Source organism: Peromyscus eremicus, unplaced genomic scaffold (genome assembly GCF_949786415.1).
Source record: "Peromyscus eremicus unplaced genomic scaffold, PerEre_H2_v1 PerEre#2#unplaced_999, whole genome shotgun sequence".
Classification (NCBI taxonomy): Eukaryota; Metazoa; Chordata; class Mammalia; order Rodentia; family Cricetidae; genus Peromyscus; species Peromyscus eremicus.
In genome coordinates this window covers 76,620-148,708 of record NW_026735234.1, presented here as the reverse complement: position 1 = coordinate 148,708, position 72,089 = coordinate 76,620, and the positions used below count along the sequence as shown (strand labels likewise).

General features: G+C 39.0%; 1 protein-coding gene and 1 long non-coding RNA gene across 2 annotated transcripts; both read left to right on the top strand.

The window, feature by feature from the left end:
• Nucleotides 1–43,317: 43,317 nt before the first annotated feature.
• LOC131901983 (zinc finger protein 844-like) lies at nucleotides 43,318–46,035 on the top strand (the record flags this gene model as incomplete). Its single annotated transcript, XM_059253020.1, has 3 exons — nucleotides 43,318–43,444; nucleotides 44,933–45,066; nucleotides 45,319–46,035. Coding segments are annotated over 3 exons (978 nt in total), but the record flags the coding sequence as incomplete, so codon positions are not given.
• A 17,949-nt stretch (nucleotides 46,036–63,984) lies between these two features.
• Nucleotides 63,985–70,455, top strand: LOC131901984 (uncharacterized). The gene is made up of 2 exons (XR_009376960.1): nucleotides 63,985–64,103; nucleotides 70,074–70,455. It is a non-coding gene; the product is annotated as an uncharacterized LOC131901984 (long non-coding RNA).
• Nucleotides 70,456–72,089: the final 1,634 nt, after the last annotated feature.

The following is a 72,089-nucleotide window of genomic DNA, read 5'->3' as shown; positions in this document are numbered from 1 at the left end:
AAAGTGGACTGCACTAAAATCATATAAATAGAAAAAATACCAAATGGACTCAGCAGCTCATATTTATTTATGAATATAGACATACAAATATATATGCAATAGTAATATCTGAAGAGAAACCCTCTATGAGAAAGAGTGAGTGGGGATCTGTAGCAGGCTTTCATTTAGACCACCAACCAGCTCTCAAATCATGACACAAAGACTTCTTATTAGTTATGAATGATTCCTGTCACATGGATTATGGCACAAGATGTGGATTCTGCCCTATCCACCCACACAACACAATGCACAACTGCGAAATTTCTGCAGCCTTCCTTGCTGACCTTGACCTTGATGTCCTCCCTATGCTAATTCCCTGCCAGTTTCCACCCTCCTCAATGCTTAAGGGAAGTTCCTTGTTTGTGTATCCTGCATATTGGGTGTTAATAGCTTAGATGCAAGATTGTAAACATCAGTAGGGAACTTCTGCCTTCTGGGGTTCTCCCATTGTGCTGTAAGACTGTATTTAAGGTTTCCTTCCTCCTTCAATAAATGACATTTGGCATTCTGCTGAGGCGAATGACCTGCTGTCTCTTGTCTCTGTTTTTTGATCCACAGCCTCTGGCTAGAACATAGAGAAAGGGTGGTGGCAGTGCAGGCATTATTGCTATACACCACACACTAAAAACTGGGCCATGGGCACATACTGGACAGTGATATACAAGCATCCTATCTTCCCATGCAGGGCTGCAGAGTCTCTACATACTTACATACTCAAGAAATCCATACACAGGAAGGCTCAGAGGACAAGCACTAGTGCCGAGGTTAACACATGGACCAACAAAACCACAGTCTGGATCATGGCTCATCCTAGTCCCAGCAGAAAAGAAAGCTCAACAGACCTGCACTGAACGTGCAACACTCACCACAGCATGGGCTTGTGGACTTCCTTACAGATCCCTAAAGCAGAACAAGAGGAGAATCCTGGAAAGAAACTGGAAGCTACCTCCTACTGGTGTTCCTAATTGCTAACACTCCCCAGAGTCCCTCATCAGAGACTTCACCTGGGCTTCAGGATATTAGCAGTTTCCCTACTGGGTGAGCAGATTTCAAAGGCCTCAGAGAGAAAATAAACCCTCCCAGGTGGGTCCTTCCACACTTGATTGGATAGGACACTAACCAGAAGATTTGGTATTTTAGTAAAATTCTCTAATCTCTAGAGCACTTCCTGTTTTTCTTCCAAGGCACATGCTTCTATGGGTGCACTGTTTATTACATAATCAAAGTCCAGTGCAACCAAACTGTTGCTTCACAACTGGGAAATCCTGCAACCAAATACAGGTCACATTCAAACAGTAACTGTTCTTAAACAAAAAGAAGCCATGGATTAGAACACAATGAAGGGTCTATGGGATGGTATGAAAGCAGGGAATGTGAGACCAAATCGATCCATCTTAGAAATAAGACCAAAATGCTTTCACCCAAAAACTAAGGCCTAAGATTTCTCCTTCTAGGAATAGGCCAATAGTTACTGAAACAAGTCAGTCCAGATTCCAGAAACCAGGAAGTGTAATAGTACAGAGTCACAACGTAGTCATGAGGTAATGACTGCTGGACTATGGATTGTCCTCTCCCTGGTTTCCAGGGTAACTGACCACAGAAATGTCCCTACCTGAGGGCAGCCAATGAGGAATGGTGGTGGGTAACCACTCCCTTAGAAGTAAGATTAAGCCATCACTTCTAGAAAGCTCCTAGAAGCGAAACAATCAGAATTGTACCCATACTAGCACCTCTAAATGATGTAACCTTGTGGCTTTTGCCTTTAAAAACTGAGCTTGCAGACAGGCAGGCACTTCCTCCAGCCTCCACTGCGTTGACTATATTGGACAAAGTCCCTGCTTAGGCTTGTATATCCAGAATTAAACCTTCCTTTTGCATTCTGACATGCTCATCTTTGGTGGTCTCTCTGGGGGTCAGGATCTGGGCACAACAGGAAGACATTGTGATAATATTGTAAATATAATCCCAAATAATTTTGTTAAAAAGTTGAAACAGGCTTTATGGCCATGTGCTCCAGAGACCAGGGATTTGTATTAGAGGACACCAAGTACTACTCACACCATTTCTCTTGGGGTATACATCTTAAACCTGGAAAACACAGTCATGTTAGGCAGGGCCACACCATTCTATCCAGTTCTACTTCTTAGGTTCAAATGGTGTAACTACTCTAATTTGGTTTTACAAAATTTCAGTTCTTTGGTATCCAGATTCTTGATTGCCTGGTCTGTGGACCCATGAAATGGCCAGTCAGAACATTCATTGATCTTGTAACATTGATAACCTCACTACTCATTGCTAATGTCAACTACTATCACAGCAGGAAAGTTTTCACCCACTTTCTTCCTCATCTCTCTCTCTGCTGTGACTACACGTGCTTTATAGTTGACCAGTGAACTCAATTCTTATACAAGTTCTACCTCATTTGTATATGCAAAATAAAATCTAGAGAAGTTGGAGGATACTTATTCACTGGTCTATTTTTCTTTCCCACAGATCAGTCAAGGCTCATATTGGAAGGAGTTGCAGGACTTTCTTTCCAGCACTGGGAGACAGAGGCAGGATTAGGTGTTCAAAGCAAATTCTCAATTACATAATGTGAGGCAAGCCTGAGCTACAAGAGATTTTGACCTGAACCAAGGGTTCACAACCCTCCTAATGCTGTGACTCTTTAATACAGTTTCTCATGATGTGGTGACACCTAAACTATAAAATTTTTTCACTGCTACTTCATAACTATATTTTTTCCTCTTAGAATTATAATATAAATATATGCACTTTCTGACTGTCTTAGACCTGTCCTGTGATAGGGTTATTTGATCCCCCAAAGGGAGCCATGACCTCTAAGAATGAGAAGCACTGCTATAAACTGACATAAATAAATACATAAACAAACCAGTTAAGGAAAAAAATGGAATAAAATTCTTAAACTGGGAAACATAGAAAAAATTATCAGTAATGCATTAAAAGAAAATGAATATTAAAAGTGATACCAATAATAGATATTTTAAAGTAACAAAAGTGATTGAAAGCATATGTAGCTATACTGATTTTGAATCAGAGTAGGCACCCCCATAGTAGAGTGAATACCATTTATAAGAGACTGAATGACTTTGTCACATGTAAAATGGTAGCAACTGAGTGTTGTAAGCTAACACATGGAATTACGGCCTAAGGCCTGTATCTCAAATATCTCAGCTGACTTCACTGTATCAGTAAGGATTGCACATATCTCCATAGGAGAGTTCGCTATTTGGAAACTGAATACTTAACAGTCCAAGCTATCCTCCATAAACTGTACACCACACAATAGTGTCCATCTTCATTCACATGGGAGAAATTAATACATGCAGGAAAATTATAGAGAAAGTCACTCACCATGCTCCATCATCCCTTCTTTGTAATGGAGACCCATTCAGCTCATTAGACTCAACTTCATTCTGTGATCAAGCTATTGCCTAGTCTAGTGCCCACTGCTGTGTACACAGTGGCCTGTTCTCCTGTCTACAGGCATCACTACCTCTCTGCAGGCCATTTCCACTCTTCTTCCTCTTCTGGTCTGAAGAAGCCATTTTCACACACATTTCCTTTCCTTGTTGTGCAGTGGACAATTCACTATGTGACTCAAACTGGTAATTTTAGAACCTTGTGGTGGTGCAGACATGTAATATAGAATTTAGGGTGATTAGTCATGGGATAACAAAGGCAATGCTATATGGGGCTACAGACAGGGTTCAAGTCCACCTCAACCAATGTAGGAGAACTTGACTCAAAACTGCTTTTCAAAAAGACTGGAGACTCCCTGTTCAAGAATTAATAAACCTCCATGGCATACCAGGACTTAATATTTGTTGTGACCTTGTAATGGTCTCTTGAACAGCATGTTAGAGACCCGGTTTTTAGTGGAAGGATGGGCCTTTCTACTGGTTATAAACAAGGGTTGTCTCCCATGTTAAGGAATGTAGCAGGTTAATCCTGAGGAACAAACTTTTACATCTTTTCCTAGTAATTTCTCATCAGCATGGTTACCATACTACTTATCTTTGGGATATTTGTGATGCAGCCCTATCTTACCTAAATTCTATTTTGTGAATTAATGTCTCCTAAGTGTTGTGCCCAGATTGTGACCCCCAGAGAGACCACCAAGGACGAGCAAGCCAGAATGCAAAAGCAAGGTTTAATTTTGGGATATCCAAATGCAATACAAGCCTAGGCAGGGACTTCGTCCAACAGATCCAATTCAGTGGAGGCTGGAGGAAGTGCCCACTTATCTGCAAGCTCAGCTTTTAAAGGGAAAAATCACAAGGTTACATCATTTAGGGGTGCTAGTATGGGTACAATTCTGATTGGGTCGCTTCTAGGGACTTCTAGATATTACTTCTAAGGGAGTGGTTGCCTGCCACCATTTCTCATTGGCTGCCCCCAGATGGGGGCATCTGGTGATTACACAGTCACTATGGAAACTAGGGTTGGGACATTCTATGGTCTAGCAGTTGCCTAGGGGGCCAGGGAGAGGACATTCCATACTCCGGCAGCCTTTACCTCCTGACTACCTTGTGGCTCTGTACTTATACACTTCCTGATTTCTGGAATCTGAACTGACTGGTTTCAGTAACTTCTGGCCTGTTCCAGTAACTTATGCCCTGTAGCTAAAAAGGAGCAGTCTTAGGCCTTTAGTTTTGGGTTGAAAGTATTTTGGTCTTATTTTGGTTCCACACTAAGAACTGTGAAGACCATGTACCATCAGTTCTATTACCATCATTTTTACTCTTCTACATCACCGTTGAGCATTGGAATGCAACTTTAATCAGGAAATACTGTTTACAAGCTCCTAAAATTAATTCCACTTGGATTTTAAATCTTAATGTTAAATGTTGAAAGTGTAAAACTTCTGGAAGATAAGGGATGGACCAGTTCTCTTTGAGTTTGGAAATCTATGTTCCATAGAAACAACACACACATGGTGCTGGTATTTCACAGTGATATCAACAAGGACATTTCAAAGCACAGTCCTGCTCTCAGTGTTCTGCACAGATGCAGCCAACAGAGTGAAGTTATTCAGAGGCTGCCAGCCAATCCCAACAATTGCAAAGACTTTGCAGGACCACGAAGATCCACACTGGAACAGGCAGGAAGAGCGGCACCATGCTAGACAATGCAGGACAAGAACAAGCAGAACTCTGCATCTGACCACTTCCTCCCACCCAGCAAGGGAAGGACCTGACACACTGACTCCCATTTCTCAACTGAGCACTCCTCCCAGTCTGGGGACAGCAACCCCACACTCATCATATTGTGGTTCTCCAGCTGGGCCATGCCCTTTGCTCAGCTTGCAACAGCAACACTCATAGCACAGCACGTACAACTACTAGGGACATGTAGCTCGAGTTTTCCTGCCTGGCCCACAGTCAGAACAAATCTCTCTCACCTGCCAGTCCCACAGCTGCTCAAACCTGACCAAGTAAACACAGAGACTTATATTGGTTACAAACTGTATGGCCGTGGCAGACTTCTTGCTAACTGTTCTTACAGCTTAAATTAATCCATTTCCATTAATCTATACCTTGCCACGTGGCTCGTGGCTTACTGGCATCTTCACATGCTGTTTGTCATCATGGCGGCTGGCAGTGTCTCTCTGACTCAGCCTTCCACTTCCCAGCTTTATTCTCCTCCTTGTCCCGCCTACACTTCCTGCCTAGCCAATGGCCAATCAGTGTTTTATTTATTGACTAATTAGCAACACATTTGCCATACAGAACATCCCACAGCACTTCCCCCTTTTTTTTTCAAAAAGGAAGGTTTTAACCTTAACAAAGTAAAATTACATATAATTTGGGAATTTGGGCATAGCTTCTCTTACTAGTTCCTGCTGGAGGGGGCACTGTATCTTATGGGGATACAAAGAAAATTTTAGGATCATGAAGTAGTCCGTGAGGCTGTATCGTCTGAGCCAGTTGCCTTGAAACCATTCTGGATGTTGGATCATCTGGGCCATGGTGTAATCGGAGACCTTTCAGGAGGTCTTGGCTGGTCAAACCTGATGTATCTTAATCTTGAACAAATCCATAACCTCTGGCTTTCTGTGGGAACAAAAGAAACTCTTTTCCAAAGTAACATATCCTTATATCCAAATTTTGAAGTCAAGGTACCTTTAAAATATACATTTTGGCATAACTCAACAGCTTTCACAATCAAATGTTTTTCTGCAGTTAAAAATTCCAAAGACAACACAATCCAGATTCTCTTTGTAATATTCATTTTTATGTGGTTTATTTTTTTATATTAATTTTATTGTCTCTTTAAAGACTTTATTTTTTAAAACTATGTATTTGTTTATATAAGTGTATATATCACCTTTTTGTCTCTTTCAAGCCTACGTATATTTTACACAGATTTTAAACTATTACGTCTGAATCTGTCTTATTGTGAATATACTGCTTTAAACTGCAGCAGCTGTGGCTGCTGGCTCCGCCCACCTCAGCTTCCCAACATGGCTACGTTTACCACCAGCTCTGGGAGCTATCGTGGATCTACGCTTTTATCCAAGCAGCGTGTAGCCCATAAACCTCTTTGCTTTGTACCAGCAAAGGCTAAATCCACCATGCAGTTTAATGTGCCACTTGCAGAGGACTCATTCCCGCCATACTGCAGGTCGAGCACGCTTGATAGGAACCCACAAGTAGCTCAAACCAGCAGCTGCCACTTATTTGAGAGAGACAATTAGAAAGCTGTTTTTTGCTCCATTTTAGAATCTTTTTTCTCAGTTTTTAGGTGGAAACTCTTGCCACCACGTTGGACACAATTTGTTGTTTAAGTTTTCCTGCCTGGCCCACACTCAGGACAAATCTCTCTCACCTGCCAGTCCCACAGCCGCTCAAACCCGACCAAGTAAACACAAAGACTTATATTGGTTACAAACTGTACGGCCGTGGCAGGCTTCTTGCTAACTGTACTTACAGCTTAAATTAATTCATTTCCATTAATCTATACCTTGCCACGTGGCTCGTGGCTTACTGGCATCTTCACATGCTGTTTGTCATCATGGCGACTGGCAGTGTCTCTCTGACTCAGCCTTCCACTTCCCAGCTTTATTCTCCTCCTTGTCCCGCCTACACTTCCTGCCTAGCCAATGGCCAATCAGTGTTTTATTTATTGACTAATTAGCAACACATTTGCCATACAGAACATCCCACAGCACAATATAATAAGAGTTTTAAATAAAACATAACAAATGCCTCAAAACAACAGTTATGAATTTATTTACCTTATAACATTTCCAGTTTTACCAAGGAGCTCACCTATGAGGATCACCCATGCTGTCTCAGGAACCTTCCAAGAGTCTAGAAATTTATGAATTCTCATAAGTCTCAGAAGGCAATGGAGGACCCCTTGGAAAGCTCTGCAAAGCAGCAGGGAACCAGGAAGGCATTTGGACTCAAAGAAGGGTCTAAAGAGTGGCTTAGAGGGTCTAGCATCAGAAGAAAACCTGGTGGCAGGAAAGTCCTTAAAACGGGTATGTGGACACTTGCCTCACTTTTCCTGTATCAGGTTCTCATCTATATGACCATGGCAAGCTATTCCTGGGTTATTCCCTGCATCCTATGAGTCCTAACAACTCTAGCAGCAGCACTATGACTTCCACCTCTCTGGGTTTCAGCAGCAGCTTTAATTGACTCCTTGCCAGGCTCAATTCAGGTCCTGGAGATCTCCAGGGACTAGTTCCAAGGCTGCAAATGATCAAAGCTGCAAATGATGACACTCCATGAAGACCTCCTTCAGGTCCACAGATGTTTAAGATAGGCAACACAAGAGCTGGGTTGGTGCACAGGGCCTGTGAGCTTGTGCAGCCCTGCCTTCTGGCCTCCTTGAGCCAAGCCCGCAAATCAACTACTAAACACACCCTCTCCCTGAGGCAAACTCAACAGAAATTCCTCCAGTCCTCTCCTCACAAGCACAGCAATCTCCAGATGCACTCTCAGGTAAGTCCCTCACAGACACACCCACACAACAAGCTCACAGAAATTACCCCCTCCCTGGAAAGGTCCTTTCAGACATTCTTTTAGTGGATCCTGAAATCCTATGGTCACCTCAGTTTTGAGGGAAGAGGAAGAATGAGGAGTGCTTGGCAGCTAAACTGGAAAGCTGCTCTAAGATCAAGGCCAGTGAAGACAGCAGATCTGCCCATCCACTGCAACCACAGGACCCTGGAGAGAGGAAACTTGGACTGCCAGAACAGGAATCATACAGGAGGTAGGAAGCCAAAACCACAGTCGGCAAGGTAGACAGACCCTGAGCCTCGCAAGAAGATCTCATGTGAAGAAGAAAACTTTGCTTGCAGGTATACTAACATAGAAGGTTTGGGAGGGGGTTCAAATAAGACTCTCCCTAGACAGAGTACTTATAGGAAACCAATGACTATTGAGAGAAGAAATTTTTTTTCCCAGAAATGAGCCTTGTAGTTGGTTATCCAAGACAAAGTTGTCTGTCCTGAAATCAAATAAATATAACAAATACCAAATGCAGCATAAACAAATGTAACATACCATCATGTAGCTAAAGTAATTTTCCACAGCACAAACAAATGTAACAAATCCTTACACCATTAAAGCAATATTCTACAACAGGGGCATGAAGTAATTGGAGAGATGAAGGGGAATGGAGTTGGTCTGTGTTTATGTGTTCAAAAAAATCAGGAGGCATAGAGATAAATAGAGATTTCTCAAAAAATAAAATGGAAATGGCTGACAAATATTTAAAAGTGTTGAACATACTTAGCTAGTGGGAAAATGCAAATTACAACTTCTCTCTGAATTTATCTCACTGAAGTAAAAAACCCTAATATTAGAAAACAAAATGACAAGTGCTGGCATTGATGTGCAGAAAAGAGAACCCCATTTCAGTGCTGGTGGAAATGCAAACTGGTGCAAACATTTTAAAAATCCATATGAAGATTCCTCAAAAGGAGACACTAGATATACTCTATGACCCAGCATTATCATATATATACACATATACATATATATATCTGTCCATATTCTATTCTAGAGACCTCTGCTAATCCATGTTCATTGTGATGTTATTTATAATATCCAAGAAACAGAAACAGCCTAGAATTGCATTAAATGATGAATGAATAATGAAAGTGTTATAGTCATACAGAGTAATGTTATTCAGATATTGAGAAAAATGAAACCCAGGGATTCACAAATAAACAGAAGGAGCTAGAAACAGATATTTAGAGTAAGGCAACTCAGACCAAAGAAGATAAACATTACCTGTTTTCTGTCACTGTGGAGGTTGATGTTAAATCTTCAGATATATATCAATTGTAATAGCCATAGAGTTTATGAAATTCACCAAATCCAATGGGAATGGCTATGGAGAGAGGGGAGACAAAATGCACAGATACATAGGGAAAAATAGACCAAGGAGTGTTAAACTGGAATGGAGGTTAAGGTAGGGTATGGAAGGGAGATGGGAAAGTGTTAAAGGAAACAAAAGACCTTTTGAAAAGACATGGAAATTTATGACACTTTAATATCAGTAACATACACTCACACAGAGAGACACAAACACACACATAGAAAGGTTAATAGACAGAGAGGTGGGAGAGATATAGAATTGAAATGAGATATTTTGAAACAGAAAAATAAGCTCTTAATGGACAACAGAGGGAAACAAAAATTCTATGCCATGTGTAAGTTACTTCTCTTGGAGTTTTTTCCAGTTGTGTTCCAAAAATTCCTTAAACATTGCACCACATTGTTATTTTTTTTTTGGTTATCCTCAAGAACTTGATGATATGACCCTACTGATAAAGACACCATATGCTTGCATCATAGAGCATGGTAAAATCAAAGTGGTAAAGAAGCAGAAGCTTTATCCCTACTGACTTGCTTTCACAGTGCTGGAAAGTGCTATGTAATCTACTGGGGGAGACAAGTAATCATCAGTCATAACCAACTACAAACACTTGAAGCTACAATAATGATTGGCCTGTCAAGACCTGCCCACTGGTGTAATAATAACACAAATATCATGAGAGTAACAACTATTTCCTGACTGTATCAATGTCCATTTCCAAAGGATAAAAGAAAATACATGGCACCATAATCAGACTAAGAACTTAAGGATAGACATGTCATGGGCAGGCCGTGCATGAGAAGAATGCATTATTATAATGCTGCCAAGCTGAAATAAAATTAAACTGACTTAAAATACCTTATCATTATATCCAAAGAGCAATGGACTGCCCACCCCTCAACTTAGATGCTTCTAGTTGAAGTAAATTGTGATTGACATGGTGATGTATATCTTTCCAAGGTGTAAAGAATAATTGACAGGGAATGCTGAGGCTCAAATCAACATACATAGCTCAATCCCTTCCTATGTCTGGGGAATTATTGTGGAAGAAATTGCAGGAAGAACTTAAAAGGCAGAGGTGTGATCTATTCCCCCAGATCAAATCCCCTATGGCTTGTCCTTAGTGCTGCAACAGATCCCCAGCTGAAGCCTCCCTCCTCCTGTCCACACCTTCTGTGGATCTCATAGACAATCTTCTCTATTCCTCCTTCCTCCATCTCATTGCTGCTCCTTCCCCCATACACCCAGCCACCGACATCAGGAGGCATTTCCTGTGAACACATCAGCAGAGCAGACCAATAAATCAGGCAACACAAAGTTATCCCACTATGAAAAAATCCAGAGGGGAAACAATAATCCAAGAACTTAACATCCATGCAACTTAGACAAACCCAAAAATCAAGACCTAGAACTATAATCATCACAAATCCAGATGTCTAGATGATAACATAAGAATGTAGTCAATAACAGCCAGGGCAATAAGTCTTCACCATAACCCAGCAGGCCCTGAATATTTCAACATGGCTGAAGAACAAGAAAAAGAACTTAACACCAACTATATGAAGATGGTAGACGTCCCTAAAGAGGAAATGAATAAGTACCTAAAGAAATCAAAGAAAAAACAAACAACTGGAGGAAATGAATAAATCCTTTAAATAAACCAAGAAAAAAAAACAAGCAATTGAGTTGGGTGGTGGTGGTGCACACCTTTAATCCCAGCACTCAGGAGGCAGAGGCAGGTGAACTCTGTGAGTTCGAGGCCAGTCTGGTCTCCAAAGCGAGTTCCAGGAAAAGGCGCCAAGCTACACAGAGAAACCCTATCTCAAAAAAAAAAAAAAAAAAAAAAAAACAGAAAAAAAAAGGAAACAAGCAGTTGAAGAAAATAAATGAAACTTTTCAAAACATGAAAATGGAAATAGAAGCAATGAAGAAAATACACACTAATGGAATTTTGGAAAGGAAAAGGTTAGGGATGCAAACAGGAAATACTGAGGCAAGCTCTACCAGCAGAATAGAAGGAATGGAAGAAAGAATCTCAGGCATTAAAGATAAGATAGAAGTAACGGCTAAATTGGTCAACCCCCCCCCAAGAAAAAAATTTCTGAAACAAAAATCCAGGGAATCTAAGACAGTACAAAAGAACAAATACAAGAATAATAAAGAATAGATGAAAAAGGAGAAACTCAGGTCAAATGAACAGAGAATATATTCAAGAAAACAATAGAAGAAAATGTCTCAACCTAAAGGAGGAGTTCAAAGTAAAAGAAGCACAGAGAACGCCAAATAGGTTGGACCAAAAACAGTCCCCTCACACATAATAATCTAAACACTAAACATCCAGAATATACAAAGAATATTAAAAGCTGCAAGAGAAAAACACCAAGTAATGCATAAAGGGAGACCTATTATAATTACACCTGATTTGTCAATGGAGACTCTAAAGCCAGAAGGTCTTAGACATATGCACTGCTGACTCTGAGATGACAGATGCCAACCCAGACTACTATACCCAGCAAAACTTTCAATTACAACAGAGGGAGAAAATAAGATATTCCATGATTATTCAGATTTAATCAATATCATTTACAAGTCCAGCCCCACAGAAGAAAATCTCCAACCCATGGAGCTTAACTACACTCATGGAAACACAGGAAATAATGACACACCAGCTAAGCCAAAAGAAGGGAAAGTGGGAAATGAACATTCTCTCTCAGCCTGCCTCTCTCTCTCTCTCTCTCTCTCTCTCTCTCTTACACACACACACACACACAAACACACACACACACACACACACACACACACACACACACACATGCAAAGGAACAATAAGAACAAAAGCAATATAACAGGAATCAACAACCTTTGGTTTAATATCTCTCAATATAAATGGTCTCAATTACCCAATGAGAAGATACAGACTAAAAGAATGAATATGAAATCAGGAGCCATTCTTCTGTTGCAGACAAGAGATATATCTCAACAACAAACATAAAAATTACCTCCTGGTAAAGGGTATGAATAAGATGTTCCAAACAAATGGACATACAAAGCATGCTTGTGTGGCCATTTTAATATCTATCAAAATATGCTACCATCGTTCCAAATGCCCTATACATGCTCAAAGGCAGTATAAGATCCAGAATTGCATTTCATTCTTAGTTCTGGGAGTGTGTTTACACAATGATGGCCTAGGTATATCCTCTGCTATAAGTATATAAATAAGTGGAAAGGTATATACTTTGATATAAATATCACTGCATTACCACTTTCTATATTTTGCTTTTATTTTATCATAAATATAGAGTAGTAACAAAATGTAACTCTGAAAATAGTAGTTCAAGAGCCATATAAGTTAAAAACTAGAAAATGCTATTGATATATTATATGTACTTATACTGTGATTGTTCTAAGTATGTAATGACCAAACATTAAAATGCACATTATCAAAGAGGAGAGCTTAGACTTTAGGAGCAAAGTGAGGAACAAATGTGGTACACTTAATATTACTGCATACCAGAAACAAATATTGCTGCTTTTAATTAACACATAGAAATTGATCTCATTCTCTTGAAAAAATATTCAAGTATCTACACAATTACCAATAGAAGAATGTGATTAGAGAGAACAATAATAGCAAAATTATGCTGTAAGTAATAATTTTTAAACAGCTTGATTCTCATAATATTAAGGATATTTCAATGTACATATAATCCACACCTGTACATGAATACCCAAATTATAAATTCCAGAAGCAATCTACATGGTTATATACTGTCAAACTGAATGAAATTTATGCTGAACCACATTAAGTCCTAGGATGGCAGGTAAATGTATTTATGCATAATGTTTAAGTATAGACAGGTAAGACCATCTCATTCAGATCCTTAGACACACATGCAAATTAGCCCAGACAAATGAAAGTAATAAGAAATATGAGAGCTAAGGAGTTGCCTCAGACAATAAAAGCCATTGCAACCAAGGCTAATGACTAGGTTGATCTACAAGACCCATGTGTTAGAAGGAAATAAATGCCGTGTAGCTGTCCTCTGGCCATCACAAAAGCACTGTGGAATCTGTGTGTGTGAAAACAGTACAATAATGAACAAGTGTTTACATTAACAAGACAAGTAGTGTACTTTAGATCTTTCATTCTCCTAATGATAGGACACTTTTGGGACCCTATAGACATTACTCTTAGCAAGTCCAGCATGGTCTACATGCCAGTTTCAGGATGGCCAGGGCTACATAGAAAGAGTGTGTCAAAATACAAACCAAATCCAAACAAGGTGTATTTTCATTACCAAGCCTCCCACCCTTTCCTGCATCAGGGCTGAATAAGATATCCCTCCATAGGCAATGGGTTCAAAAAAGCCTGTTTATGCACTAGGGATAAATCCTACCCTACTGTCAGGGGCCTCTCATACTACACAAGCCACACAACTTTCAGCCACATTCAGTGGACCTAATTTGTTCCCATTCAGGTTCCCCAGCCATCAGTCCAGAGTCCTTGAGTTCCCACTAGCTCAGGTCAGATGTATCTGTGGGTTGCCCCATCATGATCTTGACCTCCCTTCTCATGTAATCTCTCCTCCCTCACTAGGATGGGAATCCAGGAAGTCAGCCCATTGCTTAGCTATGAATATCTGCATCTGTTTCCATCATTTACAGTTACTGCCTTATATGGTACTGATAAAGATTCAAAATTATTCTTTTAGTATATGTGCTGGCGAAGCGAGCACTCAAAATTATTCTTTTAAACCACTAATATTAGAAACAAAAATATTTTATGCATCCTCTCCTCATAGTAGCCAAAATCTTCCATGTATCATACTTTGCAAATATTTATTTTATGGCTACCAGAAAAGACAAGTTTTATGAAGTAAGCTCTTCTCAGAACATGATGTTATGTCATACAAATTAAAAAAAAAAGAAAAAAATCTAGTCCTGTATAAGTTTATTCAACACATATCTTAAGTGTTCTTAAATACTAAAACTGTTTTTGAATGTTTCTTTGTGGATATATGTGTGTGTATGTATTTGTTTGTGTCTCTTTGTGTGATATGTATGTACTTGTGTGTGTATGTATATGTTTGTGTTGTATGTTATTTATGTGATCTGTGTCTCTGTGTGTGTGCATATTTGTATGTGTCTTCATGTTTATGCATGTGTTTGTGTGTAGTTTGTGTTTGTCTGTCTATGTTAGAGTAATATGTGTGTGTTTTGTGTGGTGTGTGTGTTTGTGTGTATATTGTGTGTATATTTGCATATGCGTGTGTGACAGAGAGGTGTGTGGAATGTGTGTGTCTCTTTGTTGGGTAAGTGCACATACATGCTAGACCTCATATACAGTGGCCAATGAACAACTCTCAGGACTTGGTTCTCTCTATCATGAGTTCCCAGGAACAATTTTATTGCACTTGTTCAGCAACATGCTTTGACTCGATGAGTCATTTCAATATCTCACTAATAAATGTAAGTAAACTATAAAATAATTGCTGGCACCTAACGTCAGTGCAAATATACTGTCTTGTGTGATTCCTTTTCAAACATACAAGAACTAACTCAGGTTTACTATTGAACCATCTTAGGTCAACTTCATGAGTGGAGAGATTTTAATGTTTAAAATTATTTTACCTGAAGCAACAGTGGCTACAATTATCCACATTCACTATATCCACTGCTCTATGAAGCTGCTAACACGTTTGAACCTTCTCTAGTCTTAAACATTAGCTGGATGTCTTTGCCACGGCACAAAGTTGGCAACTTAAGATGCATACAAATTATGATACCATCCATTACTATAGTCAGGGGATTGAGAAGTCATTATACTTTAAAATATACAGAGTATATGTACTATCAAAAGATCCCTATAGTGGACAGATTTCACATGATACCATGTTGAGAGTTCCTCCTTCTGTGATACTCGCTAGAGCTGCAAACTGCAAAATACCTACATTAAATAATTCTTACTGAAAATTCAATTTTCTGGAATCTATCTCCTAACTGCCATGATTCAGAGTAACTCAGATGATGTTGAGTAAGCTGGAGTAAGCTCTTTTTGCAATCCTGACAAGCAGCCAAATTTGGTTACCATTACTTTACACATGTTGAGTATTTGTTTTTAAATCCCCCATATTGTTCCCTCATTGTGTGAATAGCACAATGGATGTGAACAGATGCCCTCAGTCTCTGTAGACTCTGTTATATAGCTCTCATTGACTGAACCGCTTTCTTTTCTAACTCTGCAAGAAAGAGTAAAACAAGATCTTCTCTTCTAACAATAATTTTTTTAAGATTGATAGGAATACATAATATATAACCCCAGCACTCAGAAGCTGGGAGGAAAAATGCCATGAACCAATGGCCTCTCTGGGCTAGATAACAAAACAATGACAAACCAATTCCATTCAGGATGGTAAGGACAGGCCTAAGAATTTCAAGTTCTTTGCAGCTAGAACATCACATTTGTGGAACCATTATTTTATTCCAACTTTCTTTTCTATTTCTGTGATTAAATTCTCTCACCAAAAGCAACATAGGTAATAGGTATTTTTTGGTTGATACCCCTAGGCCACAGTCCATCCTTGTGGGAGCTTAGGATAGAAGCTTAACCTAATAAATGAAGGGAAAATATAAGGACGCATTGCCTCATGGCTTTCTCTCTTGCTTTGTCACTGTCTCATCCTAAGCAAGCTCTCTTATCCAGCCCAGGACCACTTTCTTAGAGATATTGCCAACTCAGTGGAAGAGTCTTTCCACATCAATCAAAATTAACACAATCTATCTCAGACACAGTGATCAGATATTTTGACCATGCAAACCCTCAATTGATGTTGCCTCAGATGAATCTAGGCTATGATAGCTGAGGCTAATAAGGAAAAAGATACAATAATATATGAGAAGGTTTTAAACATCCAAAGCCAATAGGTTAATTAAATCAATCACTTAAGCAGCAAAAACACACCATGAATATAGCAACAACTGGAAAACAAAGATATGCCTGGAAATGGGAAGAGGCAAAATTCTAAGTTCCAGAAGAGAAAACTAAAACTGTGTCTCCACAGAAAAGTTGCCAACCAACAAATGATCAAGGAACTCATAATAAGAAATTTTCTGAATACAAAATAAAGGTCCAACATTTTCCAGAGAAACAATATATTTAGATGATAATAAAACTAAAAACATAGATAGCATCACAGAAAAAAAGAGACATAAAGCGATACCTACAAATATATACCATGTTCCTTTACACAAGAATGAAAAGATTCTAATCAAAATTAAACTACAAGAAATCACTGACCAGCATGCATCCCGTACACTCCATTGTCTCCTTTGCCCATAATAGAAAATGGGTTGTGTAAGGAGGGTGTGACACCAAATTTGGAGACATTAACTTCAAGTCTTCTGATGTTTTAACTTTGTAGAAAATAGTTTTGACTACTAAAAGGATCTCATTCTTTTATGATAAAGAACAGGATGTCTTTTAGGAACACTTAGACACAGTTTTCCTTATGATTAATGATGCCTGTAAGTCTGAATAAGAGGGAGGAAATGAAAACTTTTGAAAACAAAATACAAAAAACTAGATTTTAATGTATCAGTGTGCACCTAAAGCAACTTCTATTGCTCTAATTATAAGTCACAAGCATTTTGAAAACAAGTTTATTGCAATGTTTGCATATTTTCATGCATGAGAATGGTTTTCATATGTATACAGGATGTGGAATAGTAAATAATTATAAGCCTTTCAACTTGAGTATTGGTATCAGATCTCAAATCATTTCCAAAAGGAATATGTGCTGAACCACTTGCCAACAGCAATTATATGTGTATCCAATAAACGAAAAGTTTTTCACAGATTAACAAGAACAAGAAAAACAAAACCTAAATAAATAATGAAGCAAATAAATGATTCTTGGGAACATGATGCATCAAAATTAAGATGTTGCTTATGGTAAATTTGCAGCATAAAATGAACACAATCCAACAACAATGCCCAACAACTTAGAACAAATAGCTGATTACAAAGCTACTTTTACAGTGAAAACACTCAGAATGATCACAGGGATTATGAAAAATTATACACAGATTGACATAATATCACTTCTGTACTTACTGCAAAGCTACAACAAGAATGAGTGTAATATTTGTGAAAGAATAAAGAGGATAGAGAGAAAAACCAAAAACAAAGGCAGAAAAATAGTCACCTATTATTCAGAGATCAAATGAAACTTAGCTAAGAAAAGTATGATCTTGAACATTACCCAGCCACCTATGATTCTATGTGTATAGAAATTATATAAGCACAGACTTCACAACTACCACAAAAATTAACTCAAAGTGACCCTTGAACAATTGTTTCTGACCCACAAGCTATTGATATTTCTTACAAAGGCAGAAACCCCAATCTCTAGTGCTCTTGCTGCAAAAGAAGTTGATCTCTTGCTATGGCTCTGCAAAACCTTATGCCTCCTTGTGTTTTCAGGTAAACCCAGCCCCACTGATGCCCAATCCCAAAACAACATAGTAGAATAATTTAAAATCTGTGTCCTGCCACATCGATTATGACACAAGATATGGACTCTGCCCTGTCTACCTGTCCAACACAATGCATACCTGTGAAACCTATGTGTCTCAGAAACTCCTTTTATCCCTTGGAACTGAACTTTACTAAAGCACATCATTGCAGCTGGTGGTAGCAGAAAGTTAGTAGCATTCTAATCACTTATTGATGAAAGACAATCCACATCACTATCTTTTTATCATTTTTTAAACTACTGGAAATGTTTATAAGACAAATGTGAAAGTGGAATGCAATATTCAGAACTTCTAGAAACCAGACCTTCAGTGTTCCCATTCTGTCTTCCCACTGCACACCAAAAGCAGTGCCCATGTGTGCACACTAGACAGTGATATTACAAGCATCATATCCTCCCATTCCAGGACTGCAGTCCCCCCTACCCATGAAATCCATTCACAGTGAGGCTCAAAATACAAGGACCACTGCCCAGGTCACCAACTGGACCAACAGAACCACAGTCTAGCTCATCATCCACCCAAATACCAAGAGAAATAACAGCTCAACACACCATCTCTGAATACAATACACTAACTTTGTCAAAGCTTGCAGACTTTCTTACAAATAATTACAGGAAAAGCAAAGGAAAAAATCTGCAGGCTACCTGCCACTCTTACTACTGATTGCAAATCATTCTTAGAGTTCCTCATTGGCTAGGGCCAACCAGCTGGGCCTCAGAATATTAGCATTTCACATACTGAGTGATCAGAGATCCAATGACTCAGAAAGTACAGTACATACAACTCTGCCCTTCCAGCCTAGCAGACAGGGACCTAGTGTAGAACATTTCTATTTTTTGTAGACATTCTTCTACTCTCCTAGAGCATATCCTGTTCCTCATCTAAAGCACAGGTTCCTTTGTGTGCACATTTCATTATACACTCAATGTGCAGTGAAGCCAAACCATAGCCTCATAGACAGAAAATTGTGTAGCCAAACAAAGGTCACATTCACACAGTGAATTACTGTTGTTATTGAATAAATGTTATTAAAGAAAAGCAGGCAAAAAAACCCAGGCCATGAATTAGAAAACAATGAGTGGTCATGGTATGCCTTGGAGGCAGGAAAGGGAATGTGGCCATGATGCACATTATGATCTCAAAAATTATTTTGAAAAGTTGACACAGACTTTATGGCCATGTGCTCCACAGTCTAGGGATTTGTATTAGAGCACATAAAAGATTTCTCAAACCTTTTATCTCTGGGTGTATATCTAAAACCTGAAAAATAACAGTTCTATTAGGCATGGACACAACATTTTACCCACATTTATTATGAGTGAAGTGCTGTAACTATAGCAATTTGGTTTCATGATAAGGTCAGTCCTTTATCCAGATTCTTGATTGCCCTTGTCTGTGGACCCCAAGAAATGACCAGTCAGGACATTTATGGAACATTTAAAATTGATTACCTAATTCCACATTGCTAATCTCAACTACTGTTGAAGTAGAAAATTTCTCAACCCCAATCCAGCTCCTCCCTTTCTGCACTGTGACTCTCCCAGCTTCAAAGTTGGTCAATGAACTCAAGTATTGCACAGGGCCTCTTCATTTATAAATCTCTACTAAAAGCCAAAGAGAGTGTAGGCCATTAATTAACTGGTTTATTTTTCCTTCTCACTGACCAGTCTAGGTCCAGAATGGAACAAGTTGCAGAAATTTTTCTGAGCACTGGGCGGCAAAGGGAGTCTTATCCCCAAGTGATCTAGGTTCCTTGGACAGAAAACATTATAAAGAATAGAAAATATTATCCAGAATAGTAAACTTGAGTTGGTAAATATAAGGATTTGGTCCTTACTTATGTCATCAGCCTTCAAAGGCGTCCCAGGCTAAAAAGTGGTTGGACCCTCTGTGTGCCCTTCCTCTTCCCTCTCTTTCCTCTCCACTCCTCCCTTCCGTCACCCCCTACTCTATCCCTCTCCCCCCTCCCTGCTAATAAAGCTCTAAAAAGGTAACTATGGCTTGTGACTTTTCTTCAGGATTCTCTTCTGTGCATGGCCGCTGCGGGCAACAGCCAGCCACGAGGAACAGCGCCAGTCTAACCAACAGTAAATACGTCAGCTAACAATTGCTGATGCTATGACCCTGAAGTTTTGGAGCTGCAGGGAAGACTATGGACACCCTCCTAAGCCAATTACAGTCTTCTTTCATTCTATGGTCCTCCCACCAGACCCCATTGACCATTCTCATTTTGGATGACTTTGTAAACATGAAATTCCTTCCTCCACATTCTAGGTACCATGATTACAGGCCTGAGCCACCATGTCTGGCTTAGTTTCCTTCAAATGCATTTAGTGAGGCATTGGAATGATGGGATGAGTTACATGAACATTTATACTTAACTGTATTAAAAAAATACTTATCTCTGTGAGCCTGGCTTTCATCATCTGCAGAATAAGGACAGAACTCTTACCAGGTCATTGTTCAATTATAACAGACTCAATAATAAAGAAAAATAAAATTTCTCATAGTTTAAAGACAGTGGACGTTAAGGCAGGAAGGCTACATTTGACGGGAACCCTCTTCTGTTACTGGAGATAGGATCAGAACCTGTGTCCTGGCTCCTCTATCTAAGCAGGCTCAGTCATTCATCCTCAGTAAGCCAATCAAATGAACCACATTATCCAGTGAGTGACATGCCCAGTTACATTGCAAACACTGTGGTGACAAGGTAATGAGATCTCTCTGATGTCCTGGGACAGGCTAGTCTATAGTGTGAGTTCCAGACTAGCCAAAGAGTCATAGTAATACTATTCTCTACAAAAAAAGAAAACAGAAATAGAAAATGGAATAAAGCAAATTATTAATGAAAATTTAAAACATGACATTTATTCAAATTGACTAATTTGGAACAATAAAGAAAATAAAAGATAACTAACCTATCCTTGAGTTCTTAGATAGCAAAAGATATGCAAAGCAAAGCAATCTAATGAAGCCATATAATAAATTTTCCCATCTATAAAGCTTTCCCATATTCTCAGCTGGAGGATTCAAGTCTTTTCCCTGAAAGACACACTCAGTGAAATTAAAATTTCATGTAGTTCACTGTTTCACTCGTTGACAAATGGGAGATATAAGTGTCTCTTTAGAACATCCTTATTCCTACCAGGAATGTAGGTTAAAGGGATTGAGAGGGTGGAGACTGAGGAGCTTTAAACCCCAAGTGTTAATCACAGAGTGTGGGCCTGCAGGAATTTGTCTCTTACAGCTACATGTAGTTTTCAAAAACAAGAAAGAGTGGAAGACCTGAAGTGAATTCAGTGATTCACTGAAAACTTCAGGTAGAAAATATTTTACCAGCTAAGAAAACTGATGATTCTTTCAGCACATCCAGCTTCCATTCCTAGTACATACAGAAGCTCACTACTATCTGTAACTCCAGGATCAGGAGTCTGTAGCTCCAGATCTAGGGGATCTGACACTTTCTCACAGACATCTGTCAATCTTGATCTTATCTATTCTTATGTAATAGTTGGAATGTTTGGAATGTCAGACACTTTCCCTTACATGCTGGCCCATCCTTGGGTGAATCCCTGGGTGGAGGCACTTTAAGGATCCAGATGTTGCCTACCAGTAATCCTGTTATGACAGTTGTACCGGGGTCCCTAAGCCTGTCATGGCAGCTGTGTGGTCAAGCTGTTTTGGGCTCTTACACATTTCACTAATATCTTTCAGGCTTGTGCCCAACTGGGATGGAAATGCTGCAGCTGTCTACTTTTGGGTGGTGCCTGAATGATGTACAGGACCATCAACTGACCATAGTCTTCTCTTACTTCAGCCAATCATAGGGAATACCCCCATGAGACCCTAGGTGCATACTTGGCAGCAGAAGACATGGTAACAGGAGTAGAAACCTGTAACTGGAGTTTTCTCCAGGCCCACAGCTTCTCAGAACCAAATAAACACAGAGGCTTATATTAATTAAATCTATATAGCCTAATGGCTCAGGATTCTTGCTAACTAGATCTTACATCTTAAATTAACCCATTTCTTTAAAGCTATACCTTGTCACATGGCTTGTAGCTTATCGGTATCTTTACATCTTGCTTTTCATGGCAGCAGCTGGTGGTGTCTCCTGACTCAGCCTTCCTGTTCCCAGAACTCTTGTCTCTTTTTGTCCTGTGTATACTTCCTGCCTGGTTACTGGCCAATCAGCACTTTATTTATTAACCAGTCAGAGCAACATAGTCATAACATACAGAGCAATATCCACAACAGAAACCATAGGCATTTCGGCAACTTCTTCATGGAGCTTGCTTGTTCCTTCAGGACCTGATTGGGCCCAATGACTTATATACCACTTCCATTTGATAAGAGATTGCTGCAGTGTGTCTTATTTCATGACTTGCTTGGTCTGATAACACCCAGCTCATCATGGGATGGGCAGTTCAGGTAACATGGTATGGTAGTGGCCTACCAAGAAGTATTCAGTTTCTCTCAGTGGCTGGGATTGATGGCCTGTGATTGTATGTATGGTCATAATTATTTTTTAAAATGGTTCTATGGACACCAGTGGCAGACACTTGAATTGATTTTAATAGGTATTGTATTGTTCCAATTTTCCAATTCTCATGTTCTTGTTTTTTTTTTTAGTTTTGTTCATTTACTGTGTATATGTGTGTGAGTGTGTGTGTGCCATGTGTCCATTTGTAGACTATGTAGCACAGGCTATGAACCTCAGAGTGATCTTTCTGCCTCTGTGTGCAGATGGCTGGTACTAAAATAATGCACCACCACACACGGCTTGAAAAATAGTTTTAATGGTCTAAGTATCCTCTTCTTATGGTGGCCAGCAAGACCATGAGATGGTGTCGGAACCTATGATGCTGGAGTTACAAACAGTAGTAAGCTTCTATATGTTCTGGGAATGGAAGCTGGGTGCTATGAAGGAAACTTTGGTGCTCTTTAATGATAAGGCATTTTCTACCATAGGTTTTATATTCTTTGTTATATTTCATGTACATGGCAGCCTAGTCAGGGTTAAATACCTGATGTGGATTACAAAGTAGAATTATCTTATATTTGTGAGAATAGGGCAGGGATGAGATGTCTAATTATTTGGCCAATAAAACATGGTCAGCCAAACATCCATATATGTACAACTAACAAAAATGGATGCAGCAGATTGTATTCATGTATTTCAGCATACTTGTTCACTCACACTTAAAAAGGAAGAATTTAGAAGAGATTTTGGAAGGGAGTGAATGAAAAGATAAAAGGGAAAAGGAATGTTATATTATTTAATTAACAATTTTCTTTTTTTTATTACTAAGAAAGTTTCTATTCATTTCACATACCAGCTACAGACCCTCCCTTTTCCTGCTCCCTAGCATTCCTCCCCAACATACCCTGCATTCCCACCTCCTCCAAGTCAACATCTCTCATGGGGAGTCAGTAGATCCTGGCCCACTCAGATGAGGCTGGTCCAAGGCCCTCCCCACTGCACCAAGACTGCAAAGGTGTCACACCCTAGCCACTGGGCTCCAAAAAGCCCACTCATGTACCAGGGATGGATTGCAGTTCCCCTGCCTGTGGGGCCCTTAAGTGGTTTAAGCTAAACAACTGTCTCACATATCCAGAGGTACTAAGTTCGTGTGTTTCCAATAGTGTCATTGGTCATCTCTATGTGTTTTCTCATTATGTTCTTAATGTCCCTTGTCCACAGAATCCATCCTCTCTCTCATTGATTGGATTCCCAGTGATCATCCTGGCACCCTGCCATGGATCTCTGTATTTGCTTCCATCAGTCACTTGATGAGGGCTCTATGATTACAGTTTGGGTACTGAGTCATCTGATCACTGGAATAGGCCAGTTCAGGCACCCTATTCATTATTGCTAGTAGTCTAAGGTGGGGTCATCTTTGTGAGTACCTGAGAACTTTCCTAGCACCTTGTTTTTTCCTATTCCCATGATGTCTTCATTTATCATGGTATCTCTTTCCTTGCTTTCCCACTCTGTCCTTTTCCAGCTCCAACCTCCTCTTCCCCTATATGCTCATCTCCCATTCTTTGCCCTGCACCCCCACCCCTTACTCCCAGTTTGCTCATGTAGAGCTCATCTATTTCTCCTTTGTTGGGCTATCTGTGTGTCCCTCTTAGGGTCCTCCTTGTTAGCTAGCCTCCCTGGAACTATGGGTTGCACTCTGGTTATCCTTTGCTTTATATCTAGTATCCACTTATGAGTAAGTACATACCATGTTTGTCCTTCTGAATCTGCATTACCTCACTCAGGATGATAGTTGGAAGTTCCATCCATTTGCCTGCTAATTTCATGATATCCTTGTTTTTTACTACTGAGTAGTACTCCATTGTGTATATGTGCCCTATTTTCTTCAGTTGAGGGTCATCTAAGTTGTTTCTAGGTTTTGGCTATTATACATAATACTGTTATGAGCATAGTTGACCATTTGTCCTTGTGGCAAGATTGAGCATTCTTTGGGTATATTCCCAAGAGTTATATAGCTGGGTCCTGAAGTTTTTGACTGCCAATATTCTGAGAAACTATTTATGGAAATAAATTCTAAATAAAAATAGGGGCTAGAGACATGGCTCAGTAATTAAGAGCACTAGCTATCATTACAGAGGACTCAGGTTCCATTTCAAGAACCCACATGCAGCTAACAATTTGCTGTAACTCCAGTCCCAGGCATCTGCTGCCTTCTTCTGACCTTTCTAAGTACTGTGCACTGACACATGCATGGACAACACTCATAAAATTTCATTTTGTTAAAAGTTACAAAAAGTGAACAATGGAATTTTCTACAGGGATGTCACAGCCCTGAGACAGGCAGCAGCCAGGGCTAGTTAAATGACTTCCCTAAGGTCCTGCAAGGAAGGAGCTGTGGCCTTCCACTGATCTAGCCTGCTCAGAGGCAAAAGCAGCTTCATTCTGAGGTTAATATAGTTCAACATAACCATTCATCTAAGAGAAGAGTATACAGTGCGTTTAAGTGTCTTTTTCTTGAAGTTTCCTTTATTTTTGTTCTCTATCTTTTCTATTGGTGAGAATAGCATTGGTACAGTTATCTTCTAGACTGCACATCAAGATTCACGAGTTGCATAAGCTTCAAAGCAATATTTATTTTAACGTGTGATTTATTGATTTTCAGCATGCCAGAGACAAGGTTTTCCAATCATTTTTATAAGTTACATACATTTCTGCATGACATGGGAGTAAGAATAACCCTAAATGTCTCTGCTTTTACATTGTTATCATGTTCAGAAATGGATTTGTTTACTTGTCTGCTTAGGAATAGGGAGAATTCTATGTGAATACGTCCAGTTTTCCTAAGTAAAATCCACATACTTCCTTTGTTTGGGAAAAGCATGCTTTCCCTGACTCCTGCAGGAAAGAACTTTTCTCTTTTCTTCTTTCTTGGCTGTTGTGATGGCTATTCTTGGTAGTCACACCTACTCCTTGTGGAATTAACTAAAACCCAAGAGTTGGGTATACCTGTGATGGATTTTTTTTTGAATGTTTTGAAAAAAGATCCATCTTTCATCTGGATCATTTGAGGTGAAATCCACGTTCAGCTGATTGGTGTCTATGTACTCTTTAACCAAAAGCACTCAGGAGGTAGAAACAGTTGGATTTACCCAAGTTTGAGGCTGGTCTGGCCTAAAGAAGGAGTTCCCAGGCTACACAGATAAACCTAGTCTCAAAAACACCAAAAAAGTAAAAATCAAATGAAGTTTAAGATCCACCTTTAATCTGGATTGCATCTCTGGTGGCTGCCTGCATATATGAAGCGTGTTGAAGGAGGAAGCTCTCTCGCTTTACCTCTTTGACCTAGCACTGGCTACCAAGTAAATTACTTTCCCAGCATTAGATCCTTCTTCCTTGGTATTTTGGTGTATACTGAAGACCAGCTGAGACATGCAGCCTCATGGAATGAACAACTACTGGCTTCTTCAAATTTCCATTGGTAGGCAGCCATTGTTAGACTACCTGGACCACAGCTTGTAAGACATTCTAAGAAATCAACTTTCTACAAACATGGAGAGATCCAATAATACAGTTTTTTTTCATCTCCCCACTGAGGAAGAAGTGCTGGCTAACAATGGTGGACATAAAGGTGTTCTTCCTAGCTCCATTATTCTCTAAGTATTCAACTTTGCATGAAGACTGCTCTTTAATATTATATAGTTTACCAACACTTTGCCCTGAATTTCAGGAATAAAACTCCCTAAGCAATAGAGCCATGATCCAGCTTTCTGATGGTGAAAGACCTATTTATCCTGTTAGTGATCTAGTTCCTGCTTTTTTTCTTGGTTGTCTGAAGTCCCTGTGACAAGCAGGTAAAAAGTACATTGAATTCACCTGACCTCCCTGTGAAGCCACCTAAAAAACATTTTCCTTTGTCTCTTAAATCTCTTTTAGTTGTTAATATTCTGGGTATTCTTTCATCTGTGTGACAGGAAATCTCCACCCCACATAGGATAGTGGGTTGTACAAGCTAGTTAGCCACATTGTGTCCAGGAGGAAGAAGGGGAGTGCCTATGGAGAGCAGGAAGATCACATTGTCTGCTACTAGAACCAGGGGCAAGTGCTATTGAATTGCAAATCTTTGCTGTTTCAGACAAGTTCTGGGTCTATGGTGGAAGGCAGGATCAGGAATCATTGTGCTGTGTCTTTAAGCCCAGTGTAACCCTATGGGAGCTTCTCCTGTCACTCAGGCCTTACTAGCCAATCAGAACTCTAGACAATCTGCCAGTCAGAAGTTCTACAGGGTCTTTCTGCCCTCCTGCTTCAGAATTGGCTAAGATGAAAATCTGTCCCTGTCGTTTTTTGTGCTATGCTGTGAGTGTTGCTGCTGCTGTTGCTGTGAGCTGAGCAAAGAGCATGGCAGAGCTGGAAAATTACAATATGGTGAGTGAGGGGCTGCTGTCCCCAGACTGGGAGGAGTGCTCAGTTGAGTCATGGGAATCAGTGTGTTGGGTTCTCTCCTTGCTGGGTGGGAGGAAGTGGTCAGGTGCAGAGTTCTGCTTGTTCTTTCCTTGTCCTGCATTGTCCAGCATGGTCCTGCTCATCCTGCATGCTCCAGTATGTGGTCCTGCATAATCTCTGCAATTGCTGGGGCCAGATCGCAGCCTCTGAATAACTTCACTCTGTTAGCTGCAACTGTGCAGACATTGGGAGCATGACTGTGCTTTGAAATGTCCTTGTTGACATCACTGTGAAATGCCATCACCATGTGTGTGTGTTGTTTCTATGGAACACAGATTTCCAAACTCAAAGAGGTCTCGTCCCTCCCTTATCTTCTAGAAGTTGTACACTTTGAACATTTAACAATAAGATTTAAAATCTCACTAGAATTAATTTTAGGAGCTTGTAAACAGTGTTTCCTGTGTAAAGTTGCACTCCAATGATAAACTGTGATGTAGAAGAGTAGAATTGATGGTAATAGAATTAATGGTACATGGTCTTTCCAGTTTTAGGAGACATTAGTTCACAAAGTAGAATTTAGGTAAGAGAAGGCTGCAAATACCCAAATACCCAAAAGATAAGTAGTATGCTAACCATTCTGGATAGAAATTACTATGATAAGATGTAAAAGTTTGTTCTCCAGGATTAACCAGCTACATCCTTCCACTAAAATCCTGGCCTCTAACATGCTTCTTAAGAGACTGTTACAGGGTCACAACTAACATTAAGTCCTGGTATGCCATGGAGGTTTATTAATTCTTGAACAGGGAGTCTCCAGTCTTTTTGAAAAGCAGTTTTAAGTCAAGATCTCCTACATTGGTTGAGGTGGACTTGAACTCTATCTGTATCCCCACAAAACATTGCCTTTATTATCTCCAACTAATCACCCTAATTTCTGTATTAAATGTCTGCACCACCACAGAGTTCAAAAATTACCACTTTGAGTCACATAGTGGACTGTCCATTGCACAACAGAGAAAGGAAATGTGTGTGGAAAATGGCTTCTTCTTTCTGACCAGAAGGGACTGAAGAGTGGAATTGACATGCAGACAGGGCTGGGTTCTGCAGACAGGGGCACTCGCCACTGTGTACACTGTAGGGGGCATTAGACTAGGCAATAGCTTGATCACAGACTGAAGTTGAGTGCAGTGAGCTGCAGGTGTCTCCATTACAAAGAAGGACTGATGGGGCACGGTGAGTGACTTTCTCTATAATTTCCCTGCATGTATTAATTCCTCCCATGTGAATGAAGACTGACACTATTGTGTGGTGTACAGTTTATGGAGGATAGCTTGAACTTCTAAGTATTCAGTTTCCAAATAGCAAATTCTCCTATGGATATATGTGCAATCTTTATTGATACAGTGAAGTCAGCTGAGAGGTTTGAGATTCAGGACACTGGCTGTAATTCCATGTGTTAGCTTACAACACTCAGTGGCTATCATTTTACATGGGTCAAAGTCATACAGTCTCTTATTAATGGTATTCACTCTACCATGGAGGTGCCTACTCTGATTCAAAGTCAGTATAGCTATATATGCTTTCAACTATTTTTGTCACTTTAAAACTTCAATTATTGGTTTCCTTTTTAATATTCATTTTCTTTCAATGCTCTACTGATAATTTTTTCTATGTTTCCCAGTTTAAGAATTTTACTCCACTTTTTTCTTAACTGGTGTTTGCTTATGTATTTATTTATGTCAGTTTATAGCAGTGCTTCTCAACCTTGGAGATCATGGCTCCCTTTGGGGGATCAAATGACCCTATCAAAGGACTGGCCTAAGACTGGCAGAAAGTGCAGATATTTATGTTATAATTCATATCAGGAACAGAAATACAGTTATGAATTGGCAGTGATAATAATTTTATAGTTGGGGTATGACCACATCATGAGAAACTGTATTTAAGAGTCACAGCATTAGGATGGTTGTGAACCATTGGTTCAGGTCAATATCTCTTGTAACCCAGGCTTGCCTCACATTATGTAATTGAGAATTGCTTTGAACACCTAATCCTGCCTCTGCCTTACAGTGCTGGAAAGAGAATCCTGCAACTCCTTCCAGGCTGGGCCTTGACTGGTCTGTGGGAAGGAAAAAGAGACCAGAGAATGAGTATCCTCCAACTTCTCTAGATTTTATTGTGAATTTACAAATGAGGTGGAACTTGTGTAAGAACTGAGTTCACTGACCAACTATAAAGCAAGTGTAGTCACAGCAGAGAGGATGAGCAAGAAAGAGGGTGAAAACTTTCCTGCTGTGATAGTAGTTGACCTTAGCAATGAGTAGTGAGGTAATCAATGTTACAAGATCAATAACTGTTCTGACTGGCCATTTCTTGGGTCCACAGACCAGGCAATCAAGAATCTGGAAAAAAAATTGATATTTTGTGAAACCAAACTAGAGTAATTACATCATTTGAACCTAAGAAATAGAACTGGATAGAATGGTGTTTACCTGCCTAACATGACTGTGTTTTCCAGTTTAAGATGTATACCCCAGGAGAAATGGTGTGAGAAGAACTTGGTGTCCTCTAATACAAATCCCTGGTTCTGGAGCACATGGCCTATTTCAACTTTTTAACAATATGTTTTGGGATTATATTTACATTATTATCACTGTGTCTTTCCTGCTTTCGTACCCTCCCATAGACTTTCATTGTGTTCTAATCCATGGCTTCTTTTTGTTTAAAAATGGTTACTGTTTGAATGTGACCTGTATTTGGTTGCAGAACTTCTCCGCTATGAAGCAGGAGGTTGGTTGCAGTGGACATTGAGTATGTGAAGGACTGTGTACCCAAAGGACGCTGTGCATGGGAAAAACACATTAAGTGCTCTAAGAGATTAGAGAATTTTACTAAACTACCAAATCTCCTGGTTAGTGACCTATCCAATCACAGTGTGGAAGGATGCACCTGGGAGGGTTTTTTTCTCTCTGAGTCCTTTGAACTCTGCTCACCCAATAGGGAAACTGCTAATGTAGCTGATGAGGGTGCTTCCAAGTTCTTTCCAGGATTCTCCACTTGTTCTGCTCTAGGCAGCTGTAAGAAAGTCCAAGCCATGCCATGGTGAGTGTAGCATGTTCAGAGCACGTCTGCTGAACTGTCATTTCTGCAGGGACTTGGATGAACCATGATCCAGACTGTGGTTTTGTTGGTCCATGTGGTGACCTGGGCAGTAGTCCTTGTCCTCTGAGCCTTTATTTTTATGGATTTCCTGGATATGTGGAGACTGCGTCTCTGGCATGGGAAGATATAGTGCTTGTAATATCACTGTCCAGTATGCACACATGGCCCAGTTTTTGTGTAATGGGAAGACAGATTGGAAAACTGAAGGTCTAGTGTCTGGAAGTTCTGAACATTGCACTCCACTTTCAGGTTTGTCTCATAAATATTACAAATATTTTAGAAACTGGTAGAAAGATGGTGATATGGATTGTTTTTAAGCAATACATGGTTAGAATGCTTCTAACTTTGCTGCCACCAGCTATAATTAGTATAATTTGGTGAAGTTTAATTCCGGGGACAAAGGCAGTTTCTGATCTGCAGAAAATTTTCAACCATGCATGGTGTTGTTTGGGTGGATAGGGCAGAATCCATATCTGTGCCATAATCCATGTGACTAGAAAGCATTCATAACTAATAAGAAGTCTTTGTGTCATGGTTTGGGAGCTGGTTGGTGGCCTAAATAAAAGCCTGCTCCATGCCCCCACTCATTCTGTCTCAAACTGGTTTTCTCTTTAGATGTTACTATTGCATATGTTATTTATACATCTATGCACATAAATAAATATGAGCTGCTGAGTCCATTTTTCATTTTTTCTATTTATATGATTTCAGTACAACCACTTTGTTTTGGATAACCAACTAGGAGCTCATCCATGGGGAACAGAATTCTCCCTCTCTATAGTCATTAGTTTCCCATAGTTCTTGGTCTCTGGAGAGGGTTCATTAGATGCCTTCAAACCTTCTATGTTACTATGTCTATTGGCCATGTTTTCTCTTCCACATGAGATCTTCTTGCAGGGCTCAGGGTCTGTCTACTTTGTCAGCTGTGGCTTTGGGTTCCTAGTTCCTGTATGAATGCAGGTCTGGAGTAGGTCTCCTCTTCCAGAAACATGTGGTTGTAGTGGATGGGCTGCCCTGCTGTCTCCTCTGGCCTTGATCTTAGAGCAGCTCTCCAGTTTAGCTGCCAAGTTCTCCCCATTCTACTACTTTCCTATAAACTGAGGTCATTACAGGATTCCCATATCCTCTGAGTCAGGCTAAAAATAGTGTCTGGAATTTTCAGGGAAGAGGAATATCTGAGAGCACATTCTGTGGGTGTGTCTGTGAGGGACTTGCCTGAGGGATGCATGTAGAGATTGCAGTGCTTGTGAGGAGAGGACTGGAGGAATTTCTATTGAGTTTGCCTCAGGGAGAGGGTGTGTTTGTAGGTAATTTGGGGTCTTGGCCCAGGGAAGTAGGAATGCAGGGCTGCAAAAGCTCACAGGCCTTGTGCACCAACACTGCTCTTCTCTTGCCTATCTCAAATATCTGTGGAGGTGAAGGAGGTGTTCATGGAGTGTCACCTGGCCTGATTTTTTGCAGCCCTGGAACTAGTCTCTAGAAACTACAGGATTTAGATCTAGCTGGACAAGGACTCAACCAAGGCTGATGATGAAACCCAGAGATGTGAAGTTTAGAGTGTTGCTGCTGTACTTGCTAGGAGTAGCTGGGTGCTAGGAACAGTGCAGGAGCAGCTTACCATTGTCATAGAGGTGAGAACCGGATGCAGAAAATGTGAGACAGAAATCCACCTACATTTTTTTTAAGGGTCTTCCTGCTCCCAGGTTGCCTTTTGATTCATTAGTATCTTAGCCAGTCTCCAGACCGTTGTTTGAGTCCATATGCCTTCCAAATACTTCCTGGTGCCCAGTTGCCATACATAGCTTTCCAGGGGGCCCCCATTGTCTCTGAACTTCAGATACTGCTAGACTCTTGGATGTTCCTGAGACAGCGTGGGTGATCCTCATAGGTGAGCTCCTTGGTAAAACTGGAAATATTATAAGACAAATAATCTCATTACTGTTGTTTTGAGGCATTTACTATTTTGTATTTAAAACTCTTGTTATATTGGCTATTATGACTATTATGGAGCTTCTTAATATTTTAAATTATTGCTATTTCTATAGATTGTGGTTTTGGTCTGATGGAAAGAGTTGTGGTAATTACATTCAGAATGGCAAAGACCTGACAATAAGTGCTGGAGAAGAACTGGGGCAAAAGAGTAATGTCATGAGCAAGAATAATATGTGTAGTTAGTGTGACAAAAATTATATTTTATGATGCTGATGGTCATCACATGAAGTACACACTCCCAATTCCTAAGTTTCTAAGACTCCTTCCTCAAGGTTGATTACCTGTTCTAAGTATGTTTGCTCAAGGTCAGGTCTAGTCTCTAACAGACATCTGTTTTGAGGTTTAGGATTCTGAGGGAGACATTACAGATACAGGGTAGATCAAGGTGTTGTCTTTCAAGATGTACAGAGCAGAGCATTGCTCTTGATTTCTGCTTATGTACTGTCCAGTGTGTGTCATGGGGTTCTGGGACTGTGTCTTCTTGTCATTAGTGAGTGATGTCACTGGTTACTTCTTATGAGGTACAGTTTTGGGTGTAGTGAAATTACTGACTAAGCTATTTTTACTTGTCTAAAAAATCTTTCTTTTTTTTTTGGTTTTTCGATACAGGGTTTCTCTGTGTAGCTTTGCGCCTTTTCCTGGAACTCACTTGGTAGCCCAGGCTGGCCTCAAACTCACAGAGATCCGCCTGGCTCTGCCTCCCGAGTGCTGGGATTAAAGGCGTGCGCCGCCGCCGCCGCCGCCGCCGCCGCCGCCGCCGCCGCCGCCGCCGCCGCCACCACCACCACCACCACCACCACCACCACCACCACCACCGCCTGGCTAAAAGATCTTTCTTATTATGCTAATTCCAGTTAGGTTTCAGATTCACGTATACATTTTACCATGAATAGCGAATAATACACCAGGAGTCCTTGGAATGAATAATGGTATAGCTTTCATTATATACCAAAAACTGAGAAAAATAAAAGTTTAACCTGTGAAAGTTATTGGCAGCAAAGTTATTAAAACAGTCATCTCAAAAAACATAATTGATGTTGAAGAAGTGCACAACTAGACTCCCTATTCACTTTGAGGACAAGGAGCAACCTTGTCATTATTTTCACATTGGGTTAAATGTAAGCTAAGTATTTCACTTAATCTATCATGGGGTATTTGGTGGGCCCTACTAAAATTTTCAAGTTCTAATATTATGGTATAGAAACAAACTTATACTTTTAGTCTTTCTCAAAAGAAAGGGTTCATTGTTTTCTCACACTGGACATATCATACTTCTTTGTGAACATTAATACTTAGTACCTGTGGTAGTCTGGATGGAATTTTCCCCCATAAACTCATAGGGATTGGCAGTATTAGAAGGTGTGACTTTGTTGAAGGAAGTGTGTCACTGTGGAGGTGGGATTTTTGGTCTCATATATGTTTAAGCCATGTCCAGTGTCCCAGATTACCTGTAGATCATGGTGTAAATGCCCAGCTCCTTCTCTAGCACCATGTCTGCCTACATGCTGCTATGTTCACCATGAGGATAATGAACTAAACCTCTTAAAATGTAAGCCACCCCATTAAATATTTTTCCTTTGTAAGAGTTAAGATGTTCATGGTGTCTCTTCACAACAAAGGAAACTCTAACTTAGGCAGTACATGATTCATTACTCTTTAGAGAGGAAATCCTATGAGAAACACTGCTAATTTTAATTTTGATAGAATCATATTATCTATAGGCTTATGTAATTTCTCTTCATGTTTTATTAATATAAATCCTAGTAATCCACTATAGTCATTCATTATTTCATGTAACATACAACCACAGATATACAACTCAAAGTGTTGATAGCACAATAAATAACGTTAAAATTGTTTATCAACAATCTCCTTTTATTTTGATTCCAGTAAAATTAAAAATAGAGTGATATTCTAAAAATTTCAATACAATACTTGGAACATTTTCAACTATTTTAGAAAAATATTCTTAATAATTCATTGTGTTACTGGTAGCTGGAATATTTACTTTTATAGGTATTGTTTGAGCTTCCACATTTGGAGTCTTAGCATTAATACAAAATCTGTAAATAGCTCAATTTACAAATAAATCAGTTAAAATATTTCTAAATTAGAAGAAGTTCAAGAAAAAATGGATAATTTCATGGAAGGGTTGGAAGGAGGGGAAACAACATAGGAATGTAAACAGTATAAATTTTCTCCCACTTCTAGATCTCCTGAGTATAAGGGAATATAAAGACCATTGTTTGAAAGGTCCATCGTGCTCAGAAAACTGTCATGCTTTGAATAATGGGTCAATGGTATAGCATGAAATGTTTCCTGGGATTTGTTTTAAAATATTCGATAGACATTATCCATTAAACTATACAGCGTGAGGATTATGCTAGTTGGACCTTTCTAATGAGATCTTGTCTCAAACAACAAAGCAAAGTATATTCAACTGTGTGTGTGTGTGTGTGTGTGTGTGTGTGTGTGTTTCTGTGTGTTATTGAGGAATGTCTTACTATCATAGTCCCTTCATAGATCAAATGGCTTGAATTTAGGGAGAACTGCTTGTCTCTACTACCATACTAAGCTATATTTATTTCTGAGAATGATTTGACAGGGACCAGTGGCTGACATCTGAAATGACTTCAAGAGATATTGTCCTGAACCATGAGACCTCTGCTGAGAAGACACTGGGACACTTCAATTCATTTTGGAAAATGATTTCAGGATGAGACAATAGAAATCAAACTTGAAATTTTATTTTGAGACAGGGTTTCTCCATGTATCTCTAGCTGTCCTTGAACTCAGAATATAGATGAGGTTGGCCCCAAACTCCCAAAACTCTGCCTACTTCTGCTGCCCAATTATTGGAATAAAAGTTATGTGCCACATAATCCAATTGTTATTTTATTATTTATTTGCTTATGACAGTTTTTAATCTGTGTGCTAATTTATGTGTGGATAGGCATGCATGTGTTTTGTGGTTTAGTTATAATAGTCAGAGAATATTTTGCTTCTTGGTCCTTTCCATTCAGCATGTTTGAGACAGGGTCCTTAGTTTACTACCACATGTAAATAAACTTGCAAGATTTCTGTCTGCCTTTTATCTTGCCTTAAAATTACTGGATTAGAAGCATGCATGTGGCAACTGTTTTTATAAGACAGAAGTAAAGTGATAGTTGCAAGGTGAGTACTTTATTTGTCAAACCTTTTTAACAGCCCTGAATTTTATAGAGTAGAGATTTATGAGTGCATCTGTTTTGAGACTCAGTCTCACATTCTAACCCTGTCTTGCCTTGAACTCACTAAGTAGTAGATAGGCTAGGCCTGGAACTTGAAGAGACCCACCAGCTATTCATATGACCAGATGTGGATTAAAAAGAGACTTTTATTATGGATTTAACACAGATATTGGTAGGTAATAAGGACTTTGGGAAAGTGTCATTTTGTGAGGGAAAGCTACACTTAATTAATACAGAGCCTTGTTATAGTTTGGATGACATTGTGAGTTCCAGTTCAGTGAGTTTTTGGGGGGAGCTCCTCTCTCTTTCTGTGTTTCTCTCTCTTCTCTGTGTCTCTCTGCCTCTTTGTCTCTGTCTCTCCTTTTTTGATACAAAAAGGAGTAGAAGTACCAAGCCAGAGACATGTAAAAAACATTTCGTGGACGGAGCTTTGTAAGCCCTTTGAGAATGAAGCTGCACCTGTCTGAAACAGAGCTACAGGATTTGTTGTCTTTCCACACTGTGTCCACATTTCAATCTTTCTTTTTTATTTTTATTTATTCTTCTGTCATACAATACATCCCAATTGCAGTTTTCCCTCCCACAACTTCTCCAACGCTCTCCATTGTTCTCCTCTTCACCAGATCCGCACTTCCTCCATTTCCTTTCAGAATAGAACAGCTTTCCAGGGTTATCAACCAAATCCTGAATAACAAGTGACAATAAGAGTAGGGAGGAACCCTCATATCAAGGCTGGATGAAGCAAGCTAATAGGAGTTACAGAATGTCAACGCAGGCAAAGAAGTCAGAGACACACCACCCATTTCTACTGTTAGGAGTTGGACAAAAACACCAAGCTATACAATGGTAACACATATGCAGGGGAACAGGTGTGGACACATTCAAGTAGTAAATGCATTTTCCATCTCTGTGAGCCTCTGTGAGGTCTGCTTAGTAGATTTTCTGGGCTATGTTCTCTTCTGTCCTTTTAGTTAAAAAAATTTGTTTGATAATCATTTTTGGGATTTGAGCTGAGAGTTTCCTCCTTCTACTCCTATTATTCTAAGGTTTGGTCTTTTAATAGTGTTCCACATTTTCTGTATCTTATGTTTCAGGAAATCTTTCAATTTAGCATTTTCTTTCATCAATATAGCCATATTTTCTATCATATCTTTAAAGCCTGAAACTCTCATTCCATGTTTTGTAATCTTTAGTGAAGCTTGCCTCTGTAGTTCCTGCTTGAATACCTAGATTTACATTTCTAGAATTTCTTCAGTTTGCATTTTTTAATTGCTTCTATTTCCATTATCAGATCTTGAAGAGGTCATTCATTACCATAAACCATTTTTTGTCTTTGGCTTTCTTTAAGGGATTTGTTAATTTTTTTCTGATATTACATTTATCCTTTCTCTACTTTCTTTAAAGGGATTCAATTCACATCCTCTTTAAGAACTCCCATCATCTTTATAATGTTTGTCTTAATTGTCCTTCACCTGTGATGCAATATCCAGGGCATGCTGTAGTAGCATAGCAGGAATCTGGTAGTGACAAATTGCTCCAGCTGTTGTTGACTATGTTCTTATTCTGGTGTCCAGGTATCTGGTTTTGAGGTGATTGTGGCTCTGGGTGCTGATTTCTCAGTTTGTCTTTTTTGGATGGTGTTTAATTCCTTGGTTTCTATTTGCTATTTGTTCTTTTCTTCTTTGTGGTCTATGATTGAACAGGGGTTCTCATCTCAAGTGGGGCCTTGAAATCTTGCAGTTTTACCTTTGTTCCAGCAGAGAGTATCTGCCCAAGTTTGGGGATGACCAAAGGGAGGAGAAGAGGAAGTTTCGAGATAGGGTTGAGGGGGCATTGAGAAAGTAGGGGAGGTCTATGGGCAGGTGGCCTATATAGACATCTGGCAGATTGTATATCCTTTGTTAGAGAAAAGATTCAACCCAAGTTGGAGGCAACAACACGGAGATGAAGAGAGAAGTGGGATTGAGAATATTGTTAGGGGATTATTGAAAGACTGCAGGATGTCCAAATGTGAGCAGCTTTTTTGGATATCTGGTGGCTGGCATGGCCTCTGGCCCAACAGGGCATCTTTACGTCAGGTTGCCTATGTGTTCTTCTGACTAGTGTGGCTTGACTTTGAGCAGAGGATATCCATCCAATTTGCGGTTGGGGATATGGATTTGGGAGTGGCAGCTATAGGATTGGTGGAGGATTGTGTGTGTGTGTGGAAATATGTGGATGGTGAAAATTTCATGGGCTGGGGGCCTGGCTACCTAATTTTCTTGCTGGTGTGATATGCACATGAGCCTGGGATGTCTGCTGGTGTTGGGTCCAGGAACACAGTCACATTTCTTTTTTTCTGAATGGGAATATATACTGTGCCATTATTTGTTGGAAATCCTTGTCTCTTAATTTGTACAAGATGTGACAGGCAAGAGATTATCTTGAGTGTCAAAAGAAACTGGACATTTGAGCTGTTTGGGGCTGTTACAGTCTATGAGGATTATTGTACTAAGATTAAATGCATTTCCCTCTTTCTTTTTCTCTTGGTATTTATTCTTCTCTCATACAATACATCCTAACTTGCAGCTTCCTTCCCCTTTCTCCACTCCTTCTAGTCACCACCCTGAAATCCTCATTCCTCCAAATCCACTGATACTCTGTTTTCCTTCAGAAAATAATAGGCCTCTCAGGATATCAACCAAACATATCATAACAAGGTGCAATAAGGCTAGGAACAAACCCTCACATCAAGGCTGGACAAGGTAACCCAATAGGAGGAAATGGGTCCCAAGAGCAAGCAAAAGAGCCAGACACCAGGACTCCTACAGTTATAAGTCCCACAAACACACCAGGTAAACCACTATAGAAAGTATGCCGATGACCTGGCACAGAACCATTCATGCTTCATGATTGCCACTTCAATTTTCTGAACCCCTATGCACCCTGCTTTGTTGATTTTATGGGCCAAGATTTCCTTGTTTCCACAACGCTTCTGTATCCTACAATATTCATTCCCTCCTTCCACAGAATTTTTAGAGCTCATCCTCATGTTTGGGTAGGGATCTCTGCATGTGCTCCCATCATCTACTGAAAGAAGCCTCTCTGATGACATTTAGGCTAGACACAAATCTTTGATTATAACAGAATATAGTTACACACATATAGTTATACATCATCTCATTATCTCATTGTATTTTCCTTGGTCAGTTGTACTTGGTCCTTTCCTAGTTTTCTGGACCATCCTATTGCAGTTCCTATTCATCTAGGCTTTGTAAGGCATGAGCCTCCTTTCATAGCTTGGGCAACAATTTACACTAGCCATTCATTGGTTAGACACTCTGAGCCACCATTGCTCCAGCATATCTTTCAGGAAGGACAAGTGTTAGCTGAGTGTTTTGTGTCTAACTTGGTGTCCCAATCCTACCACTGAGAGTGTTGTGTGTTTACAGAAGATGGTTGGTTCAGCCTCTGTATTCTTTTTGTTTGTTTATTTATTTTTTTCTCTGTGTAGCTTTTTGAGCCTGTCCTAGAACTCACCTTTTAGAGAAAGCTGGCCTCAAACTCACAGAGATCTGCCTTCCTCTGCCTTCTGAGTACTGGGATTAAAGGTATGTGCTATCACTATCCAGCCAGCCTCTGAATTCTTGATAATTAGGACTCCTCACTGGGGTCACCCTATTAGGTTCCATGAAGTTTGCACTGCACTGTGTCCATGTCTCCTGCTAAAATCTCCCCTAATCCAGTTATCTTTCCCTGTCTTCTCCTCTGTCCCTTCCTTACTCACCTGACCAATCCTGTTCCCATCTCCAATTGTCTCCAGTGCACCCACAAAATCTATTCTATATACTTCTCCCAGTGAGATTCATGCATATACCCTAGAGCTGCTGTTCTTACTTAGCCTCTATGCATCTGTGGATTGTATTGTGATTAACTATGTGTATTGTGAGTGTACTTTACTTAACAGCTAATTTTCATGTATGAGTGAGTACAACATGTTTGTCTATGTGCTTTTGGGTTTTCTCACAAAAGATAATAAAGAACTTTAGAAACTCAACAACAAACCAAATAATTCAATTATAATGGGGTATACCTCTAAATAGAATTCTCAGTAGAAGAATCTAAAGTGGCTGAGAAGCACTTGAAAAAATGTTCAACATTCTTAGCCATCAGGCAAATGCATATTGAAACTACTTTGTGGTTTTGTCTTACACTTGTAAGAATGGTTAAGATAAAAAAAAAAAGAATGGTTAAGATCAATAACTCAAGTGACGGCTAATGTTGGAAAAAATATGGACCAAGGGAATTCATTGCTGTCACAGGTTCAAATTAATACAGGCACTGTGGAAATCAATATGATATCCTCAGATAATTGGGAGTCAATCTACCTCAAGATCCAGTTATAGCACTTTTGTGCATATACCCACTGTTACTCTTCCACCTTACCACAAAGACAGTTGCTCATCTAGGTTCTATCTGTCTTGGACCTGATTACATATACTATTCTGGCATTCAACTCAGAGGCAGATATACCTGCACCCGGCTTTGGAGTGTTGGGATTAAAGTCGTTAGCCAATAGCTTGCCCATCTTATTTCTTCTTTGTAGTTAGTTCATACAATTTCTCTCATGTGTACTCTGTACTGTTGTTTTGTTTACTTGTCTGTGTATGTTTGTTAATTGGCATTTTTCTTGTGAGGTGATACCCCTTTCAAAGAGTACAGAATTGACAGAGGTGAAAACCCTTTTCAGTTTTCTTCTAAAGTGACTTGGTGATTACATTATAACAACTATGTAATGGAGTAAGATAGTGAGCACCAGAATTGTATGAATATACTGTCAAAGAATTATATATTTACAATGTTGTCAGTATCATGCTTTCTGTTGTTCACATGTATGGAATGTTTTAGAATGCAGTGACCTATGATGATGTGCATATCAACTTCACTTGGGAAGAGTGGACTTTGCTGGATCCTTCCCAGAAAAATCTCTACAAAGATGTGATGATTGAGACCTACAGGAATCATCTCTGCTGGAAAACTCTCTTAGCTGAGTGTAGCTCAGCTAAGCTGTAATGGCTCTTTTTTGAAGAGGAGCAGGTTTGCCACATCCTTCAAGTAAACCATCCCACACTGGGACAAACGTTCAGGACTAGCCTGACTTTCTAACAGCCAGTATTCCTATCTCCTCACAGCTTTAGGTATCCAGCTTTCTTTCACAGCTTTTTTTTTTGAGAGCTGTAGGTATCCTGGAAACCTTTCCTCTACAGCTTCAGTTATAGCCTGACACACCAACAGCCAGGATATCTTTGCCCTCTCAATTGTGTATATCCAGGATACCTTCCACTCTGAAGTGTAGGTGTAACCTAACTTTTGATACTCAGGGAACTTTTCTTTCCAGAGCTAAACACTTGCACTATGAATTTAAATAATAATGTAGTATTTTTAGAATTTATACTCTTCTTTAATTATATGAAATAAATAATTCAGGTGTAAAACTTTATGGATTTGTACTAGTTCCTTTTCTGTTCCTGCTATGTAATGTCTATGTCAACTTATAATGAGCTTTATTTGGCCCCAGGATCAGCATGTAAGTGGCATGGCATCAAGTGTCAGACATGGCAGCTAAATTGAGAGCTCACATCCTTAGCTTGCACCATGAAGCAGAGAGTGGGAACTGAAAATGATGTGTGGATGTAAATTATGAAATCCTACCCCCAGTGACATATTTCCTCAGCAGAACAGCATTTCCTAAACCTTCACAAATGATGCCACTATCTGAAAATGATTTCTTTGACTTCAAGTGTACATGCTTGCTTTCTGTTATATGAACCAATTCACAATGAAGAAAATCTCTGTAAACATTTAAATGTCTCAATACCTGTGTTACAGCAATGCATGCTTACAAATGAAAAAGTTTCATCAATGAAAAAATGTTACTTTAAAGAGTTGTTTTAATTTTAAGTATGTGATGTCAGTACATTTTTTGGGGGGGTATGTGAATTTGCATGCTAGTTTCTGAAAATGTTATGCTCTCGGATCTTCTTGTAGCAAGAACTAAAGGAAGTTGTCAAAATCATGTCTTATTCCTGGGGATGAATTTTCCTTAATTGCCCAACCATGTCTCTAGCTGTGAAAATACTTTAAAGCTTATTTATATCACATTAAAGTCAGGAAATAGGGACAAACTCATACAAGAGAAAAAATTTATTCATGTAAACAACTTGGTACAGATTTTAGATATCACAGTTGTCTTCAGCTTGAAGAAAAAAATTTTACTTTATTTTCTTTTCATCGTAGGCTTGAAGGAAGTAAATTAGTTACTATGTTTAGTCAAGACTGATGGGGGAGATCAATGCATTTTCATTTCTATTTTGAAACATTTGAGTTAGATACCAAAGTGTGCTATATGTATGGCAACTTCATTTAGTTAAATTTAGTCTATGTCCTCATGATACTCCTGTCCACATTTGAGGTTCTGCCTTTGGGAAGAATTCAGAGACATGATTTTGGGCAAAAGTATACCCTGAAGATGCAGCCTACCAGAAACACAAACCTTGTATAAAATGAATTAATGATGACAGAGTGGACCTGAGATTGAAACCACAGGGTTTGAAAGAATGAAAAAGTATTCTTCTTGCTCTCTTCTGTGATAAAGATCGGGCGATCTCACAGCTAATTTCTTTCAATGGTCATTTGCTGTAGCTGACTGGCCAGTCTCTGCACCTTCTGCTTCACCTGCATCTTGGTGAGGAATGATGTTTACACTGCACTACATTTTCATATCCCTCACTAAAAGATTCCCTACTCCAATCATCTTTTCAGTAATCTTCTCCTCTGTCCTTTCCTTACTCATCAAATCCTTCCCTTTCCCATCCTCACCTGCCTCCAGTGAACTCACAAAATCTATTCTATTTCCTCTTCTCAGGAAGATCCACGAATTTCCCATGGAGCTGTTCTTACCACTCTGTATCTAAGGATTGTACTATAATTGACTGTGCTAATATCCACTTATAAATGAGTAAACTATGTTTTTGTCTGTGATTCTGGGTTACCTCTCAGAATAATAAATAAATCAAGAAATTAAACAACAAACTAAATAATCCAAATATAATGGGACATATCACTAAGCAGAACCATTTACAAGGCCAGCAAGAGCTCTTTACTTTTGAACCATCTCTTCGGCCCTGTGTTGATTATTTATGATCAACATTTATATTGCTAAAGCTTTCATCTGTCCATTTGTAGCTATTTAAACATGATTTGAACATGATTTTAGTAAAATCACAGTGATGTTATAGTTTAAATTGGGACATTTCAGGTTTCTGGAAGATGAATACAGAACTGGAATGAGTACATAACTCTTTGTAGAAATGCCAATAAAAACCTCTGAGTTCTTTCTATATATTTTGTTTTTTTGAATAATTTTTGCATGAGAAACAGCATCTTAACATGTACTTCTGGATATCCTGGAACTGATTGCATATATAAGACTGGCATTTAGCCGGGTGGTGGTGGCGCACGCCTTTAATCCCAGCACTCGGGAGGCAGAGCCAGGCGGATCTCTGTGAGTTCGAGGCCAGCCTGGGCTACCAAGTGAGTTCCAGGAAAAGGCGCAAAGCTACACAGAGAAACCCTGTCTCGAAAAACCAAAAAAAAAAAAAAAAAAGACTGGCATTCAACTCTGAGGCAGATATACCTTACTCTCACTTCTGAGTGCAGGGGTTAAGGTGTGAACCAATACACCCAGCATGTCCATCTTGTTTTTCTTTCTTATACTTAGTAATTGTTCATACATTTTCTCTCATATGTACTCTGTACTGTTGATCTGTTTACTTGTGTCTCCATATTTTTAATAGGCATGTCTCTTGCAAGGTGATATCCCATTCCCCATTCACGGGGTACAGAAATGAAAGAGGTGAATGTCTTATTCAGTTTCCTTCTAAAGTGGCTTGGTGATTACATTATAACAGCTATGTCATGGAATAAATGTGGGAATCACCAGAATTATACGACTACATTGTCAAAGAATTATGCATTTACAATGTTGTCAGTATCATGCTTTCTGTTGTACACGTGTATGGTATATTTTAGAATGCAGTGACCTATGATGATGTGCATGTCAACTTCACTTGGGAAGAGTGGACTTTGCTGGATCCTTCCCAGAAGAATTTCTACAAAGATGTGATGATGGAGACCTACAGAAACCTGACTACTATAGGTATGACCGAATTTTACTTCACTTTTTAAAATAAGGAAACAATTGTTCCTTAGTTTGGGATGACTATTCTGTAATTTGATTGAGAAAGAAGAGTGAGGTGAATAAATCAGGCATGCTTCTAAGGTTCATTGAATATAGTAATTTAAATTTCACACAGTTTTCAATAATAGGCCATTTTCTGGTACTGTATTATAGGATACATAATAGACCATAATACTGAAGAACATCATCAAACCTCTAGAAGACATGAAAGGTAAGTTTCAAGTGTAAACTGATGCAAATGTGCCTCTGAAAAAAATCATGTGTCCTGTAAGATTTATACAAAAGTAAAAGTGTAAATAAGCACATATTAATGTGCTTTGATGATTATTAAATTCTCACAAAAACATAGACCTCAATGTCAGGTAGATGAATAGCATTTGCAAGGTATTATTTTACGAAAGAATACAAGTAAAAAAATTCTCAACAGATATCACACTTTAAACCATAGCACTATGAGAGATATGCTGTGGAATTGTCAATCTATTTATTTCATACAACTCATATTACAAAATGTATACACATTGAGGAGGTTTTAAGTATATCTTCAAAACCTTTTAGTAAGCAAAGAGTCCATAGTAAAGCTAGTGTTACTCATATACATTTTATGACTGGGCTAAATTTAATAAGTGTAGCAGTTAGAGTCAAGAATAAAGGAACGTTTTTGTGGAGAATTCTTAATCACTTACCACATGTCTATGAGAAACAGAAATTCAGACTGTGTGAATTCAATGTGGAACACTTTTATTTGTTATTTTTCCATCCCTAAGTGTATCATATGCAACTATGGATACAAGGCATATGAGAATAGGGATATGGAAACACATAACATACTTCTCTCTCAGAACAATGTGAAGATATGTAGCAATCCCATATTGAGTGTATTGTTGAATTTGATTCAAGAATACAAGTAATTGATTTTATAGTTTCATTGTTAATACATCAACAAACTTACAAAGCAGAAAAGTCTTATGAATACTAGTACTTTATCAATAATCTCTTGGGCTTAGTTCACTTAGCAATTGTAATATGAATCAAAGTATAGGAAAGTTTATGAATGCAATAAGGGTGGTAAAGTTCTAAGTTTTTCCAGTTCTCTTCAAACATGTAAAAAATCTCATATAGAGAAAATTTCTGTAATTACAAACCATGTAACAAAGGATGTTACCATCACAGGTATCTTCATAAATGCAAAACAACTATTAATGAAAAGAAAAAAAATGAATGTAAACATAATGATAAAACTTTAAGCTCTGATTCCTCTTTACATTTGGACCAAATGGTAAAATCAATTTATATGGATATAAAGATTCAAGTGTGTGTTGAATGTGTTAAAGCTTTTACATCTTCTAATTATCCCTGCAACCATGAAAGAAGAGATTCTGGAGAGAAACTTTCTGTATATGTTCAATATGTTAAATCCTTTGCATGTAACATTCACCATCAAAGGGATAAAAGAATACACACTAGAGAGAAACCCTATGAATGTAATCAATGTGGTAAAGCCTTTGGCTGTCACAGTCATATTCAAGTGCATAAAACAACACATAATGGAGAGAAATCATATAAATGTAATCAATGTGGTAAGGCCTTTGCACAACACAGTATTCTTCAAATACATAAAAGATCCCATATTGGAGAGAAACCCTATGAATGTATTCAATGTGGTAAAGCCTTTGTACAACATGGTAATCTTCAAAGGCATTTAACAACACATACTGGTGAGAAACCCTATAAATGTAATCAATGTGGAAAAGCCTATGCTCATCATAGTACTCTTCAAATACATAAAAGAAGGCATACTGGAGAGAAACCCTATGACTGTAAACAGTGTGGTAAAGCCTTTGCACAACATGGTCATCTTCAAAGCCATAAAAGAACACATACAGGAGAGAAACCCAGTGAATGTAATCATTGTGGTAAAGCCTTTGCACAACATGGTCATCTTCAAAGTTATAAAAGAACACATACAGGAGAGAAACCCTGTGAATATAATCAGTGTGGTAAAGCCTTTGCACGATCCAGTCATCTTCAAAGGCATAAAAGAACACATACTGGAGAGAAGGCCTATGAATGTAATCACTGTGGTAAAGCCTTTGCACAACATGGTCATCTTCAAAGCCATAAAAGAACACATACAGGAGAGAAACCCAGTGAATGTAATCAGTGTGGTAAAGCCTTTGCACAACATGGTCATCTTTAAAGTTATAAAAGAACACATACAGGAGAGAAACCCTGTGAATGTAATCAGTGTGGTAAAGCCTTTGCACGATCCAGTCATCTTCAAAGGCATAAAAGAACACATACTGGAGAGAAGCCCTATGAATGTAATCATTGTGGTAAAGCCTTTGCACAACATGGTAATCTTCAAAGTCACAAAAGAACATATACAGGAGAGAAACCCTATGAATGCAATCAGTGTGGTAAAGCCTTCACAAAACATAGTCATCTTCAAGTACATAAAAGAACACATACTGGTGAGAAACCCTATGAATGTATTCAATGTGGTAAAGCTTTTGCACAACATGGTCATCTTCAAAGTCATAAAATAACACATCCAGGAGAGAAACCCTATCAATGTAATCAATGTGGTAAAGCCTTTGCATATCACCAAACTCTTCAAATGCATAAAAAGAACACACACTGGAGATAAACTCTATGAATGTAATCAATGTGGTAAAGTTTATGCTCATCACAGTACTCTTCAAATAACATAAAAGATGACATCCTGGAGAGAAAACCTATGAATGTATTCAATGTGGTAAAGTCTATGATCATCACAGTACTCTTCAAATACATAAAGAAGACATGCTGGAGGAAAAACCTATGACCATAATTAATGTGGTAAAGCTTTTTGTCATCACAGTCATCTTCAAATGCATGAAAAATCACATCCTAGAAAGAAATCCCATGAACTTAATCAATGTTAATCAATGTGGTGAGGTCTTTTCACACACAGTACTCTTCAAATGCATGAAACAACACCTACTGTATGAATGTAATCAGTGTGATGAAGCCTTTGTATGTATCAGTAGTTTTTAAAATAATTAGAAAAAGTCATACTGCAGAGAAACCCTACAAATATAGTCAGTGTTGTACAGTTTTGCTCTTTATACACGAATGAATTTTTTTTCTGTTCAGTCAATCTCTTAAAGCCTTTACATATTGCAATAGTCTTTGAGTACCTACAAAAAAAGTACTGAGGACTTATTATTATAAAATATTTGGTAAGATCCTTATCCAAAATAATTGCATTCAGTTACATAAGGGTGTTCATTTTGCAAAAAACAATTTGACAATGTCAGCAATCTGTTCATGCATTATGATGTCCATTTTTACAATGTTTGCCCTTGTAAAAATCATGGATTTATTGAATTTAGTAGTTTATAAAGCCTTGTGTGTAAGATAAAAGGTCAACTAAAAAAACACACCTGGAAACTAAAACCAGAGCCAGTGAAAAAAATTCAGTTTTACACTGAAACCAGAGCCAAAGAAATACACTCTACCTCTGACCATCTGAGCACAAAGTCAACCAATCCATGAGCAGAAAAATGAACCAATCCCTGAGCACAAACCAACCAATCACAGCACATGAAAGCCTCCCAATCTCTGAGCTTGAGATTGAAAACCAACCAATACCTATCCTCAAACTCTTTTCCCTGGAAATCTCCACCACTATCAAGCCCCATATAAGTCCTGTGTCTTTATAGCAGGCAGCTGCCCTTTTTCACGCTGACACAGGCAACCACTATTCTGGATCCCTCTCCCCTATATAAATCTCTTGAATTAGATTTGTGTGAAGATCTTTTGACAGAGCAGAGAAGAATCTGCTGGGAATCTCCCTAGTGGAGTCAAGCAGAGAAGCAATGGATATCTCTGCTGGGAAACTCACTAGTGGGGTGGAACAGAGAAATAATGGACACCTCTGCTGGAAAATTCTCTTCGAGGAGTGGAGTAGAGCAGCAAAGGATAGATCTGCTGGAAATCTGTCTTAGCTGAGTGTAGCACAGATAATCTGTAATTGCTCATTTTTGGAGAGGAGCAGGTTTGTCACATCCTTCAAGTAAACCATCCCACACTGGGACAAGCTTTCAGGACTAGCCTAACTTTCTAAATCAGTATTCCTATCTCCTCACAGCTTTAGGTATCCAGCTTCCTTTCACAGATTTTTTTTGAGAGCTGTAGGTATCCTGGAAACCTTTCCTGCACAGCTTCAGGTAGAGCCTGACACCCCAGCAGCCAGGATATCTTTCTCCTCTCAATTGTATATATCCAAGATACCTTCCACTCCCAACTATAGGTGTAACCTAACTTTTGATACTCAGAGAATTTTTCTTTCAGAGCTAAACACTTCCACTATGAATTTAAATAATAATGTAGTATTTTTAGATTTTGTACTCCACTTTAATTAAATGAAATAACTAATTCAGGTGTCAAACGTGATGTATTTTTATTAGTTCCTTTCCTGTTCTTTTTATATAATGTCTATGTTCACTAATAATGAATTTTATTTGGCCCCAGAGAGAGACAATATCACCGTATTAGTGGCACGGCAACAATTATCAGACATAGCAGCTAAATTGAGAGCTCACATCCTTAGCCTGCAGCATGAAGCAGTGAGTGGGAACTGAAAATGATGTGTGGATGTAACTGATCAAAGCATACCCCCAGTGACATATTTTCTCAGCAGAACAGCATTTCCTAAACCTTCACAAATTATACTGCCAACTGAAAAGGATTTCTCTGACTTCAATCACACATGCTTGCTTTCTGTTATATGAACCAATTCACAAAGAAGAAAATCTCTGTAAGCCTTTAAATGTCTCAATACCTGTGCTATAGGAATGCATGCTTACAAATGAAAAAGTTTCATCAGTGAAAAATTGTTTTTTAAAGAGTTCTTTCAGTTTTAATAATGTGATGTCAGTACATGTTTTTGGGATATGTGAATTTGCATGGTAGTTTCTGAAAATGTTAGGCTCTTGAATCTTCTTGTAGCAAGAACTAAAGGAAGTTGTCCAAATCAAGTCTTATTCCTGGGAATGAACTTTCCTTAACTGCCCAACCATGTCTCTAGCCATGAAAATATTTTAAAGCCTATTTATATCATGCTAAAATCAGGAAATAGGGACAAATTCATACACAAGAAAAATTTTATTCATGTAAACAATTTGGTACAGATTTTAGACATCACAGTTGTCTTAAGCTTAAAGAAAAAGATCTTACTTCATTTTCTTTTCATGATAGAATTGAAGAAAGTAAACTAGTTACTATTTTTAGTCAAGATTGATGGGGGAGATCAATGCATTTTCATTTCTATTTTGAAACATTTGAGGAAGCTACCAAAGTGTGCTATATGTGTGGCAAATTCATTTTAGTTAAAATTACTTTTGTGGTCTTTATATTCCTTCTATGTCTTTTGTTCATCTTCCATTGTGTTTTTACTTAGTGATATATATATTTCTGCTATAATACATAAAACGGAAAATCCATCATCTTACTAGTCTAAGGTTTATTTAAATATCAGGCAGTGTATGGTCATACTTTCTGAGTAAGATGTTCTGTGAAAAGGGTGGTGTTTTGTGGTTTTGGGTTTTGATTACATGTTTTCTCAAGTTCCCTTGAGATAGTGTTGTGTATATTAAACCTGGCAAAGATTTCAGTAATGATTCAAGGATACATTTGAACTCATGATCCTCATGTGTCTATCTCCAGTGTACAAGTCCAAGAGTAGATAATCTACTCCCAATGTGTGCTGTTTTGTAAACACAACAATGTTAATTTTAAAATGCTTAATAGAAAAGAATATAAGAAACATTAAAAACTTTATGTGTGTATTCAAAGAGATATTTTCATGTGTCTGGTAGAAATGTAATAAAGTAGGATAATCAGCAATCATTTGTTTATCTTATATCATTGCTTCATTGTATATATATGTGTGTGTGTATATATATATATAAATATATATATACATATATACATATATAACTTGAAGTTCTGTGCATCTTCCTTTCCCCTTCAGTTATTCATTTGGCTCATCATATTGAAGTATTACCCTGTAAGGGAATTTTCCAAGGATGCCAGATAATGTAATGGCACTAAGATTTTTTTCTTTTCTTTTTTTTTTATTATTGAGAGATTTTCTATTCATTTTAGATACCAACCACAGATTTCCCTGTCCTCGCTTCTCCCACCTCCCAGCCTTTATCCCAAACCAACCCCATTCCTACCTCCTCCAAGGCAAGGTATCCCATGGGCAGTCAGCAGAGCCTGGTACATTCAGTTGAAGCAGGTCCAAGCCCCTCCTCCCTGCACCAAGGCTTCACAAAGTGTGTCACCATAGGAACTAGGCTCCAAAAAGCTGGCTAATGCACTAGGGACAGGTCCTGATCCCACTGCCTGGGTGCCCCCTAAACAATTCAACCTAAACAACTGTCTCACCTATCCAGAGTGCCTAGTCCAGTACCATGGGGTCTCCTCAGCTATTGATCCACAGTTCATGCATTTTCACTACTTTGTCTAGTTGTCTCTGTACTTTTTTCCATCATCGTCATAGAATTCCTTGTCTCTCTCATCAATAGGACACCTGGAACTTGGCCTGGCACCTGGCTGTGGATCTGTTCATCTGCTTCCATGAGTCACTGGATGAAAGTACTATGATGATTGTTACAATATTTAACCATCCTATCACTGAGTAGGCCAGCTCAGGCACCCTCTTGACTATTGCTAGTACACTAAGGTGAGGTCATCTTTGTGGGTTCCTGAGAACTTTCCTAGCACCCTGTTTCTCCATATTCCCATGATGTCTTCATTTATCATAGTATCTCTTTCCTTGCTCTCCCACTCTGTCCCTTTCCAGCTTGACCATCACATTCCCCTGTGTTCTCATTCCCCATTCCTTGCCCTCCATTACCCCTATTAATAACAGTTTGCTCATGTAGATCTCATCTATTTCTTCTTTGCAGGACTATCTATGTGTCTCTCTTAGGGTCCTTCTTAGCTAGCTTCTCTGGAGCTGTGGGTTGTAGTCTGGTTATCCTTTGCTTTACGTCATGACTAGAGACATGAGGTCCTCCCTCTTTACTAAACTAGGTCTTAGAATCCCTTTTGTTGCTGACAAATCTTCTTTATTCATGAGGGTAAGCTGTAAGGTATAAAAAGCAGCTTGTTATATAATGCAAATCTCTGAGAATCTAATTTCAACATTTTGAGCCAACAGTCTTACCTCTTCTCTCAAAAGAATAAATAATTACCCTGAGAAAGGTAGGTATGTCTCTTTTCTCATCACTGGACTATGGCCTGCTATAAATTCAGCTACTCTTGAACCTTGTGGTTTTATGTGGCTTTCACCAAAACCCCCAATTTTTTTAATATTTTAAACTTGGATAATGCTAACAGTAGATATGGTATCCTATACCTACTACATACAAAAATCACTCTGTGATGTCTTCTGAATCTTTGGAAGTTTGAATTCATCTCTAGAGTATATAGAATGTTTTCTTCTTTGCCAATTCATGGGCTCTCTGAGTTCAAACCAATCTTAGATTATAAGTAGGCCTTATGCTCCTCATTATTGCACTTGTGATCATACAATATATTAAATAGACGGTATCTCTATGTATGGAAGAGCATGGATGTGAGACTTTTTAAATTTTGACCCTGAAAGACCTGTATGGGATTTTTAGCATGTTGGTGTATAATGCCATCAAAGTTAAAAAGAATCAATCATTTCAAGGTGCATCTTTGCTGGTAAGGTACAAAGGCAATGGAAAGTGGACAAAGGAAGCTATTCTTATTTCACTGGTTTGAAACAACATTCCGTTATAGCGTAGGTGTCTCCTATTAATGTTCACCCAGAGAAAAGACACTGCCTTCTGTTCATTGATACTACAAATCCACTAAAAAACCAGATGCCTGCAAGCAAAGCAAGCTACAGTTTTTCTGCCATCTTCCATTAATAATGTGTATGAGGTTCACTTGTAATTTTTTCTGTCATGAGATTAGTCTGTGAATTAAATCTTCAGCTCGTGTAAAAAAGGACATTTCATTGAAGAAAAATGAAAGAAAGGAAGAAAAGAGGTTTGGAAAAATGAAAGAATAAAGGAAGGAAGGAGGAAATAAAGTAAAAAGAAAGAAAAATATGTAAAGGAAAATAAATTGAATATGAGTATAGTGAATAATAATAAAAGATAAAGGATGAAAAGTGGATGAGGATAAGTAGGTAGGAAGAATCAAGGAAGGAGAAAGGAAAGGCAGCAAGAACAGATAGCTGACAAGATAATATTTGTGATATTAGAAATGTAAGTGCTTATAAATGATTTAGATTTTATAAAAGAACTACTGATAAAAGAAGCCTTGAATGTGTAAATAAAGGAATATATGTGGTATTGTTCACATGTAGAAAGAAGATTTTAATATAGTATAATGCAATCTAAAAAAAGAACTATATCAGGTAACATATTGTCCTATTCCATTGGGAAGACAATTTCTCCCATGCCCAACATCCCTTAGTTTCTGCTAAATTGTTACATAGGATTGCAACCTCCTGGGTTTTTTATCATGCATATTGGCACAGCAATTGTTGGATTATTTAGCTCCTGTTTGGGTATTCATATTGTTAAAATTTTATCAAATGGATAGAACATAAAACATAAATGGAATGTTTGTGAGTCCACAAATCAAGGGGAAATAACATAATTATATTATAATCTCAATGGCCAAACAAAAACAAACACTAGGAGAAATACCAGTATTCTTTCAACTTCATGGGAAGAGAGAAGAACAACCTGGATATGTTGGGTTCTCTGGAAATGTGGAATGGTTTATTTTAAAGAACCAAAGAACAGCTAGGGACACTGACTGTGGCTCTGTAGAATTTGTATCTCCATTTTCTATCAAGTGTGAAGAAGGAAAGCCCAGGCGACTTCTCTTCTTACCTAAGCTCCATTTGTAGACTCCTCGGGTGATAATTTTTTTGTTTTCCTGATAAATACAACAATTATTGTAACTGTAAGACTGTTTTTCTCTTTCTGTTTGGTCAAGAATTCAAGAGCCCTGCATGCTTTGGGAATGTACACTGTCCACCAGGTCTACAGATCTTAAATCACCTTGGATGTCCTGGAGAATGCAGACTTCATTACTTGCAATCTCTCACATGAAACCAAAGGAAAAACGGAGTGTATCACTAAGACAATTCAGTTTCAGCATAGAATTTCCATAGAATAAACATAGGTTTACTCACTTGATGCCAAGACCAGAGTCACTCTCCTAGTGTCAATGGCACCTCTACAATTTACAGGGTCCAGAAGCATCAGAATAAATATTATCAACACTTGGCCAAAAGCCAGAGGCTGAGACTTCTCAATAAGTAACCATAACATCCTAGCTTGAACAATGTGGCAGGAACCTCACCTATCTTCAGACCCCAAGTTCAAAAGTGACACATAATGCCTTCAATTTTCATAGGTGGTACTGTGCTTATTGACTTAGTGTTTTAGAGTACATCAGATATGTAAAGTTGGGCATCTGTCTCAGAGAAAAGCAACTCTTACTACAACCTCAATCTAGTATAAGAAATGGCTTAAAACCTGGCAGAAAGAAGGTAACAATAGAATAATTGTTACCCTGGAAGATAACTCTGAGGCTTTTATTTCTTATTCCATAGCTTACTTCTCAGTTAATAGGACATCCACCCAGAAAAGGCTCTGAATATCTTTTGCTCAGGCAGTATCCAGTGAGATCAGGGACCCTTTATTAAGTAATAGTGCCAGGTGCAAGAGTAATGTCCAAAGATTTTGCCAGGGACTGATTGGAATCACCTCCCACTTTGTGCAAAATAAAGTTTGTATGGTACATTTATTTTGGATAATAAAATGTCCTAAAAAAACACTGCATCTCAGCTGCTCCCCATTTGTTGGTCCCATGATGTGGGTAGAGAGAATTCCACTTGGGTTGCCAGGCAACAACAATGATCTCACAGTCTGTCACAATAGCCCCATGGCAAATCAACCCCACCTATTCACTTTATATCCTCATTTTTCTACTCCTGAAAACACAAGTCTCTCAGTGAGCTGTGATTATTTTTCCTTCTACCTCACAAGTACTTAATATGGCTGTAGTAAACCAAACATAATTGAATGCATCACTTTTTATCCCAGTAGACTGTTGAACATTAAGACATGGTCCGTATAATCTACTTCTAATATCAGGAGAATGGAAACAACCCCACACTTGTGCCCATTATTTACTCAGGCCCTTGTTACTATACCCCTTTTAACTGTTAATATTTTTCCACTTGAGGCTGTGTGTCTATTATGAATAAATTAAGTTTTTAAAAATCACTGATAATTCCAATAATTTGTCATATGAGGTTACTGGTGATTAAAAGAGAAACCTTTAGGGTAAGTTTTACTAATACATCAGTCATTCAAATACTATCAATAGTTTGGGTAAATTATAATGTCATTATGCCACAAATAAATTATGCAGTACTATCAAAAGGCTTTGTAGAATATGGACACAACTAGAATTTTAAAAGCCTGGATAAGGCAGCTTACATTTTTTAACACCCTTTTGTTTTGCCTATCATAGCCTACAATGATGACATTTTTCTCCTTGGGTGAAATTGAGTACTGCTATCTTGAAAACTCTATTTATTAAAAAATTTTGTAATGAATAATAGAAAAGAAACCTTTCATTCAGAATGTATTCATCTTTGGTGCATTTAATGTAGTAAAGGCAAAGATTGCAATGAATCCTGAAATGTATCCTATAAAAACAGACAAAAATAATAAGTTAGAAGAAAGCATTCCCAAAACCAAAGCAAGAAGAAGAGAACTGGGAAGGTTGAGTATAAATGTATGTGAGAGAGTCCAAGTACATTATTAGACTAAAAATATTTAAGTAAAAACTATCTTGAAAAATTAAAACATATAGTAAAGGAGATATAATAAAATGATAGTAATTATTTTATAACTTGAGATAATTCTGACTTTTAAGTGTCTTACATTCCAATCAGAAGAAATAGCCTGACAGAATAGACTACGTAAGTGAAAGAGAGCTGTTTTTGGAGGTTATTGCTCTTTTGATGGACCTCCATCGAGTTCCTAAGTAAATCATACATCTAGGCTTATTCTTATTTATGAGTACCCAGCCCTTAATTTGGCTTAATTTCCAGCCAGCTTATCTTAAATTAACCCTTTTGTCTTTTGTCTCTGGCTTTTCTTATTCTTTAAATTCTGTAAATCTTACTCTTACTCTGTGGCTTCCTGTGTATCAGGGTGGCTGGTTCCTGGAGCCCTCCTCATTCTCTGACTCCTTGATTTTAGTGTTTTCCACCCAGTTTTCTCCTTCTTTATATATACTCTAAGCCTGCCAGCCCACCTATCCTTTCTCCTTTCTTGCTGTTGGCTAGTTCTTTATTAAATCATCAGGTGTTTTACACAGGCACAGTAATATAGCATCACAAAGTGAAACAAATTCAACATAATAAAAAGCAGTACACCTTAAAATAATATTCTATTGCATAGAGCTATTTGGTACCTGCAACAAATGAACTTCAGTGACAAAGTAATAGGCAGAAAATCACATGTGGAAACAAACAAGTCTAACCACACTGATAGTCCACCATGTACACTTTAAAGTTAAATTAGTGAATGAGAAAATGAAGGTCACTATATATTGATAAAGTGAGAAATTCAACAAGAATCCATAAACACATGTTCTTGTGACATTGATTTTCCCAATTTTATAAACCACACACTACTAAATATGAGATAACAGATAGAACTCAACATTATTTTGGGCAAGTTTAATACTGATTATATCAGTTATCAAAACAAAAGGAAAGCAATGAACATCTGATATACAAATAAATGGACTGATTTAACACTTACAAAACTTTCCAAGGAGCAGTAGCAGAATTCATTTTTATTAGCAGCCTGAACAATTACTTTTCAAAATGGTTTTATGTGAAGCAAATCTTCTCAAAAACAAGGTAATTGAAATATTTTTTATTTTTATAAGATCACAGTATAAAAATACAAAAATGAACAAAAATAAACTATAGAAAATATACAGACACATGGAGGCTAGAAAATAAAACACTGAACAATCAGTGAGATGCAAAAGAAATTGGGAGTGGGTTCCAAAGTTCTTAGACACAAATGGTGGTAAGAAGAAAGCATAACATACTTGACATGTACAAAAATAACAAAACATTAGAATCTAACAAAAAAATGGTGTTGCAAGAGGGAAGTTGAAGTCTATTGGTATAAAGGTATACATTTAAAAAATTAGGAACTAGTAGATGGTACAACAAGTGAAAGTACATGTCAATAAGTCTGAATTCAATTCCTGGGAAACATGGTATAATAAAGGCATTGAACTCTACTAAACTATTCCCATCCACCATTCAAATGTGAGTTACAGTGTGTGCACAACTGAGTGAACGCTATGTGTGTGAGTTCATTCACAGTAACTATGTGTTAAAAGCATAAAAATGAAATATCATTAGTCAGAAAGAAACAACAAAGATCAGAACTCATGTCAATGAGTTCTGAATCTTACCTCATACAGCACAAGAGAATAATAAAGCCAATAATAATAAAATCAAACCTGAACAAACCATACAAAGGAACCAATGAAACACTCAGTTCTATAAAAGGATCACCATGTATGACACACTTCTCTAGTAAGAATGATACCACTTCAAGTTAAGAGAACACACAAATGGAAGGATGAATGGAACCCCACAATTAGCTGGGACAGGGTCCAGAAGCCTCAGAAACAAAAATCACTGATGCTGGGTGAGGAGGCAGAGCTCAAGACCTCTCAGCATGGCAGAGCTACATACAGACATGGAGAGTAAAACAGTCCCTCAGCTATGATATGGGCATCACGTTGAAAAGTGACAATACATTCAGTCTTCACTAGTGTTATTGACACTGTGGTTCCAACATTTTGGAGAGTATCAGATAGGGAATTTGATCAACAATGATGGGAGAGGACAAAAGAAAAGAGAACAGAACACAAAATAAACACTGCTGCCTAACTCCCACTGAGGTCTCTATAAGTGTGAAACAACAGCTTGTCAAAGTGAAGAGACCACCTTGGCATACAGAGAATGGGAGGAAGAAGGCCACATGCCACCCAACGAGGTGACAAAGAGAATGACTCACTTGACCTTTGCAGGGGCTCTCCTACTTGCAAGCTGCTATCCCCACTGTGATCATACGTAAACCATGAGAAGCAAATGAGCAAAAAGTAAATGGTGCTGGACTTTGAACTTACTCCCTCAAGGCTGTTCATAGCACCTCTCTCCCCATAATGACATGAAGGTGTGTGATGTGTGACTGATCCATCTCCATCATTGGATTTCAGCTTCAGGCAGAGAAGTAGGGATTGATTGTCAAATGATTCTAACAAAAGACTCACTTCCCAGAAATACTGGTGCATGGACAAAAAAAAAATAAACAATTGATTGTCATGAAAGTGGTGATGGAGTTGAATGTGTGTGGGGAGGTATGTGTGTAGGAGTAAACTAATGAATTAAACACAAGTGGGTTGAATGTTAAACAGGCTAATGTTACAGGAGGAAATGGTGCTGGACCTAACCTTGACCCAGCTGCTTGTTCTTTCCTGCTCTTTCTGTGTCTGGGGGGTCTCTGACATTTTTCTCTTGGCCAAAAGTAGAAAAAAAGGAATTCCAGAAAGAATCATACTATTTCTGAAAACACCAACAACAAAAGAAATCCAAGAAAATGTAGTAAGCAAACAGATTCCTCATCTGCCCTTCTCTGACCATGTAAATGGGGAAACATCAGCAAGTAAAAGACAAATCCCCTCTGAGTGAGAGTAGGAGACACTAGTGGTGTAGCAGTCCTATGGCATTAGACTCCTGCCGAAGACCATACATGATATCCATCTTGTGTTGCAAACTGGACTTCTAAGTGTCATGACTCATTTGGTGATGGAATGACCTTTTCAAAGGGGAGGCATCTCAGATACCCTGCATAACAGATATTTACATTATGATTGATCACAGTAGTGATTACAGTTATGACATAGCAAGAAAAATAATTTTATGGTGGAATGTCACAACATGAAGGATTGTACTTCAATGGTCATGGCATTAGGAAGGTTAAAAATAGTAGTTCTGGAGGCTATTAAGTATGACAATATGGGGTTGTGAGTAGCTAACAGTCTCTTTCACTATTGGCAATGCTGAGAATGAGAAGCGTAAGACAAAGCACTACTTGCTAAGGAAGCTTGCTAAGTGGCAGAAAGGCTGGAGCCAGAGCTTCAGACTCTGCAGTACAGCAACAAGGAAAGCCAGAGATGGCCATTGCACAATGTTGTGATCCCCTGAACAACAGACACTTAACAATGGAAGACTGACTTCTCGGCCAGACCAATTAATTTCTCTGAGGCTTTGGTGTTCTCGTTCTTTAAGCTCTCCATGTGTGACATGACCAGCTCATGCTCCATCTTGAGCTTTTCATAGAAAAGATTTGGCTGGTGGTAGGACCTGGACCTAGAGGTTAAGGAACTCCATGAATATGGGCCTCAAGTATCACAGGAATTCAGAGTGTGTTCTAGACTACTGTATGTCATGGGATACCACATCCTGTCTTGTAAGTACTGGGAACTTCTGGTATCTATTAAACTTGCTATTGTAGAAACAAGGGGCTGGCTAAAGAAACCCACCCTGACCCTTGAGGCCAGAACTAGGGAAAGAAGACCCAGATCGAGGCAGAAAGAAACACACCATTTGGCTCAGTCAGATCAGAGCCATATCTGCCCCTGGCCAACTGACTTGAGAAACGAACCAATCACAGAATAGGACAGTAGAATCCTGGGTCCCAAGTCAACCCCTGGTTATCTCCACCTCCAATATATCCTGTGTAAACTGCCTTGCTTGGTCAGTTTAAAAAAAGGCTGTTCCATCCACCTTGGTAGAGGCAGCTACTCTCCTGGACCCCTCTTTCACAAATTAATTTGTTTCTCAAAAGAGTTTTGGGTGTGATAATCTTCATTCACTGGCATAGAGAAGATCCATGTTGAGATGTCCCCCAGTGGACAGAGAAAGAGGAAGCTGAAAGAGCAGAGCAAAGAGGAGCTGAACAGAAGATCTTTGCTGAGATATCTCTGAGTGGACAGTGCCATAAAGAGCTAAAAAGTGACACTTTTCTCCAGTGCCAGAGGATATTGCTACATTTCTCCAGGGGTTTCCCCTTTTGCAGAGTGAAGTAAAGAAAGCCACAGCATAGGCAAGAGAAGCAGAGCTCAGCTGAGAATCCCCCTTAAGAGGGTACCGAGCAAGGCTCAGCTGTAGCATCTCTCCAGGAGAAGAGCAGGATTGTTGTATCCTGCAGGGAGATCATCTCCCATCAGTTCCAGGCTTGAATTTCCCAAAAATTCACAAAATTGTCCTTTCCATGGTCGGGGCTGCTTCTTTGCAGTTCCAGCCATCAGAGCTGTGCACAACAACTCCAGGTCTCTGGGACACCTTCAGGGCAGAGCTGTTGTGAGCAGCTTGAGGTGTCCAGGATACCTCATCCTCCAGGGCTAAACGGTCCCTTGCAGTTTCAGCCATCAGAGCTGTGCTAAACTACTTCAGGTGTCCAGGACACATTCAGGGCAGAGCTGCTGTTCTGAGCAGCTCAAGGTGTGTGGGGTACCTCGTCCTCCAGGGCTAAACTGTCTCCTTGCAGTTCCAGCCATCAGAGCTGTCCTAAGCAGATCAAGGTGTTGCCTGACTCCCCAGGTAGTCAGGACACCTTTCCCCAGAGTTGTCGCAACAAATTTACTTATATTGTTGGCAATCAAACCCAGGACCAACCCACAGATTTAAAAACAACTTACTTACACCTATGCTGACCCTACACCGGTAGAGGCAGGCTGTTTAGATGATGGGAGGTGGAGTTGGATGAGCTCTCTCAGGAGGCTTGCCGAAATAGCTGTCTAAGAATTTCCCTGGTGTCTACTCCACAGATGTGTATCCTCCAGAGTATGTGAGGATTTTTCTCCTGTCTTCAAAAACAAATTGTCTATGATGGGACCTGTCACAATGGAGACCAAAATAACATCATGAACAGTTTTGAAGATGGGACGCAATATTATGACAGATTTATAAACACCTGCATGGAAATATCTATGTGTCACTGAAGTAAGTATACTGATGGAACTATAATACTCAAATTGGTACTCCCAATTTTCACCAAGGTATCACCTGGGCACTGTGAGATAGGGAACTGCACATGCCCAACCACAGATCCCTGACTGCAGGGACTATAGAGAAATACATGCACAAACACATAGAAAAATACACAACAAAAACACATGTATGTGAGAGACAGAGAGACAGAGAAAGAGATACTTAGAGAGACAGAGTGAGAGTGGGAGAACTCTATCAATTGAATGCTGAACAAATGCATGCAGGTGTGTCCTCTCAGAGGGGAACAAAAGGAGCAGGGATCAGTCTCAGTCCGGGTATGGACACATTTAGAAGTGTGACCAGGCCTCTCCAACTGCTGCTTGGAGAATCAAACGTACAAGGCCTTTTAAAGCAAGTAACAAAAATTAACTCAAACTCACAGCAGCTAACATCTCACACTAGACAGCACTTGATAGATTCTCTTCAAAGTCATGCTGGGAATTCATACTACTGCCTCAGTCCATGAGTACTATGACTCATGTCACAGTTTCTGTTTTTGTTTCTTTTTTAGAGGAAGCAGAATAGTCTTTGTCCTCATATCATTCCTGTCCACATTTGAGGTTCTGCCTTTGGGAGAAGAGACATGATTTTGGCCTACCCTGAAGATGCAGCCCACCAGAAACGCAGAGCTTATATAAAATAAAGTAATGATGACAGAGTGAACCTGAGATTGAAACCACAGGGTTTGAAAGAATGAATACCTATTCTTCACTCTCTCTTCTGTGATAAAGATCAGGCGATCTCACTGTTACTTTCTTTCAATGGTCATTTCCTGTAGCTGAGTGGTCAGTCTGCATTTTCTGCTTCACCTGCATCTTGGTGAGGAAGGTTTGGTGGGATGGTGGCTCTCTGGTGCTCCTTGTGGGTAGATGAAGATAAATGAATTTGCAGTATCACAAGGCAAAGATAATGGACAGACCACCCTGAGTCCTAATCAAATGTTTGAGAAAGCTTGTTTACCAGTGACTCGGTGACACCACAAATTATTTTGTCCTGTGCTTCAGATGCCCCCTCTGAGGAACTCAGCTGTCTCCTCTATTTGAAGGGAAGTGGCTATCCCAGCTATTTGGTTTTCTCTGCCCTCATAGCACATGCTCCAAGTAACCAAGGAGATAGCCTCTTCAGGCTCATTCACAGCTGCAGACTCAGAATTCAACTTGGCTGCAGAGTCCACAAGCCTGTGGGTTTACAAGTCAGGAAAAAATTGCCGTAGTTCACAATCACCCCAGTCATTTAGAGGTTCCCCAAATATCTTGACAGGTCACTCTATCCATATAACTATTGATGGAGAAGACATATAAGGGCAGAACATGGTCACCAGACTCAACAAGTCTCCTCACTGACAACTGAGGAACACAGAGCAGCTGGGAAGAAACTAAAGTTAGCCACTGTGGTTAAAGAAGAGTGATGTCCTGCCTTGAAATGGGCTTGTCTCATTAATCCCTCCCGCTTTAATGTCGGTCTCATGTTCACACATCAATGCCTATCTACCAAAAGGAATGAAAGCCAAGAGTTCCCAGCATAAAGCATTGACCTTACCAGTTCCTGACTTCTGAGCCAGAACAATTAATATCTTGGAATCCTTGAATTTTAAGAGGCATGACAAGCAGGGATGTTCTGTTGGTTCCCAGATACTCCAGCTTTCTGTTCCCCATTACTGGAAGATTCAGCACAAGCTCACTTCCTCCAAGAAGATTCCCTTTTCTTGCACAGAACTCATTACATGATTCTCTTGATCATTTCTTTCTTGACGTTTTACATTGAGGCTGAAGGTCAGCTTTCTTCAGTCACTCTCTGGTTTCTCTAACCTCTCCTTTCTCTTTCTGAATTAGACTCTTCAGTATACCATCATGTTCATCAGTAACTGGTGAAGGTACTGAATAAACTTCCCAAGGACAGTGGGTGTTGCCACAACATAGTGACATCACAGAGGATGCCAGGGCTCTCCAGGATACAATGGAATGTCTAGGGAAGAGCTGCAGATGTCATGGGAACTGATATTACTAAGAGCTTTCTTTACACTAGATGTGAAGTTGTCCTTTGCAGGAGCCTCTCCTGGGATACAAGAGAAGCCCTTCAGCATCCTCTTCATCCAAAGCCAGAGATCTCTCCCTGATTGATTGAACATCCTTCAGTTTTTTTCCCTGTGTAGAACTGAATCTTTATCTCCTACTGAAATTTTATGTACACAAGGTAATAATATTATAGAAATTTATATATGCTAAAGTTCATCATAAGTACCTGCAACTGAGGTGACTGGCCACACTAGTGGAAACCCATGAACTGTGGACTGGTGGCTGTGGAGCCCCCGTGAGACTGGACTAGGTCTTCTGAATACAGAAGATGGTTGTTTGGTTCAAACTGTTTGGGAGGCACCCAGACAGGGGATAGGGATCTATTCGTGGTCAATGGGTAGGCTTCTGGAACCCAGTGCCTGTGGTGTGACACCTTGAACAGCCTTGGTTTAGTGTGGAGGGGGTTGGATCTGCCTAGGCTCAGTGTTCTGGACTCTGTTGACTGACCATGGGAGACCTCGATTTGGGGGATGTGGGGATGTGCAATGGCTTGGGAGAGAGGGATGGGGGTGGGTAGTGGGAGGAATGAGGCTCTGTGGACAGTATGTGGGGTAAGGAGAAAATTTCTAAATAATGAAAAATGAAAAAAAAACAATACAAAAAAGGTATAAAATAAAAAAAAAGTACCTACATCTCCTTATGTCCTTAGCCACAAGACATTATAGACTTAATGCTGACTGAGAAGGACACTTGTTAAACAACTTCCTTGTAAAGAGTCTACAGGAAAAGCTAGGCAGAGTTATGCAAGAGGAAGAGGCTGATACAGTCTAGGAACAAGCACTCATAGGAGCATGATATGGTCATGGAGCCCAGTGTGACTAAAATCTGTGTCATCAGCATGTGTGTAGTGGGTGTTGTACTCTCTGTTCAGTAGCTCAAAGTGGTCTGCTATTACTGGGTAGTAAAGATGGTCAGATAGCTGGAGGCTTCCACACAGAACATGAGTTTCCCTTAGAGCAAAGGATATTCAGGAAAATCCTTTGCAAGCCCCTTCATAGTTAGCAACACTGGACACTCTAGATCAATGGTTATTTTTTTTCCAATTCTCTGACCCTTTAAATCTTTAAATAGCGTGAACAGTAGTTCCTCATGTTGTGGTGAGCCCTAAACATAACTGTTTCGTCGTTTCTTAACTTTAATTTTGCTACTTTTTTTTAAGTTTTATTTATTTATTATGTATACAGTATTCTGTATGCACATATCCCTGCAGGCCAGAAGAGGGCACCAGATATCATTACAGATGGTTGTGAACCACCATGTGGTTGCTGGGAATTGAACTCAGGATCTTTGGAAGAGCAAGCAGTGCTTTTAACCTCTGAGCCATCTCTCCAGCCCTAATTTTGCTACTGTTATGAATTGTAATTCAAATATTTGATGTGCAGTATATCTGATATGCGACCCCCAATGGGGTGGTGACCCACACAGTTTGAGGACCACTGCTCTGAATGCAGGCAGAAATCTCCTCAAATCCTGGCAGTGATGGTGGGGCAGTGTGATTCTTATTTTTTATTATCAGACTGAATCAAACTAGTCACCTGGGAAGAGGGACCCTCAATGACGAATTATATAGATCAGATTTTTCTTTGAACTTGTCTCTGTGGGATTTTATTAATTGTTAATTGAGATAAGACTCCCTAAAATGGGCAGAATCATTTCATTGTCTGCAACCTGTGCTGTGTAAGTATGAAGAAGCTAGAGCATAAGCATAAGCAAAGAGGTAGCATGAGTACATTTGTTTATCTCTGCTCTTGGCTGTGGATGTGATATGATTAGCTGAGTTCCTATCCTGATTTTCCAAAAATTGAACTATTACCTGGAATTGTGGGCTGTGATCAATTTTTCCCATTCTAAGTTGCTGTGCCTGATAATTCAGTGCAATAAAGATATTAAGAAAGCACTATATGACAGAGGGGTTTTCACAAGTCAGTGAGATGTGTATTTCATGAAATGCTCAACAGCACCATATGTATCTCAGAAGAAGATATCCTATTTCCTCCTGAACCCAACCTGTGTTTCCCTGTCACAGTTTTACAAAGACACAGAGACACCCATAGACTCACAAACCACTTCACCCTGTCAATAAATGTCCCGATATTGTCTTGCCATATCAAGTACCATGCTAAATTCTTCTAATGTGTTATATACAACAAGCTTCATTTCAATGAATGTATTTTTCTTTGAATTTCCTGACCATTAAAATTTTCAGATATGGGGAATTGGGTCTGAATTCACTGCCTTGTCTATGAATTTCAATCTTATGCTATGTCCTTCCTTGGAGGTCAGAAGAGGCTCCTTACAGCTGAGAGCAATGTAACACCATAAATTCCAGGTATGCGGGGATATAAGTAATGACTGGCAATTTGTCCACTAGTTACCTTAGGTTGGAGATTAACTCCATGGCTGATGTACACAGATCCCTGTGAAAACTTGTTGGTATCACTCTAACTTCTGTGCCTCTTCATCAAGGTGTCTGTAAACAGATCTTTGACAAATTTCCTCCTTCAAAAGTAAGTAGACATTATCAGATGTAAAAAGTCACTTTGATTTTTTTCCTTCTCCTCCTAGGATATGAAACAGGCCCTTTTGAGCTACATGAAAGGTTATCCAAGGAGAATAAGGTCTGAAATACCCACAGGTAAAGCTTTAGAATGCAGGTCTGAGGAACAGAGTGCAAAACAAGGGCAGGACAGCAGGCACACCCAGGAAATTCTTGGTTATGTCTTTGGCAGTTTAGCCTCTCTGCATGTCAGTTTCTTCTACCTAGAGAAAGATGGGTTGGGATACACCATGGAGATGATTGCTGTCACAAGGCATGACTTACAAATTCACTTCCTTCATAAGTGGGACTTTGTTTTTTTTCCTGTTTCTTTTGGTGTGTGGGGTTACAAGCTAGCATTTATATAACCTAAGCTGCAAATCTGTTTCTGGAGAACATCTCTTTCTGGGAACAAAGGAATCAGATATTAAACTTACAAAAATGCTGAAAATTATGCTTTAGAGCAGAGAATCACTTCAATTGGTTGAAGAAAATTGACACTTCCCTTCATGACCATTAGCAAATATTGTGCGTGGCTCCTGTCCTTTGCCATTTGGAAAGACTCACCAGACAGCTATTCTTTATTGATTAGCCACTTTCAGAAGCTAAAAGTAAAGAAGATGAAGAGGGAAGGTAGAAATCAACATGTTTGATCCTAAATATAGAGTTGTGTTTGCCTGTTCCAATCTCAGAATTCTAATCCTTATCTGGCTAATCTAATAACAAATAAATGCCAGCTGTGCCCATTGTTGTATTTTAATAAAAGCACATAAATGATTTTGGTGACTTACTATAACTCATGTAGTATGTATTGAGTCCAGCTATTAATATTTTCTTCTCTGTCTTGCTATTCTTATTTGGAACATTTGTTTGTTTGAGTGGAAGTGAACCGCCCCAATTTAAATGGGAGAAAGAATTTTTAAATAAACTGCTGTAACAGAATATGTTTGGGAGTTGTAAAAGTTTTTCCACTGGAAAAAAATCAGAATTTAAGAGGATCCTGTTACATGCTGGGGGCAGACATCACAGTAAGCAAAGCTTGCAAAATAGATTTTTTTATTTTAGCAATTTGATGGAAGAAGCACTTTGTTTTCTTTTATTTAATAATTAATTTAATTTTACGTATCAGCCATGTATTCCCCTGTCCTCCCTACTACCGGTCCCCCCCCTCGCTCTCCCCCTAATCCACCCCCCCTTCTCATCTGCTCCAGTGCAAGGACTCCCCTGGGGATTCAGCTCAGCCTGGTAGATTCAGTGGAGGCAGGTCCAGTCCCCTCCTCCCTTCACCCAGGCTGAGCAAAGTGTCCCAGCATAGGCCCCAGGATCCAAAAAAGCCAGCTCATGCATTAAGGAAAGTTTCTGGGACACTGCCTGGGAGCCTCCTAGATTGTTCAAGCTAATCAACTGCCTCACTTATCCAGAGGGCCTGATCCAGTTGAGGTCTCCTCAGCTATTGGTTCATAGTTCATGTGTTTCCACTAGTTTGGCTATTTGTCTCTGTGCTTTTTCCAATTATGGTCTCAATATCTCTCGATCATACAATCCCACTTCTCTCCCATTGATTGGACTCCCAGGAGCTCCACCTGGGGCCTGGCCATGGATCTCTGCATCTGCTTCCTTCAGTCATTGGAGGAGAGTTCTAGCATGACAGTTAGGGTGTTTAGCCATCCAATCACCAAAGCAGGTCAGTTCAGGCTCTCTCTTGACCATTGCCAGTAGTCTTTTGTGGAGGTACCTGTGGATTTCTGGGGATCTCTCTACCACTTTGCTTCTTCCTATCCCCATGGGGTCATAATTTATAATATTCTCTTTTTCCTTGTTCTCCCTCTCTCTTCCTGATCCTGCTGGGACCTCCCGTTCCCCTAAACTCTCTTTCCCCCAACACTTGCCCTTCATTACCTGCCCTCAAGTCCAGTTTGTTCATGTAGACCTCATCCATTTCTCTGTTGTTGGACAATCCCTGTGTCTTTCTTAGGGTCCTGTTTTCTAGGTAGCCTCCCTGGAGTTGTTAGTAGCAGTCTTGTCATCCTTTGTTTTACATCTATTATTCTCCTATGAGTGAGTACATACCATGTTTGTCTTTCTGAGTCTGGGTTACCTCACTCAGGGTGATTTCTTCTAGATCTATCCATTTGCCTGCAAACCTCACGATGTCATTGTTTTTCTCTGCTGCATAGTACTCCACTGTGTATATGTGCCACATATTATTTATCCATTCTTCATTTGAAGGGCATCTAGTTTGTGTCCAGGTTCTGGCTATTACAAATAATACTGCTACGAACATAGCTGAGCATGTGCCCTTGTGGTATGATTAAGCATTACTTGGGTATATGCCCAAGAGTGGTATAGCTGTATCTTGGGGGAGATTGATTCCCAATTTTCTAAGAAAGTGCCATATTCATTTCCAAAATGGAAAAGTACAAGCTTGCATTCCCACCAACAATGTAGGAGTGTTCCCCTAGCTCCACATCCTCTCCAGCATAAGCTGTCTTCAGTGTTTTTGATCTTAGCCATTCTGATGGGTGTAAGGTGGTATCTCACAGTCCTTTTGATTTGCATTTCCCTGCTGATTAGGGAGGTTGAGCAATTCCTTAAATACCTTTCAGCCATTTGAGCTTCCTCTGTTGAGAATTCTCTGTTTAGCTCTATAGCCCACTTCTTAACTGAACTGTTGAGCATTTTGATGTCTAATTTCTTGAGTTCTTTATATATTCTGGATATCAGCCCTCTGTCAGATGTGGGGTTGGTGAAGATCCTTTTCCATTCCGTAAGCCAATGCTTTGTCTTGTTGACTGTGTCCTTGGCTCTATGAAAGCTTCTCCTGTTTGAGGTCCCATTGATTGATTGCTTCTCTCAGTGACTGTGAAACTGGTGTTCTATTTAGGAAGTGATCTCCTATGCCAATGTGTTCAAGACTACTTCCTACTTTCTCTTGTATCAGGTTCAGAGTAACTGGATTTATGTTGAGTTACAAATATACATATATATATATAAATTTTGATATAAAATTTATATTTTAAGGAAAGTTTAAATAATCAAAATAGAATTAAAGTATTATGAGAGCAGTGGCAATAGAATCATCCCTTAATTTTAGTTTTTTTCTGTCCCATATCAGTAGACTCTTCTGACATGATACAGAAATTATGCATTTCCTTTTTAACATGTTTGGCTTTAAAGAAAGAGAGAGTCATTATCCAACTCCAAAGCCAGCTTTAATTTTTAAATGAACTGGGACTACATAAACATCATTTGTGATAAGTGTTTGTAGAGAAGAGCAGAAACAAACATTTAGGAAGACATGAAATTTACGTGTGATTTAATACCAGTAGGCCAAGTTACTGTAAATTGGATGGTCATGCTGGTTGAGGAACTATCACCTCTTCTAATTAAGAAGTCTGTCTTGTTCAAATCAAATATTTATCATTTTTTTGTGGAGCTGAGGATTGAACCCAGGGCCTACCTCATGTTAGGCAAGCACTCTACTCCTGAGCTAGATCCCCAACCCCATAATTTTTTTTTGGTTTTGTTCGAAACAGGGTTTCTCTGTGTAGCTTTGTGCCTTTCCTGGATCTCGCTCTGTAGACCAGGCTGGCCTCGAACTCACAAAGAGCCACCTGGCTCTTCCTCCCAAGTGCTGGGATTAAAGGCATGGGCTACCACCATCCAGCCCTTTATCAATTTTGATGGTATTTATAGCTTATCTTCTCTTGTAGAAACAAAAGCAAAACCTCATCCCCAATATAACATATATCCTGGTTTCCATTCTGAGGTCAGCACATCCTTAAAATATACAGGCTGATTTAACTCTGTAGGTTTTTTTTTCTATTATCCAATGTCTCTCCACAGCTATTGTTCATTTCTTATTAGCATTGAGAAAATACAAAATTAATAAAGCATTATGTAATCTATTTCAGGGGGGTTTTGTTGCTCTTTTTGTTTATTTAGCATACCTTTTAGAGTGCAATTTGTTATTTCTGTGACTTCTCCTGTAGTACTGTATGGTATACCTGTAATGTTTTATATTGTAATAAGCAAAAAACTGTTTCATTTTATCAGAGACATATGCTAGATCATTGTCAGGTTAAACTTATACAGGTATACCCATGATGGTCAAAACTTCTAGCAATTTCTTGGTTACAGAATCAACCTTTTTGAAACTCAGAGCAGTTGCCCATGGAAATCCTGGTAGGTATCAATTGTGTGGTGCACATGTTTCAATTTTCCAAATTCTACAAAAAGAAACACATCTATCTGACAGATTTTATTCTTCTGAGTGTCCTTCGGGTTACATCCTGCAGGTAGTGGAGTCTGATTGTAAAATGAACAAGTAGGACATTTCCATATAATTTCCTTAACTTGTTTCCAGGTTATGGAAAAATCCTTTTTTTAAAACCTCACTATTGACATGATTTTTTTTATGAAATTCTGAGACCTCCCACACATTTCCTATCAATGGTTGATCAATCTCCTCATTTTCTTGTGCTAAAGGGCCTGACAGACTCATATGGTATTAGATGTTTTATATAAGGGATACTTCCTGTTTTTGTTTATTTCTTGTAAATGAATAAATAACAAAGTTAATTCAGACTCATCAGGGATAAATTCTGCTGTTCAATGTGTAGGACCACGTTTTCTGCATACTGAGAGTCAGTAACTATGTTGAGAGGTTCTGAAGAGAGGAAGTGATAAGGCAGGGTGCATAGAGGAGCTAACTCTCTCTTTTGGCACAGAATTTCATAGGGCTAAGATGTAGTAGCTTGCTCTCTACCTCTCTAATCTTCCAGCTTTTACCCCAAAATCTGGCTTGTGGTTTTTTATTAATAAGACCTTTTAAGATCTGTGCTGCAGAGAAGTGGCTTAACTGCTCCTTGAACCCAAAGAATCTTCATATAAAGAAGTCTGTAACAATGTAGTATGCTTTGCAGATACTCTCTTGTCTATTGCTCAGCTGTATATGAGCACTGGGTAGAATAAACTGGATACAACAGCATTCAGTGATAGTCCTCCCAAATCTATCTTATGTCTCTGTGTTTCTTGTATGTCTCTGTTTTTTCTGTCTTTTCTTAATCCACACTCCCCTATTCAGGTATTGTTTGACAGGTTGGATGGTCCTGAAAAGTGTCTGAGAAATATAAAAGTCTGATGACATAAAGGCTTGCATTATATGGGTCTAAAAGTTCCAAATAAGGTCATAAATTTTTGTTTTTGTTCCTAGTTTATATCAGGTTTGCACTTTGCTGACAGACCCATCCAAGCATCAATTGTTAATGACAACCTGCTCCATGTGACTATGAGCCCTGAACTTCATGAAAGCTGATATAAACCAATCCAACTGATGCAAATGCTGTTTCTTCAACTGGTCAATGAACCAGAAGTTTCTAAATTGCCTCCTTATCTTTGACTAACATTCTAACCTTCCAAGGCTCTGACAATGTCTGGGACAAGGTCAGAATCTCTAAGGACAGGCAACTAGATCATCTTATAGTCAGGTTGCCTAGCAACAGGACATTGAGGCAGAGCCCTTGACCCTTTCACCCTGTAAACATCCTATACAAACATCCTGTTAGCTTGTCCCACCTTATGCAAATAACAGCTTCTTGCTCCCCCCACCCTGCAGGAACTATATAAACCCTCTTGGAGAAAAATAAAGTGGCACCTTGATCAGAATCTAGACTTAGTGTATTTCCTTTGTATCTCCTGTCCTATCATCCCGTATGTCTCTGTTTTTTCTGTTATTTTCTTAATCTACACTCCCCTATTCAGGTATTGTTTGACAGGTTGGCTAGTCTAGCCTTCCAAGGCCCTGACAATAATGTGCCAATGTCAGCAGGAAGTAATTACAGAAGCCAAAACACTGTTTTCCAAGCCTGCCTCTGCCAAGGTGGATGCCACACTGGAAAAGGCCATGGGAAAGGATAAAGGATCACACAGAAGAGTGCAAACAAAAGGGAAGAGGAAAATAAAGGCAACAGGCTAAAGTGGCTGACCAACAACTACAGATCTGCCAGTGGAAAGTGGAGACACTGAAAAACAGAGTCCAGTCTCTGAAGTAAAAGAGAAAAGCCAAGTCTGACTAACCATCCATCATGTCTGTCATTAACCCTGCCTCGCTTCTTGTACAATCCAGAAGAGTATTTTAACCAAATATTTGAAAATGTGAGTTTTTTAGTAGCTCTATAAACATTTTTAAATGGTGGGTAAAAATCCTATTTCATTCTATATTTTAAGTGTAAATGATTTTTTAAGAGGTTAAATCACTTGAGAGTTTTTGTTTTTTTAATACAACCAGAAAATATCAGGATCCTGAATGAGGAGAGGGTGTAAGTGTCTCAGGGGTCACCATAACATTCAGTACAGCGGGCTAGATTTATATCCTACAACACAAAGCATTCTAAATGGTAATTTGAAGTCTCTTGGTCATCCATTTTTATCCAGAATATTCTTAGTTATATCTGGTCTCATATTTCTAGTAGAAATGTTTCCTAAAAAACAACTCCTTGGGCCTCACCTTGTCAGAACTGTCTCTTGTTATGCAGTCCATTTTCCTAACATTTGTGATAATGTGTGTAAAAAATGGAAATTTTGAAGATGAACTGTATGTGGCATAAAACTGTGAGTCAATGGAATTGATTATTGCAAGCATTTGCTTGTTATGTGAGGTCTTAGGGAAAACTTGCCAAGTTTAGGATGGACCATCACTGGAATAAGTTCAAAGAGAAATAACACATGGGTCTTTTGGATACATAAACACAATGTATGACTCTTAGAGGTTGGGTACATGTTTCAAAAATCGAAATGACTGTATACTCTGCTCCTCAACCAATAATTTCTCATTTGGGGAAGAGTAAAAACAAATTCTTGGAGCACCAACTCTAAAGTAGTTTTGGGTTCTATCAATCTTATATTTATTCTGGGTAACCTGGACTGAGGTAAGGATGAACTTAAATCAGCCATCCACACCTTACTACTATTAATGACATGTTCATAGGCTTGAATATAAGTCTCAGCACTGAGAACACTACCTTTTATATACAGGACCTGACTCTCATTCCCTGCACTCACAAGACAGCTCACAACTCACAGTGCCTCCAGTCACAGGGGATCAGACATCTCTGGTCACCATTGTTACCTAGCATGAACATGGTATAACGATTTGCAAAACTTATGCACTTAAATTAAATTCCATTATTTTCTAAGATAACAGACACATGAATAAAGCTTTTTTTACTATATGGAATCACATACATATCTGTCTTTTTACCATTTGTATATCTGGTTTCCTAACAGGCAAGGTGAATGCACTCAAGGACATGGAAATACAGGTAGATTTGACAAATCTGATGTAGGTTCTGGGAATCAAACTTGGGTAACCAAGAGGACCAGTACTACTGAGCCAACTCTTCAGGTCCCAAATATGTCAATATAATTTTGATGATGAAGATGTCCTACTGCTCTTTCTGTCTGCTGTGGTGACTTGAAGGTGAAGGAATTCCCCTCAAAATGATTGTCAAAGGATTCAATGAATTTCTATATCTCTGTGAATGGACTCTCCATATTGTTTTTTATTTTCATTGTTAACACATCTGTTGTGATGTAAGTGAAGATAACAAAAGCTTTTGTTAAACCAGTCACAGTCCAGACATATTATATTATGAAAAATTCCATAATTTGAGGTATGTTTTTTCGTTGGGAATTTTTTTGAGACAGGATGTGTCCAAATAGTCTGCGTGGAATTCACTATGGGGACCAAAGTGGTCTCATACTCTCAGAGATTGGCCC